The following is a 72,089-nucleotide window of genomic DNA, read 5'->3' on the forward strand; positions in this document are numbered from 1 at the left end:
TAGCCAGATTGTTGGAGAGCCAAGTTCCTTCTGTCTGATTTTAACTCCCCAAAGAATGCCCTAGCAGTCAGGCCATTGCATAGTCTATGCCAAGGGTGCTCTCCATCTCCTGTTGATTTTCTCTTTGGCATAAACAATAAATCCATGAGATACCAGCAATCCTCTCTGAAGCGATATTTCTTCTCACTGGAAAAGCAGTAGGAGAGGAGTGACTGAAAGAGATGTTCTCTTAGTGGTAAATTGTGTCCCAAGGAGGATAGTCACTTCAGAAAGTGGAGAGAAGAGCACTACTCCAGCAGCTCAGACTTCAGTAGGATCAGCTTCAGTAGGAAGCTTGGATCTTGTCACCACAGGTCAGTGAAAGGAATGAATTTTGGTAGTGCCACAGAAGCAAAGATATAAACCACTGAACTACTCTGTTGATGAGGCATTACTGCTTTTTCTTCTGGCTGCTTGTTTCCCTGGTCACTTTTTTTATTCTGATCAGGTTGATGAATTTCCAAAGATAATGTCTCCGAAACATTTCTTTAGTGCCTAATTGACTCGGCAGAAGAACAAAAAATAATGTTCTACCACACCAACTTATTAGGCTCAGGGGAGATCACAGGGTGTTCTGCAGTGCTTGTGTCTTCCAATTGTTTCCTTGACTCCATAACAAGGAAAGTGGAAAAAAGCAGAGCTGGGAACTCAAGTGTGTCATCTCTGCAGCCTCTTGCTACATCCTACTGCATGTCACAGGATGTGACTTTTCCCCTCCCAGATTAGGTCTATGATGGGAAGAGAATGACAGTAGTTACCTTCCTCCTATTCCCACCACACTTGCATCTCCCCTCTGGTGTGTTGTTACAGTCACAGATTTTGAAGTACCAGACAGGAGGAACTATGACAGTACTCTGGGCAGAATAAGAAGAAATGAGAAAGATGCTGCATATTCTTGTTAGGGCAGCAATTTTCAGACACTTCTGGACATCTGCTTTCATTGGAGGTAAATTGACCCTTAAGTGTAACTCAGTTACATAATAAAGGATTATCTTTAATTCTCCTTTTCAGTCAAGTTAAGTTTTGGTTAGTTCTGGCACATACTTTGCCTTCTGTTCTACTTCATACATAAAATGAAGGAAATGATAGAAAGACAAATATTGGGGTGATTGGAAGAAGACCCTGAAAAGTTCTTTTGCAACTTCTTCTTCCTTCCCAAGAAAATAATGAAAATTTTGTTTGGTAGGTATTTTATTGGAACAGGGAAATTTTGTTTTATATGTTAAATTCCACATCTTCAAGAACCCTGAATAATTTAATGATCCTAAGAATATTTTAAAAATTGCCTCCTTTGTATGATAACCTTTTGTTTCTTTCCATTTTCATTCACTTTCTCATTCTTCTTTTCTTGCCCTTTTATTCTTCAGAGAAAAAACTAATTGTGCAGTCTGCAGGAAGAAACAGTCTTCCAAAGTGCGCTTTAAGAGTCTCCAGCATTTAGTTAGGAGTCAGCTTTTAAGTTCACCTAAGTGCCTACAAGTAGGCTTGGTAGAACTGTTATTTCCTGTGCACTGCCCCCTGCCTCCAAAGCAACTCAATCCACTAGGAATAAAGAGCTTGAAAAATATATAGAATAGAATAACCTGTTGCACCAGTTAATTTTCTCATATTAGTACAGTACTCTGTGACCCTGTCAATAATGTCTCATATTCTCTCAGCTCTGTGTATTGCCTTGTCTTCAAAGCTTTTCCTTGCCTTTTCCCCAAAAGGCTAACTTGTACATCTCTTTTGCCTTACTGGTCTTAGGATTCTCTGTGCTTAAGGAAAGAAAACAGGTTGTTTTGCTGTCTGTTTCTAATTTGGTCCAATTATGGGCTATATGAGGCGCTCCAGATCAACTGTGTTTTTAATCTATTTTTTCCATTCAAAAAAGTGAGAGTTCTAAGCAGAGTAGTAGCTGAGAAAAAGTTGAGGTATTGATGTTATTTTCGTGAGGTCCAGAAGAAATTGTACAGGCTTGATAAAAATAGGAAAATGTTTTTGTGGTAGGAATTAGGGCTGCTACCATGCACAAAAGGGTATCTGGAGCTGTAGAAGTGGCAACCTTTTTCTTTCTTTGTTTTTGTCTTTTGGGTTGTTTTGGTTTGGTTTTGGTTTAGTCCCCGGGGCACAGCAATTCGTAAAATTATTCTGAAAAGCAAGTAGCAAATTTTCTCACAAATATCTGCATTAAGCTACTACAGATATTGACCTAGAAACTGTGACATGAAATTGAAACCTGGTTGAAGTGGTTATATAATGCAACCTGATACTTTTGAACAGAAAATTATCTGATATTGTTCTTTTTGTTGCTGATGTAGTTTAATACTTAGTAGTAAAGGTTTTTGCTATTTTTATTATGGTGAACCTGATGATGAATTTTCCCATTTACAAGATTATAGAGAAGTTCCTTAGATGGACAGAAGCATTTTAACTCTGTTAAAAGTGACACTTTGTAGAAACAGAGAAACTGGACCAGTAAGTTAATCAGGTTTTCAGAAAAAATAAATACCTAACCCAGAGCTTCGTCAAAAAACTGCCTTTTAAAGGAAATTTACAGTAATAAAACTTTCTTAAGGTGGACAAATGACCCAAAAGAGTTATGAAGTTATGAATTGCACCTGAGATGGACCCTTGAAAAGCAAATGCTTGGAATGAAATGATAAGTTACCTAAATGACCTCTAAATTATTTTAAAAATGAGGCCTAGGTCTTCTACATTGGAATTAGGTTGAAGGATCTGACCTGTTGGGTCATTGGGTAACATTAAAAAAAATTAATAAGTGCTTGTGCTGGGTAATAATGGTTATTTCTGGCCACAAGACTGGGTAGGTTTTTTAGAATCAAAACTGTTTGAACTCAAGGTATCAAGCTTGTAACAAACCAGTGACCATCAAAAATGCTGTACTATGGCATTTCAGGTGTAATGTATTTATAAAGTTGATGTTGCCCAAGTACATATTAGCATATGCCAAGGGGAAAAAAGAAAGTTTGATCTTTGTGTGGAGGAACCTATGAGGTTAACTAGACAAAATGCAACTGGTAGCATAATATACAGGTGAAATTCGCATTACCCACTGCAAGGTCTGAAATGTAAAAAGAAAAAATGTAAAAGAAAGCTTTTTCTTGTGGCTTTTTTCAAAATCTTGGTCAAATAGATGCTCTAGTTGCCCAAATTTCTGCCAAGATTCTAGTAGGGATCAGCTCTAATCAGCTCTAATTTCTAAAATGAAATTAATCCCATTTATCGGTTTCTTTAATTGGAAGAAGGTACAAAGACTCTGCATCTTCTTCTGCAACAGGGAGAAAAAGGCTAGAAGCTTGGAAGCCAGCAAAGTATGAATATAATAAAACACAAAGTAAATACAGAAAAGTAGGAAGGTATATTGAAACTTCCTAGACAAATCCTTCCTTTCCAGCTACCTGAGAAATGACATTTTCTGAGGTTTGAAGGTCTGTGATGACCTAGTGTAGTCACAGAATCTCATATCTGAACTGTCTTGGGGTTTGCTTGCTAAGATTAGTTTGGAGCTCTGTGTTTTATAAAAAAAAAAAAAAAAAAAAAAGATGGAAAAAAATATAGAATTCTTAGGTAGAATGAAGTTTGAGACTAAGTAAAACCTAGTAAGTAAATCTGTAAATCTAAGTAAGTAAATCTGTAATCTAAATAAAATCTGTTGCAGTTTCAGTCAGCCTCCCCCCAGCAGAATTTATCTGCAAGTGAGTACACCAGCTAGAAAAGGAAATACTGAGGAACAAAGTGCTTACCTATTGAGTGACAGAGAGATAAGACTCAGGATTGATGCCTGATAGCTTCTGCTATTTGATGTCTGTAATAAGAAAGTGAGTAGTACAGAGTAAGTTTTGTAAGGGGGAGCAAGATAGTCTGTGGCAAGAGACAGTGACACATCTACCCAATTTTTATATATTTTCTCACTTCCAACATGTCCCTGCTTTTTTATTGAAGTGGAATAGCCAGTCCAGGTGCTGAAAGAAGCAAATGGAGACTGAAAAGGAGGCAGGCATGGTACAAAGGTATGTTGATGCTTACAATGAAGAAGACTGTATTTTAAGTGAAATTTTATTGGTGAAAAGAACTGTTTGAAGTCTGCCCTTCTGTTTCTTGGGTCTACCTTAGTCTCATGTTGAAGACCTGGTTCTTAACTCAGACTAATGTAACGTTCTTAGTCTTTGCGTTGTGGGTGTTTTTTCCTTTTTGCGGGTGTTTTTTGTTTGTGTTGTAGTTTTGTTTGTTTTGTTTTGTTTTGTTTTGTTTTGTTAGCAAATAACTGTAGGTTACTTTAGAAATAGTCAAAATATCAAAATGGTGTGGTTTTATTTTTTTTTACCAGAGCAATTTAAATGTAATGTGTTTATGAAATGTTTCATACTGTGCAAACTGTTTTTAAGGAAAAGGATATAGGTAATCATTGATTCCACTGTAGAAGGCAAAATTATTATTTTTTTAATGGCCTTTCCATCCAAAAGGTTTGGACTCCTCTTGGCTGAAGGAGCAAAGCAATTGCAGCATGTTGGGTAGGGTAAAGGTTAGAAGAACACACATGAATGAAAGCAAACTCTTCAAGTGCTAGTGGGATTTACTCTTGCTAACATAATGATTAACTATACTTGCACACTTGTACACTAGCAGTTGGATCATGTATTTTTTGAGAAAATTATTTAATTATTTGAGCATTAATATTCTTAAAGCTTTCCTTATGCTATTTCATTAACTTTGGGCCCAGTATTTCTGAACTAAAAGCAAGAAGCATTATTAGTTGTAGCCTTATATAACAAGGGACACAGCTGGAACTCATGACTCCTGAATCCCTCTACCCTGCAGGTTTATTAAAGTTCTGCGCAGAATTTTGCATCTTACTGACTCCCCTGGGCTAACAGTTTAAATAATGAACTCTTATTATAGGAGATGCAGTCAGAATGATCTGTAATATCTAGGAAAAAGTAATATAATTTTTTTTGTTGTTAGAAATAGTTGTCTAAATAGCCAGATGATAAATATTTTAGATAAGTATAAGCACCAGGACTGGTGTCCTTTTCTGAGTTTTATTTTGCTTGACAGTTACACAGAGTAATGGCTAATGAAAATGTCTACCTAGCCTAAATAGAATTTGGGTGGAACTTTTGCTCTACTGGCATCTCCAGCTTTATGATGAAAAATGAAGATTCACAGAAACCTTGGCAAAATCAGTGTGTTAAAATCTATTATAACTGGAAAGAACAAAGCTGGGGGTAAACCACAACTCTTTCATAATTTGTTATATCCTTCTGCCTGAGAGCTTTGAATTTGTCACTGCATAATTCTTTTATAAACACAGAAGAAGTAGTAGTGAGCTAGTATTTCTTGCACTTTTTAGGGCAAAAGTATTTTAAAAGTATTTTTAGATTAATGGCACATTGTCTGCAGTGTAATCAAACAAGCATCTTTCTCACCTTAATTTAAAAATCCAGTTCCTTTGTTCCATGTTACTATAATAGAGACATCCAAGGTCAAACAGTAGAGAGAGAAATTACTATAAAATGCATAGCAAATAACTGTGTCTTATTGCTCACTAAAATCTGTGGAGAAGTTTGAGATGCTAACTTGAAAAGCTAGCTAAAAAACACTGTAAATGTTTAAATACTAGAGAATTCTTATCCCAAGTCTGCTTCCTGTTTGGAAAATTTACAAAGCTTATTCCTTATGTCAGAAAGGGTTTTCAATAACCTTTCAAGTGTACTCACAACTTCCTCGAAATGTTTCCTGGATATGAAAATCTTAGTACTAGGTTTTTAGAAGAAAACTGAGCTGGCTTATTAATATCATTGGTTTGTTTAAAACCACTGAGAATCCTTGCTACAAATAGTGGCTTGCTGACAATAGTTGCAATTGTCCTTGTGTGAACACTTCCAGCTTTGTATATACATCAATCTATTAGGCTGGTGATCTGGAAGGGAAAGATTCCTTTGTCTATGTGGAGCTGGTTTCTGTCCTTCGAGAGGTATTTTGGGTATTTGTGTGTAAATGGAACACAAAGAATGAATTAAATATTTGAAAAACCCTAAATCAGCTCTCACGTTCAGTCACCTACCATGGAAGCTGGACATAAAATGTTATTCACCTTAATTTTGAGTTAGGCCAGGTGTGACTTCCTCTTTGAAGAGGAGGTTAATGCTGGAGGAAGAGTTCAAAACATCAGCATGAAATTAGGTGTTTGCAGGCAAGGCCTAAGACAGCAAAAGAAGGAGTGAGAAAGGACCTAATAAGAGCAACTTTTACTTCCCAGGTCTGGCTTTTTGGCAAACTAGAGAAGGGGTACAGACTGAGGAACTCCAAGGATGAAGATGAGAGAAATCTCTATTTAGTGCCAAGAAGGTTTTATACTTTTGGATCTTTGGCCCAGATCTCCATCTGGTGTTAATTCCACTGAAATCACAGGAATTATGCAAGGATCTGGGACTGCATGTGAGAAAGATTTATAATTATAGTTTTGAAAATGAGCATGAGTTCACAGAACCAGGGCATGTCTTGACAAATGGATAACTATAAGAAACTAGTTTTTGTATTGTACTGTAATGTTTACTGTTGCTTGATGTTGTCAGGGTAACTGCTTTAAAGTGCCTCTGAATTCCTTCTAATCTTTACTTTAGTCTCATCTGGGTGAAGATAAACCTTTTATTGTTGTATATGTATCAATCCTTGAAGGCATACAAGAGAAATACAAGAAACTGTTACCTAAAGCATTTATGAGTGTATCAGAAGTTTCATTTTTAGAGCTAGGCTAGGCCTTTGCAAATGGCTGTTAATTTATCCAAAGAAATGTGAAAAATACATTACAGCATTAAAGGGATGAAACAAAAACATGCAACCAAACTTTCCTGAATTTGTGTTATTTGATGCGTATTATAAAATTTTTGTTCTATCTTTTCCCTCCTGCTGGGTTTTTCTTACCACACATAGTTGACAGAGCACACTCTGTTACCTTGATAACAAGAATCTGTCTCATTTTTATGCTCTACAAACAACTTTGGTGGTGGGTTATTTTTGCTGTGGTACCATCCCCCCTGCCTCTGTTGCAGCTAATTAAATAAATTTTATTTTCCACATTAATAGCATTACATTTTGACTAACCCATGCTGTGGATGCCTTGTCAGACCTTGGATCCCTACTTTGCCTTGCCTTTTACCTTTTTTTAATATGCTCTTTCCTTTTTCCTACTCTCTGAATAACACATTCAAATGTATTCTTGATTAATATTAGATGAGTCAAAATGTTTATATGCAGGACAACTTCAACTGCTGGTACAGATTAAATTTGTTTACTAAAAATGTAACAGTTAATATTTTCCAATGTGTTCTACTAAATAAATTTTTGATTGAAAGAAAGTTGTAAATAGAAGTTATTTACTATTATTAAATTTTTGTAAAAACATGTTTTTATAGGATAGAAAGCTATCAGGAAGGGAATTACACTATCCTTCAAGGGCAAATGTCAAACTTAATATTTTCCTTAACCTATTCTTAATAGATCACTAATGTCTCCGTTCTTCTCATCTTGCATCACAGAGAAAAAATGAGATGAGACCGGTACTATGGTCCGAAAATTGGGAAGCTTGACTTACTGAAAATTGGCTTCACTTCCAGACTCATTGATAAAGCTGTGAAATAAAAAATGGGAATTAAATTCCCAAGATGGATGCAGTATTGAAATATTTTTCTGCTTTAGGCATTTCTAGTGTTTGCGATGAAATGATGTGCTCTTAGTGATGAGCAAACAAGCACTCTTATTAATTTTATCTAGACTTTTAAACTTGCACAGAGTGATTGATTGAAGTGTCAGTCAGAGATGTCTAGGTGCTTGTGACAGCTGAGAACAGCAGGAACTCTTATGATATTCATTTATGTATGTGAAAATCAGAAGTTACGTGGTCCTTCAAAGGAGCAGAGGCTGTGACAGGTACATGTATTTCCTAGGGGCTGCCAGCTAAACAGACTAAAAACTTGACTGAAAACGTGGAAATTCTGAAGAAACATACCTGGCGGTGATTCCTGCGATTGTGCCAGGGCTGCACTGCGGACGTGGCAGAGACAGATTCTGCGTGAGAAGCAGAGCAGGTTATACACCCTGAAGAACCTGTGCTGCCTCTTGTTGCAGAACTTTTGAGAAGCTCTATAAACAACAGACAACATCACTGTACTTTTTACACTTTACAGCAATGATATTTCTGTTGCACCTTGAATGCCAGTTCATGAGGGTCAGAAGGTAGATAATCAGTCTGGGCTGTCAGTCTTTGAACAGAAAATAGTCAGGTTTCGATTTTCAGGACATAATACTGGAGAAGGTCACCTTGGGCACTGTGGAGCCAAAGGACTAGCTAGCTTCCTAGCTCTTTTACGTGCTGATATCTCTCCATTCTTACCATTGCAGTTTGATAAAAACTTAACAGTAAAAGGAATTGAAGAAAAATGCAATGAACTTTTTGTACAGTTTAAAAGAAGAAGAACAAAGCGCATTTGTAATATTAACCATTGAAAAAAAAAAATCTTAGTCCATATATCTGGATTTTTTTTATTTTGAGAGTGTTAATTAAGAGCTATTTAGATTAAAAAGTGATCTTAAAAAGTAAATGGGAAAATAGTGGAGATCTTTAAGATTAGAAAAATTCCTCTTCTCTATATAATCATGCACATTAATTTATTTTATAATCTTCAGTAAGAACTAGGCTTTTTAGACCTTTAGAACTAGTGTCATTAGTGTTTCACTGGGCAGGGTGTAAGATACCATGTGTTTCAAATAACAAAAAATTTACATGGGAATTAGTATCTGACTACATAACCTTTATTTTCTCATGCTAAAAATATATACTCCTACCACCAAAATTGAACTTGACTATATGAGAAGATAATTTCTTTAAGGGCAGTATCATGATACAAACATTCAGGTGCACATAAATACATGCTCTGACTGGAGGTTTCAGAATATTCAGCTGACAATTACACTTGCAGGTCTAAAACAGCAAACAGAGGAAAACAGTGAAAGCTCTTTATTGTTTCAGGTTGAGATTATGCAAGTTAGTCTTGTTGTGATAGACCAAGCCACTATCTGACTATCTGAGGAATTTTGTTATTACAAGTGAAAAAAACCTAAATAAATGTATAAGACATTAGCTAGAAGGACCAGCTTTTTTCTATATCTTTTGTCCCTCAGCAGCAATATACAAATTACAGAGAAAAGACTCACACTACAGCCTATGCTCTGTCTTCACAAAGCACTCTGAAATTATTTTTGAAAGTATTATTATTATTATAATCTGAAGGATTTACATTACAAAATGTGGAAGATATCTGAAAACTCAGTTAAGTGATACTGAAACTTTTCTTTAAAATAAGAAATTACAATGGCATATGCAAATATTTTAAGGAGCTGAGCATGTTTAAAAACAACCCCTTTAGTGCTGTGTTGCATATTTTAAATGTGAAAAATTGACATATTCATACCAAAGTTTGGGTTTGTTTTAGTGTTTTATGCCGGTGTTCTAAAGTGTCCTGAGGTTCAGAGCATGCCCAAAAGCACAATTTTCTCAGGCAGTGCAGAGCAGAGGAACAAACTGGTAACTTTTCTCCCTATGTTGACAATATTCAATAATATTTTTTAATGTAAGTTACTTTATAAAGTAACAAACACCATGAATATTATAACTCAAAGCAGACTTAGAAAATTGAAACGATGAGAGTAGTTACTTTCTTACACTACAGCTTTCTGAAACATTACTAAAATGGAAGATGTTTACATAGCTTTCTCCAAATGAAGGTCATTCTAAAAGAAGCATCACCACTAGATAATCCAGGAGGATCATACAGAACTGAGTACTGAGTACTGAGTACTGAGTACTGAGTAGCATACTACCTGTCTAGAGGTCCTTCTGATAAAATAGAATTTCAATAAAAGACTTCAAATCTCAGCAAAATTGTTGCAAAACTTCTAACAGTTTTTTTAGCCCTGACCCTTTTCCATTCTATCAACTAATATTTGTAAATAATATAGTCTGAAATTATTCTTGCTGATCAGTTTTGCACCCTATGTGGAATTAGCAATGCTGTTAAAAACAAATGTAATGGGTTGTGTATTCATTTGGGTAGAACTTAGATATATTTCTTTAGACTAAATGCAGTTATTCTGATGATGTCAGTACCACCAAAAATATAAGGGCAAGTGTTTGTGAGTGATTGTGATCTTCCAGAAGTACAGCCTTTCGTACAGCACTGCTCAGGCTGGAATAGTTTTCTGCTGTATTCATATACACTAGAGATAAGTAATGCTATGGAAATACAATCACTGCAGACATGGCTAGGCATCTGGGGATATACTGGTGCTGAGGGCACTGACATTGTTCTGGTTTTCTTTGCTTACTTTTTGAAACCTCTGGATTTTTCCAACACCCATTCTCTTATTTAGACCACTGCAACAAACTTGTGGCTCCTTCTTCCAGAATAGCAGAAAAAAATGTTTGCAGCTGCTATGTCTTGCTTTCCATTAGTTACAATGCTGTCTGAAAAGTCTACCTCACAAGAACAAATCAGGTTAATTATGATTTCCAGGTGTAGTGTGTAGACCAGGAAAGGAGAATTGGAAAAGGCAGATGAAAGAGAAAGGTCAGGGAGTGAAAGACGGGACAACAACTGCAATGGAAGCTATGCTGGCTGTGGTAATAAATACCATTGACACAGAATGAGGAACACTGGCCCTAGGTAAGCTTAGGCTGGAAATATATAGAAAAGGTCCATAATTTAAAGGATTAAGCTACTTGAATAGCCTTCTGATAAAAATAGCTGGGGCAATGGGTGAATTCTAAGATGAGGTTCAGCAAGGCTATGAAAGGGATTAGGTGATGATGGGGGAGTGGAGTTGATGACCCAAGAGATTAATTCATTCCCATAGCCCCTCACACTTTTTTCAAAGGATAGTTTTACTGAAGATTTAGTGCATCACTGAGTCTCATTTTATTTTGAAGAGTAAATGTCATGTTCAGCCATTAGCACAGTAGATTTTCTTAGAAATACTCTTAGAAGAAGTGGTTTATATGCTTTAAAGTTCTTGCTATAGTGCAGATTAATTTGATACTGATTAATCTCACATCTTTTGCACTCGCTAGAAAGTTAGCACAGAGAAGGCAAGCATGGATAAATTGAAGGAGCTACTTTCACCAATGATGTCCCACATCTGTGGAGAAATTAGCTGTATGCACAGGCCTCAGGAGGTCAGAGTAAAGCAATCCTATCAGTTATAAAACAATAGAGTGTATTTTGTTCTCTTGTTGTGGCATCATTTTGAACAGGTTTTAGACTCTTGCCAGCAATGGGAGACGAGCAGTCCTCTGATGTAGTATTACTTCATCTTTGATGTGGGAAATCACACTCAAGGTAAATTTGAGAAGTCTGCGAAGCTCCGTATGTCTCAAATTGTTTTGTCTACTTAGGAGATACAAAAATGTGTGTTTAAATAGTTTGCAATTATATTGATACTTGCAATTGTCAAGAATAATTGGGAAATTTGACGGTCTGTCATCCAATATTTCATTCCTTGCATTTTGCAAAGATTACATCAGCCCATTACCACACCTCCTTCCTTATGACTCTTCACGTAATATCTGAGGGGTCTTAAATGCAGTCCTTAATTTAGTGAAACAAGAATGTAACCCTTTCATGCCACTAGACTCCACAAAGAGATGCAGAATAAGGAGGTTTCTAGAGCAAAATGTGCAGTAACGAATTCTCATATTAATCAGGCACCTCAGTCTCCCTGGCTGGAGCAATGACACACTTGCAGTTGATTGGAAGCTGTAGATCTAATAGGCTGAATCACAGTCTGCATGATAAAAGCATGGTTCCTGGTTCTGTGGGGTACTTATTTTTATAATAACAATATAAGTAGCATAAAGCCACACATAATGTTAAAGTATTCCTATCTTCTGCTACACCTTTTTACTCTGTGGTTACACATTTTTTGTGTAGACTAAATTAAAGTAGGAATTTCATGTGTTGCTGTTTTTTATTTCCATTGCATGTTAATTTGCTTCTCAGTTATTTGCAGTTAACTGCAAACCTATTGAGATTTGGGCACACATACCCAACAACTGGAGTGGAATGTGGATTTTTCTCCTAGTCTGTCTATTTTTACTGTGACTGTTAGACAGGGAAGACAATGAGCAGGGTCCCAGAGGAGAGGACTACTTTTAAAATTGATTACAACCCAGAAGATGAATACATTATAACAAAGTTTGTAAATATCTAACTAACTAAAATAGTGTGGTTTTGTCAGCAAACTTCTTTCCAAATGGATCTATTCACACACACACACACACACACACAGAGGAAGGGGGTGGGAATTGATGGGTTTTATCTGCCTTCAATATGTTAGAAATTACTAACTTGATTTACATTAATGGATAGAAAAATCCAGAAGTGTCTGTCTGACTGGGGTTTTGCATAATTTAGATTTTCTAGTTAATTGTTTCTGCCAACTGTTTATGGGGTAACATTTTTGTCATTTTGAACAACAGACTTTGTACAGGCTGTCTTTTTGAGAACTTGAAGGTCATTTAATCTTTGCTGCAGCTCAGTTTATATGATAAAGATGATTTATTTTGTTTTTCATTTTAAAACAAACACGCAGACACAGACACACATGCTGCCTTGCACACTACTAGCTAGGAAACTTTTTTGATAATTCACATGTTGATAATTTCACAAGAAGATCTTCAGAATTTATAGTCTTCCTTGACATTCTGCTGATTTTTCCCTAGTTTTTTTCATCTCTTGTTTCTGAAACTTGATTTACTACCATCTTGTTTGTGCCACTGTGTGTTTTTCTTTCTGTTAAAAGATGCTGACCCAGCTGAGCTGTCTATGAATGAGCTACTTGTTAACCAGAGCAATAAAGAGCTTGGTTAAAGCTGGTGAGCCTTAATTTCTTTGTTTAAACACAATACATCATCTTAGTGCACTTCAGTGAACAGACTTATCACAGTGTATTATTATTGTAACATAAGGCAATAATGGTTAGAAGTTATAGAGGGATTTTGAACGCTTTTGACTGGTTCTCCTCCTCACCTCCTAGTTCTGAGTAACAAGTCTGAAAAGTTTGTGGGAAGCACAGCATCTCTCGGTACTGTTTTTGTCCCTGCAAGTCTTCCCCTTCTAGTACGACATGCTTTGAGGAAGGTGCTGTGGAAATCAGTCATGGTCTCTCTGTACCTAGAGACAGCCCAGTTAGGACTGGCCATCTAGAAACCAGTGTGGCAGTGTAAATTCAGCTGTCCACATGACAGGCCAACACAGCCTGCTTGCAGTACCTATGAAATGATATTGTTGCCATTGACAGTTATCTCTAATTCTGCTTTAACAGAGATAGGTGTGTTCTCTTATTCTGGGTTTGCCTGGAGTTGCACTGCGATGTCCTATTTAGCCATCTGAGGTACATGGGAGTGGAAACATTCCTCTTTATCTGTAAGAGGTGAAATTATGAAGCCTAATCCAACAGCCCAAAGATGCGGCTGCCTCAGCTTTGTGTCCCCTGGGTCAGCCAGCAGTGAGGCTGAAAATGCCCTCCCACCAGGTGCATCCACACAGAACAATTGTGCACACCAGACACATATAGATATGCATGCCTGGCCACACATGTGATAGGGGTGCACACTGTGCACTCACATGAGCAGCACCAGGGCCCTCATCCTGCTCCCCTCTCTGGCTGACAAGGATGGTGAGAGTGTACGTAGACACAATGTGGCTCCCCCTACTAGCTGACCTTGGATCTGTCTTCCCAGCTGCTGGCACCTGGGTGTAGAAGACACTGAGGCCACAGGTTCTCTCCTGTTACTGACCAATGTGGTTTGACTCTGACCCAAGGCCAGGCACCCATGAAAGCTGCTGGCTCACCCTCCCCAGCCACAGCTGGGAAGAGAAGGAAAAAGAATAAAATACTGTAGGGTTCATGAGGTGAGATAAGGACCAAGAGATAACACTCCAAGGGCAAAAGAGGCTCCATTTAAAATTGCAAAGTGAATTTATTATTAACCGAATCAGAGGAGGATAATGAGAAGCAAAATAAGCCCTTAAAACACCATTCCCCAGGCCCTCTCTCCTTCCCACAGACAACACAGGAAGACCAGGCATGGGGTCAGTTCACTACTGAGATTTTTTTCTACTGCTCTAACTGGTGAGAAAAATTGTCCCACAACAATGTGAGGTTGCAAGGCATAGCAAGCCTTTCTAATGGGACCTCTGGATTCTAACCATAGTAGCCTCATAAATGAGTGGAGTTGACAGTAGATTATGTGCTGTCAGTACAATTTCTGCCTGTGATCTGGCTGCAGTATGGTCTACCATATCCCCTCTCCTTGTCCACTTGTGTGCTTTCTATTTAAATACTCCCCTTCAGGGTATGGCATTCACTGTGTTTACTAACGTCTAGTCAGATTAAATTGATTCAAAAAACTAATGCCAACATAAACTGTTTGATTGTGGCTACATATTTTTTCTTTTTTTTTAATTTTTTTTTTTATTTTATTTTATGGTTAACTTAAAACTCTGTCTTTAAGCAAAAAAAAAAAAAAAAAACAAAAACCAAAACGAAAAACAAAACCAAAAACAAAACCCAACTGCTACTGTCACTGTTAAAGCTACCCTTTTCTAGCATCTGTGGCTCTTAGCTTATGTAATCCTGCTCGTGCACTGCCTCTCCTGCCTCATCTTTTTGCTTTTTGCCAAAAGCCTGCCACTTCTTTTCCCCAAAGGCAGAATAGTGTCTATAACTGTGTCAAGCTCCCCTGTGGGTGGCTGAAGCAGGAAAAGCTCTGGGAAGATTTCACAACAAATTTATGTTGCTGTACCTGGTCCTGGATGCAACCTTTCACTTTACATACCTGCTCTTGAGAAACACTTATTCACTTCCTGTAACACATTTATGTGTTGCTTGTTGACTTTTGTCACTTTTCTGTTATTTGTCATATACATTGTGTAACATGAAACACAACCATGTCTGGTTCATATATGTATTTCAGAGGGAAAAAAAATCTACATTGCTTTTTAAATTTGGATTCTTTTGCCATGTCTTTATATTGAATAATGACCTCAAACCTTTCAGCTCAATTAGAGGCATACAATTTATGTCTTCTCTATAATAGCAAACAGCAAATATAAGATATATTAAAACCAAATAAATTTACCTCTTACACTTTTCTGTAATCCTGTGAAAGGCTGTCTTTTTTCTTTGTTAGTCATGTTTTGGAGACCAATTTTATTTTCCATATTGTGCCAGAAAAATGTAATATAATGCTATCTCTTAATGGGATTCCAGTGCATTAGTCTGCCTCCCTTAACAGCTTTATAGCTGTACATAAACATTACATTTCACAATGATGGAGCTACCCCCAAATTCACAAAAGTCAAAAGAAACATACAGATAAAGCCATCATTCCATGAGGGATCTGAGCAAGAAGGTGTTCATGGGGGATCAAAGAGGATTCACTGAAAAGTGAGATTAAATCATTACAGCCTTTCGAACAATAAGACAAGAATGTTTGGACTTCATGATAATTCTGAATTCCATGGACAATTTTTAGAGCTTAACCTGGTTTCCCTAGTCATAAATAAAACCACAGAAGGTGAGGAATTCTTGCAAGTTAAACAGACTTTCAACTCACTATCTTGCTCTGTCATTTTACATGAAAAGTAGAGAACATGATTAACTTCATGGCAAAAAAACCCAAAATTAAAACCAAAACAAACCCAAAAAACCTAATCGCCCTTTTGATGGCAGTAAGCAAGAATTTTTTATTCAATTTCCCCCATGAAAGCAGTGCTTATGACTAGGTATAAAGGAAATCTTGAAATGCACTTTTGAATATGTACTAATAAAGGTGTTATTCTAGCAGTAAAATTGCTTTTACTCTGAAGAGTAGCATATAATAAGGAAAATATTTTCGCATATTTCCAGGGACACACATATGACTAAAGCTGATTATGAAAATAAAATTACATTTTTTTTTAATCAGAAACTCATATTCAAATTTTTGTACAGACTTCTTAATTTCTTCCCTTATAGTTGAAGATGATTTTCTCATCATCCTCACACGACACAGATCAGCAGGGGATTGAGCCCTATTAAAGGAGATCTTTAGAATGAAATCAGCTGTGGAATGTTTTACAAATTTGGTTCAGTAAACTCCATATAATTTTGAAGAGAAAATGGTGCATAGAGGAGTATCTGGGGAATTTCATAAATACTTGGATTCATATAAGAAGCACCTCTGGGAGAGTAAGACATTTTTCAAATAACCTATGAAGAAAACTTATCTTTTCCTGGAGTCCTAAAGCACAAAATTTGCATATTAATAGAAGATTAAAATGCCCATCAAGTATTCTTTAGCTGTTGCTTTCTCTTTTGTATTTTGCTCTTCACATAAACATTCTTCATAATGAAAAGGAACTCCTTAAACTCTGTTTATTAGATTGAGTCACTAAAGTTTCATATTAGAATAGCACAGAGTATTTTTGTATTTTACTCCTTTTGAGAAGATGCTCCCTGATTTTCCCTTTATTTGTACTTCATTCCTTTTCAAGACATACCTGTCTTTTTATGCAGGGTCTAAGCATTTTATAAAGGCTAATTTCTAAGTAGGTTTTGTGTCCCAACAAAATCATGCTTTAGAAATGGATCTCACAAGTCTATTCATTTTTAAAGTTTAGAATCTACAATTAAAAACACCTGAAGTGATAACCTGTTGTTTGGCTATATGTCCAAAAGTGTCTTCTTACCTGGAGTGCCCAACCAGCAATAAAAAACACTGTTGAAGCTAGCTAAGGTAAGGAAATAGGGAGCAGATAAGTAGACTTTGAAACTTGAAACTTGGTCATGGAAAGGTACAGCAGGTAATTTTGGAGTGCTGCTAATGTTATTGTGCACCTCATTGTGAACAAGAAAATTATATAAAAATGCAGTTTAAAAGTTATTTACAATAATCACTAAAGGTTTAGGTGCTGCTAGAATCGAAATATTTTACTAAAGAAGTATGTCAGTGAGAAAGAGGCCATGGTAGTGTTGTTCAAGGACCTCTATACAGGATGAGTCAGCTGTTCAGGCCTATCTTTTCTCAGTGCAGATGTTGACTAAAAAACCAGTAAAGAAGCTGAAACAAACCCAGAAATTACCAAAAGTTTGAGTTCTAAGTGACATGGTTGATAATTCCTTAAATCAGCATACTTATGGAAGCCTTATAGTCTGTTTATTGTATATTTCTTGTTAGCAAATCAGAATAAATCTGAGTATCTTTAAGCAAGAATGTCTGTTTATGTGCTTAAAGTTCTTTGTTGTCCCTTGTTCTGTTTCATGGGTATCTCTTTAACTGCACCCTGTTAAAATGATCTCTGAAGTGTCAGGAAAGCCTTCATTTTATGTAAACACAAAATACAGTGCAGCTCCCAAAATTTGAGCCTCATTAGAGGATCAAAATATTTCCCAGTCTTGGCCTGTGTCATCCCTCACAGGTGACAGTTTTGTGCATTAGCTGCACTTTCATTCCCACAATCAGTATATTTTTCCTTAGCCCTTGTAGTTGGCTCAATCCTGTTTACAGCTGTTCCTAGGGACACTGAGGCACTTCTTGATCTCTGTCTGCCTTTGCATTGACCCTTCCTCTAGCTGAAAAAGGCACTTTTTTTTTTGCAGTTTGCATCTTTTGCTGAGCACACCTGGATAACTTTCCCATCAAAGGAGCCACAGTACACACGGTGTACGGGCAGAAATTGTTTCCAGTAACTCTCACAGCCCCATGAGTGTTGTTGCAGGCATGATAGATGAATGGAAGCACAAAGTCAGAGGTTTTACAGCAAGACTAGGATGGTTTGTTCTCGAGGGACTGTGGCTGTGATGAAGGGCATTATGCAACTGTAGCTATGTGGTGAGATTTTGGATGTCATCGGTGCAATTTCTGTCACATTGATGCCTGTTCTGCAAATTAGATAGTAAAGGAACAGCAGACCAAGCAAAGGCAGCACCAGTTGTTCTTTTGCTAGTCGTTCTTCATTGTCTAAATTAAATTGCGGTCAACACCTCAGAGAAAGAATGTGAAGAAAATTTCCAATAACAATCTCTTGAATTTAATGACAACAGAGATTCTTGAAATAAATTACAATAAAGCCACATCTGAGCCCTCCACTTTACAGCTGTACTTTTAGGGGAAGTTGAGTATCCTTATAAGTGTCTGGTGGAGTCCTTTTTGCTTTGAAGGAGATGGAAGTTTTATGATAGGCTAATGTACACTTAATTGGCATGTGCATGCCAGCAGAATGTGCTAGAGGGCAGACTGTGTTCTGCCAAGACAGCTATTTATGTTGTAGGCTTGGCTCAGCGTGAAAATGTGTGATCAGTCATCAGATCTGTGGGTACAGGATGTATTCATTTAATGTTTCTTTTTCCTTTTTGCTGAATGGATTTGCAAGCTAGACTTTATCTTCTCAGCTGATGAAATTGTGGTCTCCCATGAAATGTGTTATGGCTAATGTGGTGACATTGGCTAAATTAAGTGGCTGTGAACTTCTACAACAATGAAAGGGCCTTTGTTCCTCATTCAAATATTGAAAGTTTATTGCTTTAATTAATATAAAATTCTGTTGATACCAGTCAATGAGAGGGCAACAATCTGATTTTTGGCAAAATACGCACATTGGTACCATATTACACTGAAAAGCATCCATGACAAACAACAGCTGTAAGAAAAATCCCAAAAGTGCTTTATCAGAAGAGTTGCATGTGATTGCTGTGTTGATATATGATAAAGAATCAGAGAACTTTCTACCACTCTTTTGTTTCTCCTTGAAACATGTTTATACTCCAAAGTGGAGTGCTGAAAACTTCTGATAGAAAAGTATTTCCAAATTTCAAAATGAAGTCCACTCATTCAAGCTAAGACAGACTGTCTGACACATCAGTGCAGCCTGTCTCAATAGGTCTCTGTGCTGCTTGCAATCTGCAGCGTATTTAGGTGAATTCCTACTCCTATCAAAAAGCATCACTTCCACTTGTTGCTGCTGTATTTATGTGACAACATTATTTTTACTCAAATCCCATAGGTTTTGTAGGAAAGTGTCTCACTTGCCAGGCCAGAAAAGAATCACTGCCAGTCCACATGGAGCTGCCAGTCTGACTGCTCTTTTGTGTAAAGATGTTGACATAAATGTTTTAGAGAAGTCAATACAAATGAAGGTCTATTATTGGGCTTTTAATCAGGAAATTAGTACATCAGTCAACAAAAGGAAAGAATAAAGACATTATGAGATAATGAAAGCTACATTATTCATACATATACAAAGGAATTTTGTTTCTGTGTTTGTTTGGTCTTCTAAATACATAGTAGTTTTTGTACTGAACGAGTAATTTTTACTAGCATGTATTTTATCATGTCAGCTTTCTCTAAATAGCATGGCTGAGACCAAAAGAGAAAGGGAATGCCTGAATTCATAATGGCAATTGTAATAGTAAACTACCTAGTAAACAAGAATTCAAAATAGTAAACTACCTTGACATAAGGGCAGCCTGTATTTTAATAAGGTTGTCATACAAAAAATAAATTCCCTGCAGTTTGTCAAGTGAATGGTTCTGCTAAATTAAAATGATTTTTTTTTTTGTGGTGAAGGTCTCTTTTGTGACCACAATATTTTCTCTTAGATGATCACAATTGGAAAGAGGCTTATTTTGTCTGTTGTCACTTCTGACCTGAGCATGATCACACCATTTGCATCCCTTGAAAATTGCCCTGTCCTGCCCCTGAGTATGGTAACCTCCAAGCTAAGCTGGGGTATTTGGCTGCTGACAAGAAAGCATCATTAATTTTCATTTATTTATTCCTCTAGTAGTGGAGGTGTTCCATCTTTGCCAGTGAGTATGCCAGAAATTAAAAGATATTGAAAAACATAATGTAGGGTGTGACTTTACACTTCCTTTAAGCAGGCTTGCTTTTCATTTTAAGCTTTTCATTTTAAAGCTTGATTTTAGGCAACAACTTAATCCATTTGTAGGCTCTTTCTGTCAGAATCTGTTGTTATGAGATATTCTGAGGTCTCTAAGCACAGGCTTTAGCAAAAATGTAGAGGAAGATCTGATGTGAATGAGCGGTCCCGCAGGCAGGAGTACTGCTGTGACCACTCTGCTTGATACACATGCATGAGTCAAAGCAGCTGGTGGTAATGGGAGAGAAGGTAACTAGAGCCCACCCACTGGCCTCAGGTAATTCACTTTTGCATTATTGTGAAGATTGAGAGTTTCAATTTGCACATCTTCAGTGGAAAAAATGATAGTGATATATCCTTACCTATATACAATATACCAATGAACTCCCATGTTACCTGTGTCACATGAGGAATTGTTGTTTAGTAAGGCTTTGAAAAGATAGAAAAATAGAAAAAGATAGAATTTTAAATTTCTCATTAAATGTTGGTGAATGCTAAAAACCATTATATTATAATAATTCTTTTAATTCACAACAATGACCAAAACTCTTGAAATCAAAAATAATTTTATATCAGAACTTATATATAACATGCAGATTTTTGAGAAAATTACTGTGCTATTTTATTCAAGAGTATTAAACTGGTAGATTTAGCTCTTTGTCTCAGAAACCTGTACAAATAAGGATCAGACCAGAAGTTAGGCTCCTGTCAACTTTTACCTGTATGTGCTAAATATAACTAGACCTGTTGTTATTAATGTTGAAATAGAAAGAAATCTTGCCTAAACTCAATTCATGAGTTCATTAGCTCAGAATATCTTGTAAGCCTTGTTTAATTAAGCTTTACAACATCCTTAAGATAAAGAATAAGCTGAATTTTTATCATCTGTACAACCACCTTAAACTGTATAGAATGGCCTTCACACTTTCTTTTCATGTTAAACAGCATCTAACCTTACAAGCAATTGCTGAAGGCATGATCCATGTTTACAGTCACTTTAGCAGTGGATTCTTATGGAGTGTCTTGAAACAACTAGAGAACAAACATTTACAAATATACTGCAAAAGAAGTTTGTTGTAGCTAGAATATAAAGATTTTCTTTAAAATCTTTCTGTAGAATCAACAGTATAATCATGCTCTTGACTGCCAGGAAAAAATTTAGCAGCTACTTTCCTTAACTGAAGTGCAACATATATTGGGTAAAGACAGAACACTTCTAAGTCTTTGATTAAAGTAACTTATCTACTTAAGTAGCTGCTTACTTAAATAGAAAATAGTAAAGGTTCATCATGGTATCTTAAGATGCACCATTAATCTAATACTGCTGAAATCTTCACCTATCAGCAGGATGCAGGCAGAGTGAAAATGAGGAATAATACTGACTGGTCTAATGCACTAAAAGAAAAGGATACAGTTAATTGGTTAGAATTTTTTTTTCCAGAAAGTATTCCAGGTGAGATTTAAATTTTTTATCAGTGTATGCTACAAAGATCTACCAGAAAATATCTAATTTTATCACCTTAGGGAACAAAGTCATTCTCTTTAGATGTTGAACACTTTCCTATGAAAGTTGTTATTTTTGATTTATACAGCCTCTGATTGCAGCTGTTACAGGTTCCAAGTGACCTAATTGAGGTTATATATACAGTGCACTTTACATTTTCTTCTGAAGCTGTATATGGAGGTCCTTATTTACAACTCAGGAAATGGACTAAAAGGTTCTTTGATTCACCTGTGTTCACAAAATTTGTTCTGTGATATTAATAGCCTGTCGCATTTTAATAATGTGAGCAGTAAATCCAAAGCCATACCCTAATGATTTCTGTGGGTCCAGAAGAGCTTCCTCCCCAGAACTCTCTTTGAAGCCATCTTCAATCCTAGATTATTCTTTAGATAACAAGCCATTTGTGATATGTTCTGACTAAGCTACCACAGTAATGAATATTAGTGTTTGAGAGAGCTTACTTTTATTTAAAATAAAATACTGAAAGCTCGAGGGTATAAAACACATAGAAAATATTCACTTTCGATGAGCATTTGCTGAAATGCATATTATGCTACTTTGTGGTTTCACAGATCTGTATGGATTTATTTGTATTTATTTTTTTGTACAATAATTTTACTTACTAGTTCTTCCTTAACAAGTTTTCACTGCAAAGATTTTAAAATTTTAACTATTGGAAAATGCTCTACTGCAGTCTTAGTAGACCATAAAGACTCTGTGTATATAATGTACACATTTCACATTGCAAACTCAGAAATGAGAAAGTAAAATCTCCTTGCCTTGCTATGAAACAGCAAAACCAGAGAACCTTGTACTAATTGTGCTCTTCTCAGTTTTGCTTTCCCTCTCTCCCTAACAAGCTAATCACTAATATAGCACACAATGCAGTGACACTGCATTGGCAAATACCTCAGAGGGAGGCCATCTATTTTTGCACGTATAAAATCCATTCAATATTGATGTAACAAGGTGTAACAAGAGAGCAAGTCTGAGTCATAAAAGAGACTTTCACCACAGAGATATAAATTTGAATTTAGCAGAAGCATTCACTTGACAGCTCCAGGGATTTTTTTTTCTTTTTTTGGCCATAGTCTTTCTTCCCTGGAAAAAAAGGAGTTTCTAAGTTTAAAAATTTCTGATGGATGCAATGAGCAAAGACTGATTTCAAAATGTAAATGTAGGTTAACTGTTGTCTGATACCTACTCAGCTTCGCTGTGCATGAGCCTGCTCAACTGGGATACATTGTGGACCTGATTTTTCTCAGTCTGAGAGAGTTCCAGCCTGTCAGTGGCTGATCTGCTCTCAAGAGATTTTCCCTTGGGAACAGATCAGCCACTGACAGGCTGGAACTCTCTCAGACTCAGAAAAATCAGGTCCACAATATATGTCTCATTCTCTGTTGCAACTTAAATGCATTCATGCTAAAAGCAAAGTTATTCTGCCTTTGGAATTAACTCTCTCTCTGAAATAGTTGTTGATGGTACCATCCCTGATATTTCTGCAATAATCATGCATTATGATGACTGCATCAACCCTGCAGGTGTATCTGATTTAAGAAACACCTGATTCTTCTGTTTTAAGAATATTTTCCAGTGGAATTTTAATTTATTATTAAGGAGATACAAATGATAACTTCCAGGCCCTTTGCATTTTCATCATTTTGTTAAAATTAGTAACAAACTGACAGTGTATGATAGATAGGTAACCACATAGTTACCTATTTATCATACACTGTTAATAACCACAACTCCACATAGTCATTCATGCTACTTCATCTGTTGCGACCAGCAACTTGATGTCTTAGGAAAAAATACAATTTAATACATTGGGATTCCTTTAATGAAGGGAATAATAGAAATCTGACAAAACAGCTTGTGATTATCTTTTGTGACTATTCTCACAAACTACTAGTAGAAAGGGGATACAGTAATATGCAAGCTAAAAAGCGAAAGACAGTTGTCTGTAAGGAAGTTGCAAGATAAACTTAATAATGATTTTTTCTATTGGAAGATTTGAGGAGATCTATGAAGTGAGGCAATCTGTGAGATTAAAATTAACGTATATAAGTCACCTAGTGGCTCTCTTCAAAGGCTACGGGTAAACTGATACCAGTAAAATATTGCAGCAAATGTAATTTTTCTATTTCTTAAGACACTGGGTAAATTGGCAAAGGTTTTGAGGGAAAGTAGCTTTTATGAAAGCTTTGTAATGAATTGTAGGATTTATAGAGGTAAGATAAACTGCAGGGTGCTAGGTTATGTTGAACTGTAAAATAAATCAGATATTATGAATAACAGAAAAAAAATCCTTTTCCTTGCTTCCTGTATATACTTAAAGGAACCTTATCTTATTTAGCACTTTCTAGGTCTCTTTTTCAAATGAACACTTAAAAAATGTACTATTATGCCTTAAGCAGTAAGTCATAGGAGATCAATCAACTTTTGGACTGCTAGTCCAAGGTAGTTTATCGATTTTGGAGGATCAAGAAGAAAAAAAAAGAAAAAAGTTGTATATATTTTTATGCTTCTCAGTGCCACTTTTTAGGCATTGGTGAATCTAGACATTTTGTTTTCCCTAGTTTGATTTGTTCACTGACCCGTTTAATGGCTAATATGGAAATTCTAGGGAAGTGGTTGAATGGATCCAAAGATGATAGAAAGGAACAGATTGTTGGAATTTTGCCTGGGAATAGCATACTTAGTGGTGGGAAAGTCCTCTGGGCCATCTAATGATACCAAGCTCCACTGAAGTTATACACTCCTTCTTTCCTCTCTGCCTCTCTCATCCTCTTACCAGCACTGGACCAGAAACTATATAAAATTGTTTGTCTGGATGTAGAGTCATCTTGAAGTTACTGCTTTGAGTTTGCAGAGTATCATGTTTCTACATAATTTCTCTGTGAAAAGGACTTTTCCCAAATTTAAACATTATAAGGACTTATTGAACACTCTGAAATAGCAAAATGCATGCAATTTGAACAGAAAATTGATAAAAGATTCAGAGGAGGAACATTAAAATTCAGATTGTGACATTTTCAATTGTGGCAATGGATTTGCCAACCCTTATAGGCAACACTGAGAAAGTTCTAGGGAACTGCATAAAAATATTAATATTCCAAAAAATAAACAAGGATAGGGTTGCATGGCAAAACAAGTTTTCTTATAGAGAAATCACTGCCCAAAAGATAAATGCGCTTTCAAAAAAAGATTTGGGTTGTGTTGCAGAGTGTGAGACCTGGACTGCTGTCCATGAAGCAGAGGTAGAATTAAAGACAGGCTGAGCTACTGAAGTCCTAATATAAGGTTCAAAAAAGTGAAAATGTAAAAATATAGTATTTAGTAAGAAAGAGTAGTACATCTGAATATGACACTTCAAAAAATATGAATAAAACTCCTTGTCCATTCTTGATGCCAGATTTCAGAAGAAGTGTCAGTCATGAGCTATGGAAGATCAATCTATTTGGCTTAATTGAGAAATTAATAACCTACAAGAAACTAGAGAATACATATCTGATAATGGAAAACTATTTCACCTTGCCAAAAAAAAGCAGCAGGGACATTCAACAAGTTGAATGACTTAGCTGAAAATATAGTGGTCCCCAGTTAATGAAAATATGCTCAAACATAACAGGAAGTTAAGATTTGATGGTAAAAATTACCACATATGTTTTTGGATCTTTTGTTTGGAAGGACATCAGGTAGTTTGATTTTCTTGTAGCTTGAAAAATGTATGGACCTAAATAGGGACAAGAAATTTCCACTCATAAACCAAACTTTTTAATGTAACAACACGTTCTCCCATTTACTTTTTCAATTAAAGTTTCTGGAAGTCTTGGGAAGCATTAACAATTCTCCACAGGAAAAGCTCATTTTGCCCTTTTTCCACAGAATAAAACACTTTCTGTTCAGAACCAAAAGAAGGATTAAAAAAAAATCCCTCTTAACTGGTATAAAAACCTTTTCATTCCCTCTGTAAAAATCCATTGTTGAGATACATAACAACTTTAGTGCTACTTTAATTGCCATAATTATTAACAACCTAGATTTAACTTAGTCTTTTTCTAGGTAAAATCTCCTTAAAGGTGTACTTAAAAAATTCCCTCCTGCTAGCTTGCCTTCAATGCTGTTTAGAGAAACTGGCACACTGCTTTTGTAAAAGATCTCCAGTGTATTTATAGAGACAGTGCTACAAACAGGGTTTGGGAAAGAGGGAGAAAAGCACATGTGTGATTGCAGTGGTTCTATCTAAAATAGGATGAATGTAATAGAAATGTTGGCTCTAAGGAGTATTATGGTACACGTGTCTACACAGAAACAGATAAGTAGGCTGACATTTTTAACTTCTGAGCAGAAAAACTTAAATGCTAGGTTCTGCCTTGAAATGAATTTATGTTGAAAATCTATGCTGCTACTAACTACAGATTGCCTAGAATCTTACCAGTTTCATTTGGAAGCTGGCAGATGTGAGGCCTTGGGAAACCAGTTTTCAGAATACAGTGGTCAAAAGTTGCCCTTACGCTGTAGGGTATTTGCCAAGTGTTTATGCTTTATACAGAGAGGCCAAATGGCCAGCTTGAACCCAGTAACCAACATTTCACATACAGGTTCCTACAGCTCTATTAACAAAAATAGGTCTACTTCTGAAAACATAATTTTTAAATATTTAATTTTTAATTTTTAAAATTTTTAAATTTTTTAATAAAAATATCAAATTTTTTTGCACATAACTTAGAGAATGAGAAAGCAGACTTTTCTGAATCCATCTGGCTGAGCTAGAATATGCTTTAGCAGTTCAGTTATTTGAGCCAAAATTAACCTAAAGATCTTTCATATAAGGGCCCATTTCTATGGCAACTAGAGAGGTATTGTGTGAACAATATTATCAAGTGTCTAAAGAAAAAGATAGCAAACAATCTTGGGCTTCATAACACTAGAGTTAAATATAGTTTTCCAATTGAATTAGGGGAAATTAGATCAGGCTTTTCATTTTCTAGTGCATAAATTTTAGGCATAATCTGAAAAAATGTTTTAAATTCATATGGAAGTTTTAACATTTGAGTTCTTAAGCAGTTAGCAGCAAATTAGAAGACATTTACCTAGGTAGCGAAGTCAATATTTTCCTAGGTGCCTTTTTAAAACTGTTAATGAGCTCTCAAAAAGGAGTGCTGTCTCTAAATGCAAAAATCCAAACTGAAAAATAGAAGCAGAACCATAGGAAAAGATCATATTCGTTGTATGAGGAAATATTAAACAGTTCAGTCAGTTAGTTGAATTTATAATGAACAAAGAACAAATTGGTGGAATTAAAAGCTTGACTGGCAGAGGAAAAATATCCTTTGTTAGTTTTGCTATGTACTGGATGATAGGTCTGACTTCAGAATGCAGTGCCAAGGGATATTCTGGAAGACTAAAATAAGATGGGGCAACACATATATCAAGGGAAATTTAGAGGTTAAGGAATTGAAACTGTCAATGGCTAAGAAATATAGTGAATCATTCTTTACCGAGCCAGAGGCTAGAAGACCTAATGAGCTAATAATAGCACACATTTCATACCCCCAGGAAAAGGGAGACATCAGAATGACATAGCAAGATAAAGAGGATTGGAAGAGCAACATGATTGGGATCATATGTGATTAAAGCATCGTCGTTGATTGTGGGAAATGATAGAAAGGTTTTCCATGATGGAAACAATAACAAAACGTGACTGTGTTCCAAAACACTCTATGCCCAGATATGGATCGTAAAAAAGATTTAATCACTTTGTTTTGCTGCCCTTTTCATTTTTCTTTTCAGAAAGGGAAAATTGCAGGAAGAAATGCTTCCTGAATACAAATAAATAACTTAGTACCACCCTTCAATATAGAACAGCCCTATGTGATGAAACTTTAAATTGATTAACACAAAAAGTGGTAGCAAACTATGAGGGAAGAACACTGAAGAAACACTGGGGGTCATGCAAAGACGTCTGCTTCTATATTTCATAAAAAAATTGTTACACATAATGTTAATTATATTGAAGTCAGACTCAGCAGATGTAAACTGGCTTTTGACTTTATTGAGGCCTATATAAAGTAAACATTGCAACATCAGGTCTGTGTTTCAGTGGTATGTTTCAAATCCCCTTATGAGGCATTAATCTCTACGGGAAACCTTGGCTGAGATGTGAAGAGCAGCAATGGCATTATGAATTTTCAGCCTTGCAGCAGACCCACAGGCTGAAAGGCATTGATCACCTTTTCTTGCTTTGTATAAAGTCATTGAGGGGAGGCCATGCCCTCAGATGGGCTGTGGGCAGAGGAGGGTCAGAATAACCAGAATTCATCTGTTTCTTGGGGATAGACAAGTAAACAGTAGAAAATGTTGCTTTGGGATTGTTTTTCATTCAATAACATGAGAAAAGTAGGGCTCTGAAGGCATGTGAAAAATATGTTTCTTATCAGGTAGTCAATTTTCTGTCTGTTGTTTCCACTCACACCTCATGCTGTATAAGCCATATCAATTCTTGTTAAACTTCCTAACTGGAGGAGGTATGTGGTATTCTCATCATAATTATTTTCACTTCAGAACGATGGAACTAGATAATGCATTTAGGACCTGTAAAGTGCAGTAACAGGTAGTATCATTGGATTCACGAAAGTGTTAAATATTTTAATCATAAGACTTTATATGTTCTTTAGATGTTGAAAACTATTTACGGCAAAATAATATAAAACCATTTCACATAAGAAACACCTATATTATCTATGTTCAATCCCTCATTTTAAAGCTTATGAAGCACCAGTTTTCACAAAGTTGGTTAACAGTTTTCTAAAATATTCAGAATATCCTATCCCCATCACCCTCTGTGTATCTATTCTATAAACTGGCATCAGACAGATTCAAATTAGGAAAACAATCTCACCTATTGCTGATTTGTCTGGTGACATTTTGTTACCAAATCTCTCCAGCTTGTAATGTTGCTCATCTCATAGATGCTTTTACACCAGAGATCTATGTGCGATTTTTGTTTTGTTTTGTTTTCTTTTTAATTTTCTGCAAACGGATTTTTCTGTCAATGAGAAATGAGGAGTACAATTGTTTGATTAGTGGCATGAAATGCAGGAAGGCTAGGTATTCCCAGCAAGAGCAATTGTAATACTGAAAAGCATACAGGAACCCTTAGTGACATACTCTCACATTACTTTCTGCAGAACTGTTTTATTTGGTAACTTTGCAGCAGCGTCTTTAGAAAAATATTTATATTGAGGTGATGAAACTGAGATTCCCATGGGCAGTTTAGCCAGTTGTCAATTTCCCAATCTAGTTCTTAAGTGCATGTTGTTTTTCTCTTGTTATCCTGCCACTGATGCTATTCCCAGTTTGTATTTTCATATTATATGTCTTTGTTGTTTGTCTAAAAATAAAAGAAGTTTCTATATACTGTTATAGTGTATTTTATTTAATAATGTTTTGTTGGTATGTTCTTTTTTACCCGGTTAAATGTATTGGTATCTCCTTGTTATCCTTCCTACATCCTATCTGTCAAAGCAAACCCCTACCTTCCTTCTAGAAAGTTCCTTGTCTGTCACCCCAGCCCTGCCCCTGCTCCCTTGTCCATCATTGTAAACCCCACCCTGTCTTCCAGATACTTCCCTGTCAATCATTTGTCCCTCCTGGCCCCACTGGCTAGTGTATCTTGCTTCCTCCCTCTGTGTATCCCTGAATTTGTGATCCCCTCCCCTTACTCCTCCCCTCAGGATTCCCTATTGGTCCACTCTTTGTACCCTCCCCTGGAGATCAGGCTGTACTTAACCCCCTGCACAGGAGGGCTTCGGGTTCTTGCGGACCTGACTCCTTCCAGTGTAGATCCCACGTTTCCCCATCCTAATAAACTGTTGCTGGGAACTCTACTCTGGAGAGACTCCTCTGCTTTAGTACCTCTGTCCCTGACACCGTGCACCACAGAGCTTGGGGTGGCCCAAGTCTCTGGAGGTTTCACTGAGGGAAAAGCAAATTCCCCAGTGATTTCCCACTCTTGACGCCCAGCTGTGCCAGAGGGAGAGAAGTCACACTGTAGAGCTAGCCAGAGCTCCGGTGCAGTGCAGCATCAATATACGATTCTCACAAATTCTGTTTGTTGGAGGTTTCCCCTGCTGCTTTTTCCCAGTTGAATGATGTCCAATACTTTAGTTTCTGTTTTTTTCTGGGAATACGTAAAAAAACTAATCTTTCTCTCCTTCTTTCTCTTTCTTCCTTTCCTTCCTTTTCCTCAACTTTTTGTAATTTACAAGCACTTTTCATCCAACACAACAAATCCTATTTAGTCTGATTATTAATTCATAAAATTTTAGTCTAAGGTAGGCAAAATAAGGGGTGGTGTGGCCCTATAGGAATTAATTCAGCACTCAGCCCCAAACAGAAATGTGTACTTGATTGCTTTCCTTGTTTGCTGGATTTTTCAACTTACATTTTCACCTCAGCAACATTACCTTAACCAACAGACTCTTGGAGGACAGGAAATACCATTCAGACATTGATCTACTTTGTATAAACATGTCAACAGTTTGCAGAGCAACTAACTCTTGAGCACTCCATTTTGTAGAACAAACAGTCCTAGACCAGACTACTAATCAATCTTTCCTTACCTTTGCCTTTTATGAACAATAAAACTGTTTTAGCAAAAACACCCCCACAAATGAAAGCCTATCTTATCTGAGTGTCCTCTTCTCCTGTGGTTGAATAATCCCTTAGAGATGACTAAACTAAAATGATCATCCATACTCCAAGAAAAGAAATATAGAATTCTCAGTTTATTCTGTATGGATCTAGCTCTGATATATTCATTTTATTGTCAGAACTATCCCCCTCTCAGAATATGTTACTGTTTTTTTCATGAGGTTTTAGTGTGTGCTTGTTTTTCAGATAGTTTTCATGGTTTGCTGAAAATTTTTGACAAACTCTATCCATGTTCATGTTTAGAAGAAAAAGTCACTGGTGTGCTGAGAAGGAGCTTGCAGTTACACGGTAACTTGTCAGAGAAGGAAGACTACTGAGGCAAGGACTGAAGCAAAGTCCCACTGACATACATACTACACGTTGTTTCAGGTTCACTAACAGTGAGTTCCATTAAAACCAAATTTTGTTACTTGTATTTAACATGCATAAAGTGATGGAGAAAGTGATCTTCTGAATTAAAAATTAGATCATGAGAGTAGTCTATCAACACAAAAATCAGTGTTTCAAAACAGGCAGACAGCTAATGGGTTGCCTTGAAGTGCTGAATATAGAGAAACAGTTTGGTGAGAATCCACTGGCTGGAGTATGGGACCTTCTTATATTACTGTGTAATAAATAATGCATATTCCTCTTTGTTCAAGGAAATATAGGATGGTATGATAGATGAGAGTCTGTCAGGATCATCTAGGTATAATGCCTGAGAGCAAAGAGGGGGAAAAAGTGATCTCTTAAAATTCTATGATATGCTCACCTTTTTTAAATATAGCAATTTCACCCCTAGGTCCAGGGTTTGGCCCTGATTTCCTAGTTGGACCATATGCACACGAACTTTCCTGACTATGTAGGCAGTCCAGCTAGTATTCATTCTCTTTTAAAAGTATTTATACAGATCCTGCTTTTATACCTCTTTAAGCAGTCTCCTTAATGGCATTTTTCTTTTGAGAAAAGAAGAAAGTTCAACCTTTTAATTACAAAGTTACTAGAATATTTCTATATAGAAATATACTACTGTATATTTTTACATTTTTGTAATAAGCAATAAACAAACAAAAACAAGATTTGTCTTCTTTCTGTTCCTGTAAACAAACCAGCATCACTTGCTGTGAAGAATTCCTCTGACACTTTACTGGACCAAGGTGTGAAGTAGATTCCAATGCCAAAGTTGTGAATTTGTTTCTGGAGGTAGAAAAGGACCACAGTACCTATCTGAAATAATTCTGAAATAATTACTTGAGGAAACAAGCACTGTATGATTTCCAAAGTGTTTATAATATAAATTCAAGGTTTCTTAGTACAATTTCTATTAGTTTTCAAAAGTTCTGGGCATCATGTTGAGGCCAGACTTTGTGTGGTGTTGTTTCACCAAAACTAATGGAGTAATGTTGGACTCTTGCTCAATGAAAACATAGAGAATTTGACCTATAGATTTTTCTTTCTAATTCTCTACAGGACTTGATTGACTACATTAATATAAAAATAAATTGTTTGCAATTTAATTCTGCAGTGTGTGATTGGTCAGGGAATTTAGAGAGCTCATGGGAGAACAATTTATATTTCCAGTCTTCTTTATAGACAGTTCATTCTTTGTACAATTGCTATAATTTTTCATGGTAGAAAGGCATTTTTTACAGATCACATATTCATTTTAGCAGACAAATAATGTATTTCAATTGATAATTTTAGTAGGTTTGAGGCCAGTTTTTGTAATGTGCTTGCAAAACACACAAAACAATCAGATTTTGAATTTACAGTGGAAGCTGTTTGGCTACTAACAGCAGTAGTATTGTGAAGGCCAAGACCTCTCTTAAAAAGATCAAGTCTTGGTGCTGTACCTGGGTCGGGACAATTCCTGGTGCCAGCCCAGGCTGGGCATGAACAGATCCAGAGCAGCCCTGCCCAGAAGGACTTGGGGTGAGGCTGGGGGTGAGAGCTGGACATGAGCCAGCCATGGGCACTCCCAGCTGTTCGTGGTTGGGTTTCTTTCTTTCGTACTTATGGAATTTTTTCCATAAATTGCTAGGAAACTAACTATTAGGTACTTATGTATGAGTAGATGTAGCCAAAACTCAGGAGAGAGAAGATACCTGGCGATTTCAGCAGGCAAAAGACAGGGCTGAGGAGCTGCTAGGGCTCTCTCTCTGGGTTTCAGAGAAGGGTGGTCAAGCTGTTGTTTACTGGGAAGAGAATTCACTGTCACTACTGGAGCCCAGTCTTGTATTGCCTCGTCCTTTCTGTGGGTGAGCCTTTGCTCATAAGAGCAGCCGTGTGACTGGGACATTATTAACACCTTCCTCACTGAAAGAGGGACCCATCCCCATCTGCTCGTGTGCCGGGGATCTTGGGCTCGCCCCTCTCTGCCCTGCTGGGAGCCAGGCCGCTGCTGTCCTGTCCTCACTGCTTCTTCAGCTCTGCTCTGAGCTTTCGCTGCACTGTAGCTCCGCATCCCCTGCCTGAAATATAAAATTATAGAATGGCCTGAGTTGGAAGGGACCTGTCTTGCGGCTCCAGCCACAGCTCCGGAGCTTCTGATACATCTCATCCACCACCCCCGGGGAGTTTTGCTCATTCCTGCTGGCCCAGCTTGCTGTTTCTGTAAGTCCTGCTGGGCACCAGGACCGGCTGCCCCAGGATTTGTGCAGCAAAGCATCTCTCGCATCCCTTCCCGCCTGGCACAGCCAGCATTACCGCGAGCTCTCCGTGCCACAGCGCCCTGTGCAACCATGGCAGAATCCCTGCCACCGCCCAGCCCACCAGGAGCAGCAGCTGCCAGCTGTGCCCCGAACTGTACTGAGGGGAGAGCGCCTGCGGCCTAGCAGGCCATCACTGGGTCCTGCTTCTTGTTAATACCGGGGTGGTTGTTGTTGATCTGCTTTCTTACACATACTAGTAAAAAACTTTTATTCCTATTCCCACATCTTCGCCTAAAAGCCCCTTAATTTTATAATTATAATAATTCAGAGAAGAGAGGTTTATGTTTTCCATTCCAAGACAAGGGCCTACATTCCCTAGCAGACACCTGTCTTTCAAACCAAGACACCAGTTTGGAAAGCACAAGAAAGATGAAGAGAGACTGTTTATAGGGGCATGCAGAGACAGGACAAGGGAGAAAGGCTTAGAACTGAGAGTAGGTTCAGATCAGATATTAGGAAGAAGTTCTTTGCTGGGAGGGTGGGCCAGAGAAACTGTGGATGCCCCTTCCCTGGAAATGTGCAAGGCAAGTCTGGATGCAGTTTTGAGCTGCCTGGTCTGTGAGTGGTGTTTCCACCCAGGGGGACTGGAACTGGGTGATCTTTAAGGTCCCTTCCAACTCAGGCCATTCTATAATTTTGTATTTCTATGTTTAGCTACTGTCACAAGTCACAGTTCTGAGGTGTAAGCAGATTCAAACTGGAGTCAAAACAGCCCTTAGCTGATCTAGCATGATTAATTTTGAGTAATTTTGGAAGGTAAGTTACTAGACCTAGGCCAAACCTCAAACTGTGGTAGCATTACAGTGAAAAGATGCAGCTACTAAACATAACCTCCTGCAATAATTTTCCATAAAGAAAGTTGGAAACTTGGGTGAATATATAATAAGAGGAAAATATAGAAGGTAAAAGGAGTAGCTTTAGATATACAAATTTGCATGTAAAGTATGTACCTGTGGATATTTATTTTTGGTAAAAAACCCTATATGTCTATTTTATGTTTACAGCTGTCACAATCTTTTTTGCTACATTTCAGGCACTAATGATTTTAATGCAAAACTGAGCAACTTAATGGGTTGGAGATGTTTAATGAAATGACTTTAATTGTGACTTTCACTATGTCTCCCATAGACATTGAAGACTGTATAAAACTAGTAATATTTCGCAGAAAATAATGATGCGAATTCTTACATCTGCTGGCAAGACACTTGAAAAATATTTTTCTGCATCTTTTGGAAAAAAAGCAGTCAAACGAAGAATTTTGTGGCTGGAGGTAAGAAAGGTGAAGTGAAACCTCCAAGAATTGATAGAAACCTTCCAGTTTATATGTCAACCTACCTCAATCTGCTTCAAAGCACAGGAAAAAATCCAGTCACTTTGATTTTTCTTCCAAAGCATTGCTTTTCCGCCCTTTATTATTGGGAGAAAAACATGGAGATACTCTGTAAACTTAACAGTATTAAGATAGTATTAGTAATTTATTGATCCATAAGCTGGTGATTGATTATTCAGCGCAGTATGGATTATATTTACTATTCAAATAAGAATGGATTGTATAATAGGCTGTTATGTATGGTATTTAATTTTCAGCTTCTTATCTCCTTCTAGCACTGGGCAGTCCAGTTAGATAGGTAAGGGCTTGCAGGCAGGAAAATAGAAACAATTAGTATCTATTGATGACTGTAATGTTGGTGATAGACAATCTTCGATGGTGGGCAACACAAATAATATGAAAGTACCCATATGAAAATAAGTTGAAAACCTGGAAAAAAGACAGGAATTGCTGGAGAAGGAAAATCACATATTTAAGTAAAATTTCTTAGAGTGTAGTCATGTTTTTTTAATTTCACTTAAGGTGGATTTTATAGGATAAATTAATATGTGATTAATTATTATGTGAAGAAATTAGATGTGTCTTTTTCTATAGATTTTTCTAACAATTGTAACAGTATATTTAAGGAAAAATGTGTTGAGGGTTCAGTGATAGTCTAAAAAATTCCTTTTCATATTTAGATTATTTTGTCACATAATGAGAACAACTGGAATAGAACTGATGCATTCTTTAAGCATTTAAAATGGCTCTCATGGATTTTTTAATGTAACATGGAAAGTAAGAAATGAAACTTTCTAAGAGTATCCTTGATCAAGATAACTGTGAAAAAATTCAGCAGTGTATTTGTATAAATATGTCTGAAAAACTCCATTGCTTTTGAATGTGTCAGCCCTGAAATGAAGCTAATACTTCTTAAATATCTTACAGCTCAATGTTAATTCTTGCCTCTAAGCTCTCGTTCTGTTGAAGGCATTGACTTCAATCTAGACCCCTGTACTATTAAAGATGCATTTCTTCCTAATACAGGACATTTAGTACCACATAAAGAAATGGGAAGATGTGTTTAATAACTCCATCTTGTGATAATGAATTTGTTCTCTAACTGGAGGATTCTCTCTGGCATTTTCTCTGAATGATCTGCTATGAACCCTAAAGCTGGTCAGTGTTCATCTTTGTACAGAAGAGCTGTCTCACATGTCAGTTCAGCCTATGAACATGCAGTTTCAGCACCAAAGAGCAAAATCTCCCTTTTCTTCTGAGATTCTTTTGTAAGAGAGGAGATGGAACTAGACTGATTTTTTTATGCTTACCATTTATATGTCAACTAAATGCACAAAAATTTTTCACTTTAGCTCTAAGAAAGTATGTTTGAAAGCAACTAGGCCAAATGTAAGAAAGGAAGAAGTTACTCTGTAATTTCTTCTGAAACATTAGAACAACAAAGAAGTGCTGTACAGTATTCCATTAATAGACTTATTTTCACATGGCATGATCCATTAAGTACTCAACTTCAATATGTGGACCAAGGATTTTTTTATGTTTCTGCCAGCTAATATGGGTCTGTGGTCTGGTGAAATATTTATTAATAGCAAGACAAGGAATTCAATGATAATTGGCTCACAAATTTAAGTAACTCCAATACTGAGCAGTGGTGGTGATCAATGCGTGTAATCTAAACATTTCTCATTTTTTCTATTGTCCAATGAAAAAAAAAATAAAAAATTCTTCAATTACATCTAGACTTTTTTTTTCCTTCCTTAAGTTGAAAATTTATGACTGCTTGGTCCTGTAAATAATTCAGTATCAGAATTACCACCTGAATTATTCTTAGAAATGATAGGTTGTTTTCAAAGTCTTTCATGCCACCATAAATTGTTCTAGCAAAATAAACCAATATTCTTTAATGGTAAAATAAGATAAATGTGATTGGGAAAACAGCATTTTATTTTATTGCAGATATAGGGTACATCCTGAGCAGGAGATATTATCTTTCATTTCTCAGATATCAACACTACATTTGCTGAAGGAATAAGATGGAAATGTTCATGATGCAGTTATGCTTACGAAATCTTTCGAATATAAGCATTGTTTTATGTGCATCAAAGAGATGAAGGACTGGGATTTTTTTTATTTTTTTTTTTAATTCTGGAGACGTACTGAAGTGCTGGTACTAATAACATATAAAACTCTTTGCATGAAAAAGATTTTAACATCATATTTTCATTGATCTAAATCTTCATTGAGGAATTAATGCAACTTTGCTGTCTAGAATAGAACCAGGAATTCTCTGCAGCTGAGGTTAAGCAAAGATTGTGATATTACAAATTAGAACTAAATAGGAGACTGATATTGAGAAACTGGAACCTTGTTAGCTATACTAATAATGAATCAAGTCTCTGAGACAAAGGGTCCCCAAAGGTGAGATAGCTGGAGTTTGAATAAATGGCTGTATTATTATTAACACATCCATTCATGAAAGCAGGTTTGTAATACATATTTGAAACTGAGCTCTCATGGAGATTAAGGACAGTCTATGTAGATAAAGTATATAGGGAGGCTGAGATGTATTTCTTTGGTTATTACTTTTATAAAATGACCCGACAGAAATATTTCTCCATTAAAAAAAATCATATTAAAAGAAGATTGTTGAAGTTTCAAAGTCAAATGCTGAAAAACTAGGAAAAGCATGAAAATAATATTGCACTAATAAATTTATACAGTGGAGCATTTCCTTGTTATCTTAAATATGACTTCTTCTGTGCAAATTGTGTGTGATGTCACTCAATGGTCAGCTATTAAACTTTTTATCCACAAGTGTGATGCAAAACCATGTGTTCTCCAATCCTGCTTTGTAGACACAGTTTTTACCTCGCTTTTTTCTATTGTGCTAATTATTAAATTAACAGAAGACTTCAGAAGTATGTTTGTGCACTTTGGCTTATATTTCCTCTGAAAGATTTTTCCATTTATGAATGAGAAGCAGAGACACAGACACACTAAGAAAAATGTTATCTTCTCATTTTAGAGCATTCGAAAGGAGTGTTTGAAAGGAGTTTGTTGGTTTGTTGGTTCGTTTGTTTTTCCTACCCTTAGTATTGTCATCTTCAGTACCACCCAGCTCTATTTAACACATAGTTCCCAGTGACTTCATTTGCAGCTCTGAAAATTTCTGAGGAATGGCATTGTGATTTGTGTACTTGTTCTGGATTCCAGAGGAAGGCGCTCAAGTAATCACAGAAGAAGGGTACACATGTGTTTCCTGGACTACTTTTTATTCCCCTATTTTTGTTTTTCTCTACATCTCGGTGTTTAAAGAACTTTCTCCAATTTTATCCTGTTTCCTTCCTGAACTATTTCAAAAGCTGATTAGTGGATCTAAGTTTGCTCTTTAGGACATTTTTAGTTCTTCTCTAAATTCTTTTTTCATCCAGTTAAGTGTGGCTTCTAGTGTCCCACTTTTTGTTCACGTACCTCGTGTGTTCTACAGCAACTTCTATCTGAATCAATACAATAAATATCTGTTTTCTAAACAGTAGGTAAGATGGTTGTCTCAAGTACAAAACTACATCTCAAACATTTGGCCTTCAGCACTTGACTTTAACTTAATGTTTGTGACTATTGTTATTGTTGTTGGCACTACCTAAGTCCTATTCCACAAAAAGTTTTCTTCTGTTCCTGCTTTTTTCAGGCTTTGCCTGTCGGTTTAAATGCATAAAAAGACAATCAGCCCTTGGGCACAGGGATACATACAGGAGTAAAATTGGACCCACCTTAGCAGTACCTTAGCAGGTACTTAATCCCTCCCACAGCTCACAAATAAACATTGCTGATTACAAAGGGACACTTAAAATCCCTCTCAAGTTCCTAATTTCAGCCTCATGAAAATGCACTTGTCTAAAGAAAGGAATACAAATTTCACTGGGTGAGAAAAAGACTAGGACATGAAGTTGTAGGATGTATTTCCCCCAGGTGACATAATCGTGTACTATTAGAGCCTTCCTGGGGCAGAAATATTACCATCTTTTTTTCCTCCTTTAAAACAATTTGCTGATCCTTTGCTCAAATTTGTGTGAAGTTTTCATGTACTGTTAAGAACAGTGTATACACTGGCCTATGTACTGTCCTACAGGTATAACAGACATATTTTTCAGTTTTGTCACAGTAAAGCAGATCTTTTGGAATAGATTTCCAAGAGGAGTAATGTGACATGATATTGATGCTTTGTGATAGAGACTAGTGCATGCCTGTGATAGGAGGAGATTTAATTCAGTGGCTGCAAATTCTGTGCCAATCTATGCTCTTCTAACCAGAATGCTTTGTAAATATTTCCTAGAGGAAGGACTTCAAAGAAGAGGTTCTGACAGCATCTTCTTTTTAGGACCTGAACCGATGAATACTGAAACACAAAGAAGGGTTGAATTGATCAGGATATGGTATGTAGGGGCTTCCAATGCAAAGCAATTTTTATCAGTAGAAGATTTTTCTTCTCAATTTTTTGCCTTTAATGTTTGTAATGTAATGTTTGTAATGTTTTTTGCCTTCAATGTCTGTCTGGAATGAAGATGCAAAATTAACTTTCCTCATGGTAGCTTGTGTGGTGCTGTGCTTTGCATTTGTGGCTGAAGCAGTGTTGATAATACACCAGTATTTGGCTACTGGTGGAGAGCTTAATGTCCAGGCTTTCCATTCTCTGTTCAGCCCAGACAGGAACAGGCTGGATGTGAGAAATGGCTGAGACAGGCCACAGTCAGAACAGCTGACACAAGCTGACCAAAGGGGCATTCTATACCATTTTGCATCATGCCCAACTATAAAGGTGAAGAAAGTGGGGTATTGGTTGTGGTGTTTCTCTTCCTATTTTGTGTGCTGAGGTGCTGGTCTCCTGGAATTGGGCGAACATCTGCCTGTCAATGGAAAGTAATTAATTAATTTCTCTTTATTTGGCTCTACTTGCATGCATGTTTTTTTTTTCCTCCTTATCAAACTGTCATTATTTTCACTTATTTTTTTTTTGTTTGGTTTCTATTTTCCCCCCATCCCCTGGTGGAAGGGGACTTGAGTGAAAGGAAGGATTGGCTACCATCTGGACTTAATCCACTGCTGTATTTAATATAAAAATTTGGTAAAATTTAGGCATCATAATAAATTTTGATATTGTTTTGGAGGTTAAGTCTTTAACTCTAGTGTCAGCTTCTCACTTTTTGTCATTTAGGTAGAAAATCTAATCAGTGTAGGTTAGATCTCTGGATTCCATTCAAAATTAGATCTGTAAACTGCAAACTTTATTTTCAAGTTTTACATTGCCTGAAGTGAATCTTGCCATGGCCACAGGCTGAAGACCAACAATTGTCTCCACACTTGTGAACTTTTTTTCAAATAAAGAGGGTGAAAGTGAGAATGAGATTATATGATGGCATCAATATAAAATCTCAACAAGTGGGAGGGAGAAAGTGTTTCACTGGAGAGAAAAATAATTTATGCATGCTTGAAGCAAAAGGTGATATGAGTCTGTGAGCATGTATATTTTAACAAAGGTTCTGTCCTTACAGGCTGTGTAGGCAATCTCTCTTCAAATCCTTGTGGAACTGTTTAATCACAAAACCAACCTTATTACCGTATGTTCTCAACTTACTTGACCTAGATATTGTAAATAACTGAATACTTTAATATATTTTAAATAGTTTCACTTTATATTATTGTTGTCTTAACCAAGGGTACTTATGTTTCAAGAGATCAAGATTTTCTCTGAATGACAGTGTGGAAATATTTCTCCCAATAATGCATATTAATAAAATATGACTTTCAGTATACTGTATTTGATTTCTTTAATAATTTAATACTGTCAATGCTGTGATTCAAGTAAGCTGACTAATTCAAATTTCTAACAATATTCTGCTTTATTTATCACTATTTAAAACATGCATCCATTAACTCTTCCTCCAAACATTCATTTATTTCTTTAGGCATGCTTTATCAAATGATCTGTAATACTTGCATAATCTTATTATTTATCAACATTTTTTTCATTGTTTTTACTCAGAAAATATTACAAACCCTCACAATATGTTGTTTAGTTGGTGTGGGATGCTCAGATTCTATATGGTACATGCTGTGGTCTTAGACTTTATGCAATCTGGAATAAAAGTTGCATTGTCATTCTGCTCATTGGACTACCAGAAAAAGGTTTTCATGCAAGTTGTGCAGTGTCTCCTAGGTCTGCTCAAAACAGATGTTTTTAAAGGGATTGCACAGCTTTGTTCTTGGGTATTTTGGTGTGAGAATGAGGAGAAGGGATAATGGATATGCTATGTTGGGCTTTTTACCTTTGTTAGTTTTGTTTTTCTTTGTTACTCCACTGCCCTTACAATCTCTCCAGAGTAGAAGCAAAGCAAAAAAAAAAAAAAACCAAAACTTTTCCCAGTTTACTAGTGTAGTTTACAGGTGAATAGAGAGAGTATACTAATGAATAGGGATCATTTTACATCTCTCACAATGAGATTCATTCACCATGAATCTGCTACTGCAGACACACAAGACACATCAAACTACAAGCTTTGCTCTCTTTATGTGTGGTAGGAATAAGTATCAAAGCAATTCACCTTGCATTTTATATATATCCTTTTATTAAATAATTTTCTTTGGATGGAAGGAGATACTTGTCTTCAAGTACTTGATTGCTGCATGCATTTTCTTCTGAAGTATACCTGTTATTCTGGTATCAACATGCATAACTTTGTCAGTAAATTACTATTATAGGTATTATAGTATTCTAGTAAGAAAATAAATTGCATCCTGCCCTATTTTTAGTGTAAAAACAGTTGAGGAAAAACCTAAAAATAGGTTTCAATATTTATTTCTTTCTCTATAAAAAACAACTTCACATACCTAAAGTGGTTTACTGTATAAGCATTTTCTATATATATGAGAGAAATGTTAAGTCAGACAAAATTTGTATAATTTTTAATTATGAATCAGATACAGGAAGATAATTTTGGTATTAAATTAAGTTTCTATATGCAGTATATTGCCAAGTAAATCTCAAAAATACATACAAAAAATTTGACATCCATTGCTGCAGGTTTTTTAAGGTGTTCTAGCAATTAATGTCCCAAGTGTAGTTGAAAACAGCCCAGTCATACATTTACATTGGGAAATTACAGTGACATGAAGGTTATAGGTTGATTCAAAATTGCATAGTCTGAAATCGTTCCTTTTTCAAATGAAGTATGACTCAGCTTTCAAGTCCAGTAATTTATTACAAGTTTGTATCTGGCTGAGACCACAGGTCAGATCTAAAATGTGTTAGGCTAAAATGGGCATAGAAAAGCTAGGTCTGCATTTTCACTGGTGCATGGAAAATGCACCCAGAATGAACGCAGTATCAACAATTCTAATTGTTGTCAAACTTATCTCAGTCACTTTGCTGTGACTGTGAAAGATGCAGAAAACCTGGCATATTTGTTAAAAAATGAAGGTTTTTTCACTGGGGATAAGCATAAATGAGACTGGATTTGTGTGTCAAGCAGCTGTAGCTGAGGAATACTATTAGAGTAGACCTGGGTCTAAATGGATTGTGTAAATTTTCATTATTTTCTATTTGTTTGCTATGTTAGGTGACTAATATATGGAAAATGCACAACAAAATTACTTCTGTATCTGTTCTGTGCAATCTTCTGTCATCTTTCTTTACTGCCTTTGACTTAATCCCAATGCTTCTTGGCAGCAGTGGGCATTTTCCAGGATGAAATGCTAGATGATGTACTTGTATTCCCTGGGTTGTGGCTGTAGATAAGATTTCATGACAGAATTCAGTTAAAGAGTTTTAGTAGAAGTTCTTCCTTCTGCTTTTTTATACTGGAAAACTTTTTGATCTTGTGTTGTGTTTTCTTTGGAATATTTTGTTCCCATTTTCTTCACCTCACTTTTGAAGAGCTGCACAAGGAGAAGTTCATAGAGTTGTAGGAATACCATTCTGATTGGACGAAGTCATTAGTACCTACATGTTCCCGAATCAAGAAATATAAGTTGCAGTCTGGTATCAAATTATTTACTAGATGTTTTAAAATCAAAAGCTAAAACATACAAAATGCTTTGCATCTGTTGTTTGAGCTATTTCTGTAGCTGGCACCATTAGAATATAATTTTGTGCCCATTTTAAGTTGTGGGGATGTTAGAATTTAATTGTAGTGGGGAGCATATCATTAGTCTTGAGCATCTGCCAGACATTAAGTTCTTTAGTGGCCAACATTCTTACAGAGCTTTGAAACACAGTCTTTGAGTTCACTAATGATTTGATATCATTTGACTGCAGAAGCCTGGAAAGGAAAATATTTGCAAACATGGAAGTTTGTTTTATGTTAACAAAGCATTCTGAGTGAAATATGGGCAAATAGACATCAAGGCAAAGAGGTTTCCCTGTTTACTTTTTTAATTCTCTCTTTCATAGATTTAATTTTCTCTTTCATATATTACAAGCAAATGGATTTCTGTAGGTTATGTGTATATGTATATATCTTGTATATTATTCATGTTAATTCTAATGAAGGAGACACCATATGGAAAATCAGTTAGCGCATTTTTGTCTTTCAATTATATTGACATGATACATTTCCTGGTGCCATAGAAGACATGATATCACAGATGGAGATGCACAAAATTTATATTGAAAGCTCAGCTACTCACACTTTTAGAAGAAGAACATGCATCAAGTCTCCATTTGAGAGAGTTTGTTCACTTCAGCAGAGGAACTTCCAAACAGCAAAAATCCAAAACAGATTATGTCACAGACTTCTCATAGACTGATTTTGGACCATGTGCAGAGGCATACTCTGTACAATTCTCCTGTAAACAACAGTCAAAAAAAAGAAAAACTAAATGTGAAATGACTCATGTAATAGGACAAACCCAAGATACTGCTTCTTTTGTTATATTTAATTTTGGGCTATGATATATTACCCAAAAGGTCAGGGAATATATATCTAGTGTTTTCAGAAAAAAGGAATCTTTCAAAATCTTTCAAATCTTTCAAAAAGCAATTCTAATTCTGCATGATGTAATTAAGTTGTAGCAACTTAAAGGTAATGATTTTCTTACTTTGAGGGCAAAATATATTTTATAATGAAGTATTCATTCTCTGCACAAATTAATGAAATTACTGTGTTCAGATATTCTGGTGTTGATTTAACTATTTCTAAATAATTTAAAACTGTTTTTTTTTTTTAAATATATGTGAAAAATTTGGCTCCTCTTTCACTTTCAGGTTGCCTTGCATTACACGTCTCACTTACTGTGGTTTGTAAAATCACAGAGTTATTGAAAGGCTTGTATTGACATGGACATCAAAGATCATCTAGGTCCTACCCCACCTTCCATGGACAGGAGATTTCCACTAGACTAGGTTGTGCAATGCCCCATCTGACCTGGCCTTGGAAACTTGGGACTCAGCCTCTCTGGGCAACATATTACATTCCTCACCATCCTCACTCTGAAGAATTTCATTTTAATATCTAATCTAAATACCTCATCTTCCAGTTTACAACCATTTCTCTTTGTCCTGTCACTATCTGCCCATTTAAAAAGCTGTTTTCCCTCTCTTTTATAGTCCTGCCTGAAGGCTAGAATGGGATGTCCCCAAAACTTTCTCTTGCCAGGCTGAACAGCCCCAGCTCTCTCAGCCTCTCATTATAGATGTGTTCCATCACTCTCACCAAATTCATGGCCCTCCACTTGACCCGCTCTAGCAGGTTCATATTTTTCTTATGCTGGAAAAAACAGAGCTGAACACAACACTCCAGGAGGAATGTCATGAGGGCTGAGCAGAGGGGCAGAATCTTTTCCCTCAGCTGCTGCCCATGGTGCTTTGGATGTAGCCCAGGACACACTTGGTGGGGCTGGGAGTGCCTATGGCTAGCTCATGTCCAGGTTTTCATCCACAAGAAACCTTAAGACCTTCTCTGCAGGGCTGTTTTAAATGTTTTCTCCCATTCTGTGCTCATTTCTGGGATGGTCATGATGCAACTGCAGGATCTTCCACTCAGCCTTGCTGAACTTTATGAGGTTCACATCCCCCTCTCAAGACTATCCAGATGCTCTCTAGTTGACATCCTTCCCTCCTATGTCATCTGCTCATAAACTTTGTATTTTCTGTGGAAGTCAGGAAATTGCCCATGGAAGCACATTATATACAATAAAAAAAAAAAAAAAATTCTCAAGGAATTTACTGTCCAGAATTTTCTGCTTCTATGCTCTAATAACCCAAAGTATTTCAAGTGTCAAACTAAGAAATAAACACAAACACTATTGTACTATTCAGTACATATTTTTGCCATTTTGCTCTTACTGTGCTGTAATTAGCATAAACTCTTGCCATGTTATGTATAATATATAAGGTAGAAAATTCTACCTGGCAATAAAATTAGTGATGGGATGACTCCCTTTTATCCAAGGAAAAAGACATTCTTGCCCCAACTTATGATTTTGGGAGAGATATCACAGAATCCTATTTTTTCCTTTTGGAAACAGGAAAATCTTTTAACTATTGCAGCAAACTTCTTCAGTGACATGTTTTCCAGTTATTGCAAAAGTTTTAAGTACTCTTCTTCAGGACTCCTTCATGTGTTTAGACCAGGAACCAAATTGAAGCTGACTGAACTGCTGTGATTCATTGCCAAGTCATCTTGCAGTCTTCACTTTCTTTACTACTTCCTAGGATGTCCTAGCCTTCCTCCTCTCAAATTACTTTCTATAGAATATGCAAATTTGTGGTTGTGTTTGTGTTTCTAGTTCTTACTCGTCTCCTTGTGACTGGTTTATACTCATCCTGAAGTGTAATGCCAAAATTGAAATGTGCATACCAAATGAACCCTAACTACACTCAACTGCCATAGAGCCCAAATAGTATTTCACATGTTTCATGCATGTTTTTGCAGCTTTCATATGAAAATTATATAATAAATTAGTTTTGGGTTTTTTCTTCATTAAACAATAGCACAGCTGTTGTTCATGCTCAGGCTGTGATGCCCTCTAATTTCCAGGTTAGCTTTTGTAGAACTGAGTCAAAGTCTGCTAACTGGTTGCTGTTCAACTGATTTCATCAGTGCTCATGAAACTGCATAACTGTAGTTATTTCAGACTATTTTTTAAATTTTTCAAGGTGATTATAAAATTAGTTTGTTCCCTAAGTAATTATATCCAGCACAGTATGCCTGCAAATATAGTATGGGAATACCATATTTTATCACCCGTTTTGTTATAGAAAAATTAAGATAGGCCTGGATTGAGAACCTATCCCAAGTGAATCCTTACTCTGTTTAGCCTTGTACTTTAAAAAAACCCCAAAAACCTAAACACTATAGATTTTTTTGATCTAGTTCTTCACTTACCTTACACTGTAGTTAATACTTTCTCATCATTTTTTCAGTTACTAATGAAACCTTTAAACAATGCTAGACTTTGCATTGATGGCTCAAGTAACTTTCTTAGCCCCTCTTTGTTTATATAGAAATTGTAATTTCAGTTACATAGACAACTGTAGTCCTAGAGTTTTGTACTCTGCTCTGGAATATTATTTCTCATCTTACAGAAAATCATGTGAGATCATAAAAAATTAAGGTTAGTAATCTATAATTAATAATTCCCTTTAGTATTTTTCATAAGATATGCACTATTGATTTACTCTATGCTATAAATTAGGTATGTTTGGGCAGAACTACCTTCCTTGCCTTATCAGTGGAGAGGGATATTATATCAGGCAGAAACCTTGGACCATTTGAGTTAGGTAACAATTTAATTTATGAGTGAACATTTTTTTTTCTCCCTTATTTTCCTTCATTTTATTTTACTTCATTGCCTTTTCCCAGCTTCCAGGTTCCTAGCCAGCCTCAAAGGTAATAATGCCACAGGCAATTTTAGGAGAATTTCATTAGACACAAGTAGGTGGAGAACAGTGAAAATCTTTCTAGTTCTGTTTTCCTTCTTACTGCCTTCTGTCATTGATAATTAATTGTCTGATTAAAGTTAACCTTTCCAGTGAAAACTGAAACAAAAGAGGGCATTAAACATGTCAGACTTCTCGACATTGTTTGTCATTAGCCTCCAGTGTCTGTATGGCATGGACTGATTCTTTGCTTGGGTTTCTTCCTAATCTAATTGTAATATGGCTTGTTCTTGCCCTTTACGTTCCCTGCTAGTTGTATCTCATTTTGAGGCCTGACCTTTCTAATTTTGGGCCTATGTTCTACTGGGGTTTTTTCTGCCTGTCCTTAAATATTTACCGTTTTTGCTACTCTCTTGGTGCTTCCTACTTGAGTGTGAGGACACTGAAGAGTTTTTTACTGGGGAAATTTGATGCACTTTCTATCTTCTTTTGCCTTAGGAAAATTTACATTTAATACTGAATATAAAGCTTTTTAAACACCTGCCAACCTCTTTTAAGCAATGACTGTCTTCTTCCTTTTTTTCCCTTCCCCCGTTAGATTCATGTCTCTTGAGATCCTTCATAGAGGTTCTCCTGTTTTAAGGTCTAATTTTAATTAGTCAGTCTAGACTCATTTCTTGCTTTTAACTTAATAACTGCTAGGAAACACCACACTTGGATTAAGTCTTCCCTCAATCTTTTTCTCCATTTTTCTTTTACTCTAGAGAATACATACAAAAATGCTGCTGGCCTATTCACATCTGTGTTTCCCAACAAATATATAAATAAGTTTTTGATATTAAAACACTTGCTATAATTTTGATCTTTTTCATAGTTATCAGGCTTCTGATTTTAAAATGATTAATATTTCCTCATTTGGTGGTCTGAAGAAGACATTCTAAAATATTGTTCTTTGCTTGTATCAACACATGGAGACTATTAATTCTTATTGTCTATGGCAGTTTGGACTTAGAACTGTCCTGTTTGTTCCTCCTGAATGCTTAGCTTTCCATTCCTTACCTACAACCCCCTAATGAGAGAGGGGGTTAAGTAAGGACTAATAAAAGTCATTACATATATACTTGATGGCCATATTCTTATGAATGGAACATATTCAGGTTCTGGACCTTTCCTGTTTGTGTTACAGTTTATCAGTTTATGAGACTGCATCTCAGACAATGGGAATAGACATAAATCATCAGCCCAGTGCAGGATGACTGCAGCTCAATGCACGCCTTTGTCTTTTTTTTTACATTATCTAACTTACTCTGCTTCACTTTTCTCTTACAGTCCTCAGGTTCTAAAAGACTTCATTCAGGTGTCTATAGCAATTCAGCTGTTTTCTTCTCTGTCACCCTATTTAACTTTTTGACCTTGTTTCTCTTCAAGTAACAATTCCTTTTGATATAAAAGCAGAATTATAAATTTCAGAGATTTATAATCTCTGAAAGCACATCACAGAAACATCTGAAAATTCCATGGTGCTTGTTTGTTTGAGATATATGATAAAGTGAAATAATCAGCTTCAGCACAATGACTACTATACAATAGATATATCATTACTGACATATTACTGAATAGCAATAACAGTAGTAGTGGCTGGATGAAAGCATTCAGAGACTTAAATAACTAACAAATGAGTTGCAGTTGCCAGACAGAGACTGTGCAGTACCACTGAGTCCTGAGTAGCTGATACAAGTTTAAGTTCAGAACAGTTACAGGTGTAGTCTCATAACACCATGGTATATTTGACTGAAATCTTTCAAACACAGAAAAACAAAGCAGAACTCCACAGATTGGAAGTTAGCATCAAGTTAGCTTTCCTTCTCCTTCTCCTTCCTTTTCCCCTTCCCCCTTCCCTTTTCCCTTCCCCTTTCCCTTCCCTATCCCTTTCCCCATTTCAGAAAGATTCTTTGGATGAAACTTGCATAGCTTGGATTTCAAGATAAAGAGAAGACTAAATTTAATTTCTTTCTCGGTATGTCATGAAACATTAGTAGTCTAACTTACAAATTCAACTACCATTTGCAGTAGAATTCCCCCTAAACTGGCATTTGTTTTAGATACCAGACTGCAAGAACTTGTTATTTTTGTCTTCTGTCTTTCATTGGAATTCATAAAATATGGACTCCCAGGAAATGATGATGGACTGCATATTCTTGCACAAGCAGTAGACAGCAGCTCTCTAGAGAAAGTGAATGCTTACAAATGAGCCATTTGCACTCCATTTTTGTTTTCTTACTTTGAAAGAACTGAGCAGCTATCAGCCTGGGAAAACTTAACTGCTTCCTCTACTGTCACAAATAGGCACAACCAGAATTCAGAAATAAACCATAATTTAGACATTAGTTCAATTATTTACAAACATTCTATCAAGAAAAGGGTTGGGATTTTGATAAAAGAATCTCAAGATTAGAAACATGAAGTTCTCTACATGCGGAAAACAAATATTCCTTTAAAAAAGTTTAGAAGGCTTCATTATTATCTGAAATTTTCTCATATGCTCTTTTACATCTTATTACCTTTTATTAGTTTCTGTAAACACTGCAATGAGATGCAGCAAAAATTTAACAACTAATCTCAAAAAAAAATACAGTCTCCTTTTGCAGTACTGCAGTCTTGCTAGTTGACACATTTACTTGAACTTCTAATATGCATTTGAAATTATTTTGGAGAATAGAAAACACAAGGAAGTGTCACTTGCTTATAAAAATGTGTTATACACTGAAGCCACTTTAAACACGGCAGGAGGCATTAATGTCTTGCAATCATTACAATGATACTGAAAGCACAAGACAACTATTAGGGAGAGAAACTGCTGGGTCCATTATAAAATGAAATTATGATATTATTATAGTCTGTTGCCAATGAAAGAAAGAATATACCAAAACCAGAAAGAGTCTTTTAGTTCCTGTGTAACTGGAAATGCAAAATAGATTGTTTTGCAATGGCTTTCTATTTTCCCTGATGAATTAACATAGTCCTTCATCCTGGAAAATCAAGTGAGCTTTATATTCTCCATTAATATCTGAACAACAAATGCAGAAAAACTGCATTTACTTTTGTGATTCTTCTGCAAACATCTAGAATAACATTATGAACTTCTGAATTCCTTGCTAGTTTTCATCATGAAACTGTTTAACTTCTATGCAATTAAGAGCACACAGAGGGATAAATGGAAAAATTACTGAATTTTTTAAAATTTCGTATCTGTTGCTAAAATACTTCACAGTTAACTACTTCTATAACATCGCTGGGTAAATTTCTTTAGTGATTCAAAAGGGAGGAGACATAGCATGGTAATAATATAACATGCACATCAATATGCAAACCTACAAATCAGTATGTCAGATTATGTTGGATCAAAAAATTTGCATGTGTAGTCAAATATCTTGACTTAAATAAGTACTAGAAATTTCACAGCAGAAGTGAGTTTATTACACTAGAAAGCCTTAGAATGAATGAAACATTTTTTCCAGCGCCCATGATTTACTTAAACCCTGAGGTTTATTAGTCCTCACTCATTTTTATTTAAAGTGTATCTAAATTAAATGTAGATTTTTTTTGTCAATAATAAATCTACAAGTGTTTAACCTTCTGAATCATACTGAGTTGCTTGCTTAGGTGATATATTTTGTTGGGAGTGGTACACATGTGAAAGAGCTCATCCTGGACTATTTTAATCATACTGATATAATTTCCCAGGCCTTAAGGTATCACATAAAGCAATATTTGGAATCTCTTTAGAAAGAAAAAACCAAAAAGATAAAAGAAATAATTATTCTATGAAGTTTAATTTATAACAAGAAGGTGCCTTAGGAACTGTTTCCACATGGAAATATATTATAATCATATTAATATAACTGTACTGTGGGACTTAGCTTGAAACAGATATCTTCTCATCAAGATATCCTTATATTGAAATGAAAGTACCTTTTCCAACTTAAGGAAAGATACCTTCCACCTGGACAAATAGTTGTGCATTTATCCTGTCAAGGCTCTTAATTTTTACTTACATCTCAGTTATAAACGCTGTTAGGACAAAATTGATGTTAATGGTAAGATTGTAATTGATTTATAGATGCGTCTGTTTTTATAGTTTTAAATATTTTGTAGGTCTCTACAGCAGCACTTCCTACTTAATTTTAAAAATCCCAAGTGTGCTCTGAAGAACTGAATGTGAAGTGTCTACAGGTGTGAAAACAAATACCTGATCATATCTGACCCAATCTACCTCTTCTTTTTCAAGTACAGATAGGTCAGTGAAAGATTTTCTCTGAGCATACTTAAGTTTTAAAGGATTTTTTCCAACATTATATATATAAACTTGGGTATTTTGCATGGTTAAATGGATTAGTATGCAAAAATAACATATTTTGTAACAGAAGTTACGGTTCTTGTCAGGAAAGGGGGGTACTGTCAGAATTCAAATCCTAAATGACACATGGAACAGAGTTAAAAATTTGATGTGGCAAGAGTTTTATGTATGCTTCAATACAATGAAAATCACTTATTGGGAAAATGTCATGTACTTACAGCTTGCTCTTCATACTGCATCTAATCTTATTTGTGCAAGTATGTGAAAAATCCTGTACTAACAGTACAGATCGTCTTCTCTGTTGTTAAGCTGTGGCACTAATCTCTGCAACTTAAGGTTGATATTGAAATATGTCATGGCTTTAAACACAAGTATACAAAAATAATTGGTCAAAAGATCAACTGCGTACTGAGCTGTTTATGTCCTTTTATTATTGCAGTGGAACAACATTATGAAAAAGAGTGCAATATATAATGGGGTCAATGAAAATTGTTACAAATAAGTCCTGAGTTTAAAATATTTCAGTTTTATTTTCATGTTCTTTCCATGTTTTTAAAAACAAAAATATTGTGACTTTCCTATGTTATGTTTCTGTACGTAGAAGAGGACTCTTTATGCTGTTAATGTTCATTAAAGTAATTTGAGCTCTCATTTCATTTGTTATCAAAGGGACTACTTGCCCAAGAAGCATAGAAAAGTTTTATTGATGGTTGACTTCTTCCAAAAAATTAGAAAAATGAAAATGCAGAGTTAAGCACAGATCTTCTGCATAAGTATGAGAATCTTTAAGATAAAAATAGTTGTACTCTGAGATAGCTTCTATATTCTTAAATACTTAGGGGTTAAAAAACCGTCTCTGAGTCAACAGAATCTGAAGTTTGTCACGCAGCAAAAAGTGGAAAAGTTCAGAAGTTATTCTGAGTAAGGTGGTCTTGGCTATATTCTGAGGCAAGTTAACTGTCAGCAAAAAGTTCTTAACAGGATAATAGCTATAGGAAAATGTAAATGTGTAATTCAAAGACAATAACTTACATTTGAAATAGCAAAGTTTTAAAATTTTATGCATATTGTACTCATTCATACTAATTATTTGTTCTCAAATGAAGGAAATCCCAGAGGAAAAGTGGTGTGTTTTCCTTACAAAGAGAAGATGAAACACAAATAGACTTGTGTTTTCTTTCATGCAACTTGTTTTTAATTAAAAAATAAATAGGAATCAGGAGAGACAAAGAAAAGCAAGTACAAATAGCAAAAAGAGATCAAAGTCAAACGCAGGACTAGCACTTTGAGTTTATTGCACAGAATAGGATGGGAAGTTTATAGATATGCATATGTTGAAGGCAGCAAATGGTTGTTAGAGAATTTACAGTGTGAGACAAAAAAAGATGGTTAAGCCTACTCCACAGAAGTAGTAGAATGTCCCAATTATCACAATTAGACAAGTTAGAAGAGTCTAGTAATAAAATTGGAAACACAAATGGAAGAAGCTCTTTCTGACTTAGTACACCAGTTATGAGTAATGTATATGGCTCACCTCAAAATGTTACAAATCAAGAACTGTTCTAGAACTGCTCCAAATACCTGAAATCATAGAATCTTATAATATCCTGAGCTGGAAGGGGCTCACAAGAGCAATTTAGTCTGACTCCTGGCTCTGCACAGGACACCCCAAGAATCCCACCATGTACCTGAGACCACTGTCCAAAATTTGAACTCTGATTGAATTTGGTGCTCTGATCACGTGGGCTCCCTGTTCCAGTGACACCCTCTAAGTGAAGTAACTTCTCCTGATACCTAATCTAAACTTCCCCTGGCACATCTTCATGCCATGCCCTATTGTTGGTCACTAGACAGAATAGGTGCTGCTCCTTGTTAGTTGTTAAAACTTTATAGATTTGGTAATTATCCTGCCCTTTAATTCTTTGAGGTCTTTCTGCAGGGTCTCATTTCCTATGAGAGACTCAATAGCTCCTCCCAATAAACATCATCAGCAAACATTATACTTTCAACTCCTGTGTCTAAATCATTTACGAAGACCTTGAAGAGCACATAATCAAATTCAATATGCATCAATGAAAAAAAAAAAAATTAAGACAACGCATGGAATAATGTTGAGCTGTGGAAAAGAAAGCTATTTGAAAAAACAGTTAAATTAAAACACACAGCAAAAACCAGTTAATTCATTGCAAGTACTAAAATGGCAACATTACAGTTTGCAGGCAATAAGGATAAGGCAGTAATGGGCAAGGAGACCTTCTACTCCTTTTTCAAGCCTTTATTGAAGGGGAAAGGGCCTAGAGGTGGGGGCTCAGGGTGCGCGCCGCCTCCGCTGCTCCCAATGGTCGACGTCCAGGAGGAGGATCGCACAGATCCGCTGTCATCAGCCCCTGGCAGGAGTGGAGTCTCTATCCTTGCAGGGATCACCCAGAGACCTCGCTTCTGGCTCAGCAGTCCAGGGGTGTCTTCCCGCTCGAGTGCTGCTAGGTCACGGTGACCGGTTCTTTGGACTGAGACTGGTGTATCCAGCCTCTTCGGGTCCTTGCTGCCTCCATAGAGTGGTTTCTAAGTGTTGTTGCAGAGTGGCTCTTTGTCCAGGACTGTCTTTATTCACAGGTGGTAGTATGATTTTAATATACGCGTGTCTGCGAGTCCTTATGGGAAATGCGTAAATCTGTTCTGGGGAACAGTGGCTCAATTACCCAATGAGTTGGAAGGGAACAAGGAAGTGGGGGGGAGGTAAAAATGACAAATTACTAAAGACAGGGATAAAACAAGTAAAAACTTTTAACAATGAACCTTTGAGTTGACAACACCAAGCACCTTAACCAGGGACATAAACTGGGATTGGAATAGGAACAAGGGTAAACAAACATATAATTTGAATTCTGCCCCTTTATTTATAACAGATTATATATAGTAGCAAAAAGATTCTACCTCAAAAGAATCAAAATTTAGCAATGTAGTAAAATCTATTGGAAAATTTTCATAAAGTGGTAGTAATTTTCAGAGCAAAAAGGGCATATAATTTGGCAAGTCAAACGTTAGACTATTTTTAGACATAATGAAAGTTATAAAGTTGATGGGCAACTTGGTAAACCATGAAGACTAGTGATTAAATCATTTTAACACAGTGGAGTAAAGACACTTGCCAAAGGATATGGAAATTATATATGGCCAATGAAATTTTTTACCTTAAAGTTAAGAGAATTCTTTGATTCACTGATTAGTTTGAAGGAGATTTAGGAATCCCAATGCTGCAACATTTTATTATAGGACATGAGTTGGAAAGGATTTTGTGCAGTGTCAGCAGAAGAGGATTTAGAACAAGACCTTGGAAGGAGGAGGAACAAACTGCTGTCTTACAATAAATACTTACATTTTGAAAAATAATTGAAATTATTTTTCAAAATTATTTTTCAAATTGAAAAATAATCACATTTAATTCCATTAAAATCTATGAAATCAGGTGTCCTGGGGTGTTTCTCTACAAAGACTGATGGAAAGACTATAGCGAGAATTGGGACTGTTGTAAACACCAAAGTTTTTTGTCACTATGTTGTCATGTGAACAATGGAATGATTGGGTAGTGGGGGAAAGAAGTGTTTTCTGGAGGTTTTATTCTGGTTTTCTTATTCTTGTAGTTTTGTTAATAAACTTTCTTTATTCCTTTTAAGTTTTAAGCCTGTTTTGCTCTTGTTCTAATCCATATATCACAGCAAGAAATAAGTTAGTTTTCTAGTGACTTTCTTAGCTGCTGCTTTAAAACCACAACATCAGGGTATGTTGTAACAGAGCTATCAGCATAACAAACAAACAAACAAAAAATTGTCTTAAAAAACTTTTCAGAAACCCACATGAGTTCCTGCCAACTTTAGGAAAAGGAACAGTTAATGAAGTCTGCATGCTGTACCAGAGAAATTTGTAAAAAAAAAATAAAAATATATATGGTGAAGAAAACCATTAGTAGACGTTAGCATAAAAATAATGGGGAAGAATCAGTATAGCTGTTTCATAGGGAATTCATGGTCAGCCTTCAGAAGAATCAATGAAACTGCAGAGGTGTTGTGCTGTGGACCTTTGTTGTCACAAAAAGCAGGGTATTCCCTACGTAGTCCCTTCAGCTGGTAGGGAATTGCCGTGGTTTGACACTGCCCCAAGGCCAGGCACCAACAAAAGCCGCTCGCTCACCCTCCCCAGCCACAGCTGGGCAGAGAGAGAAATTAACAAAGGGTTCATGAGGTGAGATAAGGACCGGGAGAAAACACTCTCAAACAGTGAGAGTGGGGCAAACAGGCTCAACTTAGAGGAACAGTGAATTTATTACTAACAAAATCAGAGGAGGAGAATGAGAAGTAATAAGCCCTTAAAACACCTTTTTTCATCCCAACCCCTCCCTCCTTCCCACCAACAGCACAGGGGACAAAACGAGGGGAGTTTCTCATCTGAGGGATTCTTCTGCCGCTCCGGGAGAGGAGTCCTTCCCCCGTGAGGCCGAGGGGTCCCTGCCGGAGGGAACAGCTCTCCGGGAACTTCCCTGGCGTGGGGCCGCTCTCAGAGCAGCAGCCAAAGCGCAGCTGCTGCAGCGGGAGCTGCCCCCAGGGCCGCACAGCGCTCCCCAAACTGCTGCAGCGGGGCTCTCTCCTCCACGGGCCGCATCCTCCAAGGACAGGCCGCTCCGGCCTGCAAGCAGGGCCCTCGCTCTCCTCCGCCTCTCCCACCGCATCACGGCCTCCTCCGGGCACCCACCGCTCCGGCGTGGGCACCTCCCCCAGGGGCTGCGGGTGGATCTCTGCGTTCCCCGGGGATCCCCATGGGCTGCGGGGCACGGCTGCTTCACCGCGGTCATCAGCGCGGCCTGCAGGGGAACCTCGGCTCCGGCGCCTGGAGCACCTCCTGCCCCTGCTTCTCCACTCGCCGCGGTGTCTCCACCTTGTTTCCCTCTCGTGTTCCTCCTCCTCAGCTGGAATTAACACCGCGCCCCACTTTGGTTTGATTTTCTTCTTAAAGAAGTTACCACAGAGGTTAGCCATCATCTCAAATGGGCCCAGCTTTGGCCAGCAGCATGTCCACCTTCAGAGCCATCAGGGATTGCCTGTGCCGGACACGGTGGAAGCTTCTGGCAGCTTCACAGATGGCACCTCTGTGGCCCCCGCTGCTACCAAAAACCAGGCCATGCAAAGCCAACACAGGAATGTAAAGCTCCAGATCTGTTGTGAGTGCATTGAGCATGAAATAATGGAGTTAAAGATGCCCAGGACAGAGGGAAGGATAGTAAGGACAGGAACCTCACTTCCCTGAAAAAGTTAGCAGGAGAATTACCCTGGAAGGCCAGGTTGGATAGGGCTTTGAGCCACCTGGCCTAGTGGAAAGTGTTCCTATCCATGGCAGAGGGTTGGAAATGGATAATTAATACTGCTTTCATCTCAGATGTTTCTATAATTCTATGACCACTTGGAAATAGAGATCTGGTTGCTAGTCTAAAACTATTAGCAAATTTTCTCATGATGGAAAGTCCACTAGCAGGTAGTTGCAAGAGAAGGGCAATGCTTTTCTAATTTCAATCACTAGCTAAAAATTAGAAAATGTCATATATGTTCATCATGTATGGAGTCAGGATGACATCATTTTCAGTTGATGAAAATATGATACAACTCTAAAAGGCTATGAGCCTGGACCATTGTAGGTAGACATATCCAGACAGAATCTTGAAAGTTGATTTAAGTGCATGTAATTGTGCAGGTCTCAGTGTGATCTGTCTTGAAGATATTAACACAGGTAGGGATAGAGTTACCCCAAATGTTGCTCTGCTCTTGAAGTAAATGCCTCCAAGGGACAAACTGTTCAATAGGCCAAATGAAGTGAGAAGAATGCATTAGTGGTTGGCTGCTCAAGGCTTTTCCCTTATGGAATCTTCTTTGTGTTCTCATAATCAGATGATATTGTTGTTTATAATGAGGCTGGTAGAAGATTGTGACAAAACATCCAGTCCTGCACAGCAAGTAAATATTGTCAAAGAAATGCAGGGCATTTAATTTAAATTTAATTTAATTTAAAAATTTAAAGAAATGTGGTTAAATATTTCACACTAAATTGGTGAGTGAAGGTTGAAGTCCATCAGGGCAAAGGATTGGCAAGAGACTTTGCCCCAGGCCCTTGAAAGAAGTATCACCTTTAGCTGGGGTGAGCAAAAGCTCACCCACAATGGCCCCTGGAAAATGATATGTTAATAGTACTAGAAAGTTCAATAGTTTTTCTGTTACTATTGCTTAGAACTTGGTGCAATGTTTTACAAATTCCTTATCCCTGTTTTTTATTGGACCCTTCCCCTCAGACTCTGCCGCTAACCTACTTTACAGAAATTTGTAATCTACCCTTGTCCTCGCCTTTTTGGAGCACCTATACTGTTGTTTGGCTTATGGGTTTGTTGTTTTTGCTATTAAACTATTCTTTTTTGGGTTACTTAACTGTGCCTGTCCCTCATTTTATTTGCCATCATTTTGAGGACCTCTCACCGAGGATCCTGACGTGACACCAGGCCAGACCATCTGTGCCTGGCGTGTTACAAGGTAGCCTGACAACAAAATGAAATTTAAGTGTGTGTTGTATAATTGAAATTTCGGCTAGGCCATCAAAGATAAAACAAATGCAACTTCAGCAGTAACTACCAGACTAGGTTCATAGCTCATATGAAAACTTAGCATAGAAGTTTCTGTTAAAACTTTGTCAGTATTGAATAAATAAAAACAAGTTTCTGCTGAAAAATTCTGAAATGTGTGGAAGCTTTTTTGCTTAATATCACTAATAAGCTATGGCATATTCTTTGAAATGTCCTGACAGGAGTTATACCTATCATATTATTCAGCCTGCGCACAGCCTACTACAAGGTTCATATTTTGAGATGTTGGGCTATAGTTATACAGGATGTTTGGTGGGCAAGTAGAGAATATTTTGACAGAGAGAGAGGAGAGGAGATTCATGCTTTTTGCTTATAAAAAGACACGTAACATATCAACCGTTTTAGGATTTTCCAAGTTAAGACAAAAGGAAAAGTGCAAAACAGAGTATCATTAAGGCTTTCACAATGGGGACGAAGAGATATGGAACTTCTGCTGGGGAAATGGGTGGAGCCTGTGGAAAAACCAGTGAAGGAATCAGAGCTAGAAGTCTGCAGTTTCTGCTGTCTTTCAAAAGAGAGGGCACAAATTCCTTGCCCCAAAGAAAAGGGCCAACCCCTTCCCCTGCAGTGGTAACGTCTCTGATGCTTTGAGAAAGTCACGACACTCATTCAGGTAAGAAACTGCAATTGACTACCTCCTTACTGTAGCATAGAAAGATGGGGCAGTTTCTTTATCTATATGTGGCCATGTCAAATATTTTTCAAAATATGGCAATATTAGAAAAACTATAGTTTAATCCTTTTAAATTAGATATCAACTTCATTAATGCCGATACCTGAAACAGACAAAAATTGTTTACAGATTTAGCAATGTTTACATCAAAAAATGAAAATATGTGACAAATCATCCCATAAGGAACATATAATATTACATAAAGTGTTAAGCAAAATACAAATGACAAAACACAAGCAGGTTTCTTTGAAACAAAATATACTTTATTCACTAAAATATTATAGTCTGAAAGTAGTTATGCAGAAAAATATCAGTAAATTGCAATAGTTTTCCTCATTAGTAGTATTTGACCAAATGCAAAAACCCAGTTATGTGTGAACTGGGTAAGAGATGTTGGTATGTATACAATATTGGCTCATAGAGGTATTTACAAGTTACTTATTAGTGGACTATCTTCAGGCATTCAGGTTGTGTGTACACTGTTATACAACACCCAGGAATGCTTTGGTCTCTGGAACTTGCATATTTATTTTATTGAATCAGCTAAAAGAAAGAACTGAAGCTGCTGAAATCAAAGCTTAATCATGGAGGTAGAGATAATATGTACTTAAAATAGTGTGAATTAAAAAGACAATCCCAAACATAAATTTGTGTGCTTTGGGCTTATACATTAGACAAGTAAAGAACCTAGAGCTGTTGCATAAAAACACATATTGTAAGGAAAATTTCTATTCATCCTATGAAGGTACAGTTTCAGTAAAGATTTATCTTGCTAGCATGGAAAATGTAGAAATTTACATTTCTAGGGGTCTAGGTGACTGTACAATTTTAAGATTTTGGCATTACTTATATTTTTGAACCATACCTGAGCAAATAAACATTTTTAATTTAAAGGACTGAAGAAGACACTAATTCTAAATTATCCAGATTCTTTCTCAAGGAGACACTCCTAATTTTAAGCCTTTCATTCCTTATTTGTGGTAAGAAAATGCTGAAATACTTTTATAAGAAACTAGTTTCTATTCAGCTATGCATATTTTTTTTGTACACTTTTATTTATCTCCTGAATTTATGGTTGATTTTTAAAGTTTTGATAAATTTTTATTCTGGTAAAGAAGATAATTTCCATCATTTCCATAATGTGATGAGATTGATCAGAATAGAATGTGTCAAACAATAAAATGATTATTGATAGATAGACAACAAAGGAGACAAAAATAGTAATTTCTATTCTACCACAACATATTTGTTGGGCTTTTAGTTGTTCCTTCATTACCATTATTTCTCATTTACACGTGTGTGAAATAAGTATCGGACTTTTTGTGTCTTAATTTGAACAGCCTCTTGTTTCTTCACAAAAAATCTGTATTGTTATCTGAAGAACTAAACCCGGTGAAATTTACTTGTGTATGTAATGAGATTGATGTAATTATTTTATATGGTTCCTTGTGATGAGGTAAAAAAACCTAAAGAAGTCAAATTTGCTGAAGTTTGCATCACTTTACAAGTTGTATATTCTATAAACTGGATAGTTGTAGGTTTTACTAAAAACTAGATGAGAAATATGGATTTAAAAAGAGCTTCAACTAAAATGCAAAAGGAAATTTTAAAATATAATGAAAAAGTAGTTATTACCTTTATGAATTCCAAGTAACTTCAGAAAAAAATTATGTTCTGAAAGGAGAAAAGGCTTTAGCAATGTATTTAGTTAAATGTAAAAGCCTTTAGGAAGACAAAAAACTGCATCAGAAATGGAATTATTGCCTTAAGAAGGCACGTTTCTAATTAACTGTCACCTAGCATACTTTTTTTTTGTGTTTCTCATGACAGAGTTTGTATATAAATGTGCACTGATGATTAAAACAGCAGTTAAGGAAAAATCTGGGTTTGTATTTTAAAGGACTGAATGGCAGTATTCTAGTCATAAGTCTGTAAATTTGTTTATCTGATGTAACAATTACTAAGTAGAATAAATTTAGAATATAATTATTATGTTTATCTAACCTATTAAGGATACAGTGGAATACTGTTCGTATGTCAGGTCACTAGTTAAAGGACATGTCCATCTGACTTCACTGAGAAATTCACAAAAGATTGAATTTCTTGGTTCATATGATATAATAATTAACTACTACATTTTATATGTAGAGGGAGGAAAACATTCCACATTATTCAGTGAGTCCATTTAATGGGCTTTCTTTAAAATTATTGATTTTTAAAGTTAATTTGTTGATTATACCTTTCTCTTTTTTTTTTTAAATATATATATGTATTTTAATGTATACTTTGCATTTTTTTTTCAGTGTTCCAAGCTTATTATCTTGTACAATGCTTCAGAATTTTAGTTGATTCAATGAACCTGTTTAACCAAACAGCCTTCACTGCTCTGCACACGTGGTCCATACCACAGAAGAGCGCAATGGAACTAAGAACGCCTTCTTGCCTGACCATGCCAAATCTGTACATGTATCATAAACTGCATGGGCTGAATATGTGGGTTTATAACAGGAGGAACATCAAGCTGCATTCCCTGTTAACTGCTTTAGATAAAAATCATATCAACTGGTTAATGAGAATTCAGTTATTAAATAAGGAAGAATTTTCAGTTCCTTTTTCATTTGCCGGTTGATAGCCAGGATTGTAATAGGATAATGCTGCTGCAGAGTGGGGGGTGAGCGTTGGCCCAAATATTAGGATAATTTTTCAAGGATTTCAGAATGGCTTTTAATGTAGGAAGCTCCAGCGGAGTTCAATGGTTCACAGCCTCCCCTGGGCAAGGTGCCCTGGACCCTGGACAGGAACAGTAGCTGTGCATTTCCTTCAGGCCATAGTTTCCTGGCTTTGATGAATCTGATGACTTGCTGCTGTGTTTAGTATTTTAGGAGTGCCTTTTTCTAGGAATATATGGAAATTCAAGGTGAATTCCTGACAAACCAAAATCACTAACATTATCCCCAGGATTGCTATGAAGGGAGAAGTCATTCATTCATAGTCCCTAGTAAAAGAAAGGTTCAAATTTTCTAAGCCAATAAATGTTATTAAATCAAGTTTCAAAACATCTGAAACAGGTATGAATGCAAATTAAATTTCAAACAACCACTAACCATTACAGTTCTTCTTCTAGTGGAATGTAAAAGTGGATTGCAAAAGAGCCCAAGGAAAAATCTGTCCTTCTTCAAATAATGGAGTGTAAATACAGGTATTTTTAAAAACTTGAATGCAGAAGTCTGGATTTTGTGAAAGGAAATTTATTGAAACCAAAATCTACACAAACTGCTTCTGCTGTGAAATCCTGAAAGATCTCTTGGATACTGTCCCCTTTGTGATCTCATTCTTTTCAATTGGATCCATGTTACATAAAGCAATTTAATCCATAAGAATAAATAGCCTCTACTTTAATTTTTCATCCCAAGTTCAATGTATGAACCAACACTCTAGATGAATATGTGGAAAGTCTGCCAGTCAATCTATTGAGTCCAAATGTAGCTGAAATTTGGATACAGAATGTATAATCAGAGGAGAGCATAATTCTGTAGATTATATATCTAAATATAATATCATTTCATATTTGTAACCAAAGGGACTATCTAGCCAAAAACTTTTCTGCCTGAAAATATTATTTTACTTTTTTGACAATAGTCCAGAGTTCTGTTTTCATATTAGCAAAGAAACCCTTAGAGATAATCCCTGTCAACCTCTGTAATTCCTTACTTGTTAAAAAAAAAAAATCTCCCCTTAAACCTTCAAATCCAGCCACGAATCCACATCGCAAATCCTATGTAATGATCCAGGGAAGATCCTGAAACCTCTACTGAGCTGTGGGCAAGGATAAATAGAGACCATAAATTTAGATGGATTTCAGTTGACCATGAAAGTTTAGATAATGAGTTTCCCATTTATTAATCTTCTGCCAGAGAATTTTATGCTGGAATGTATTCATAAGCTATTTAAAAAAAAAAAAAACAAACAAAAAAACAACACATTCTTGCCCTTAGTTTTGTGGGTGTAAGGAAAAGAATAGAAATGATTCAAAATGGAACTATTATGTCATGTTTGTACAAATCCGCATATGTGCTAGGAACAAGGATTTAACAGATACACCTTGGTGGGAAGTCAAAACAGGCATCTAATAATCATAATTTAAACGTCAATATTGTTAATAATCTCACTGCAGACTTTATTTATTTGAGTACCCAAATTTACTTGAACAAATTATTGAGATAGGATGAGGTACCTCATTGCCAAACTACACTACACTTAGGTTTAAGATACTTATTCACAGTAGTAGAAGGAGAAGGATACTTTCCTGTAGCAGCTGGTTTAATAATAGCAATATTTTTCACAACATAATCTTGTTGTTATTGGTTTTGATTTTTTCTGTTACAGTGCTTACTACTACAAAGCTCTTCCTGTATTCTGCTCTCTGGAAGTGCTGCATTTATCCCAGGTCCTTGTGAAGGAGCTGTCGCTTCTGTAGCATTTCTGGTCTGCTGCAGCAGCCATGAGATTTAGATGACAGACTGAATTTCTGCTTGAATATGATTTTTAGATCCTTCCCTGATCAACTCAGAAGCAATATAGAAAACTGCCAGTTCAAAATGAAAGTCTTGGGAGGGAAGCTATTCAAAGCCAACAAGCATGTCACATTGTTTTTTCAGGAAATCCAGGTGGGAAAAAAACCAATCTCCCTCTCCTCTCTCTCTTTGTTGTTGTGGTTGTTGTTTTGCTTTGCTTTGCTTCCAGATTTCAGAGGAGATAATAGTTCTATGTACACATGGCACAAACACCATCAACTGGGCAGATTATCACCTCAGTATTGTGAGAATCACACAATTTTTTAGTTGGCTTTAACTTCTCCGTGGGTACCTGTGTAAACTTAAAATTCATGAAGATCTCTTTAGATTCTAAACAGAAGACATTTTTACACTGGTAGGAGTTACCCACATACTGTGGGTAAGTTCTCAATATTTATCACAAAAGTTTCATGACTATGAAAGGGTAAATCTTGCATTTTTGGTTTGAAGAAGACTTACATTTTCAGTACCTGACATTCTTACATATTTTTGTTCTTTATTTGAAAATGTAATGCCTCACATTTTGTAGTACCTGGCATGGATCTATATCTCGGAAGTTCTAGAAACAAGTTATTTTGAGATCTCTGCATGTTTGCTCCTTTTTGTATAGATAGGACTCAGTTAGGGTCAGTTTCCAGGCTGAACAGTTCATCAGTCAATAATCACTCTCATTATTACAGCAGCCAGCTTGATATTGAAATTTGATTAATAACAATATGTCCTTCAGTTACATTATTCCATTGAGTGCTACTAATTACGCTGCAACTTCTGTTCAAAACTGAGCAAACTGTATCTACAATGTCATTTAATGAAACTAGATTTGACTAAAATATTACTTTATTGATGCCTGTATAAATAGAAGGGCCTTGAGTCAGTGCCAGTGTGAAGTAACTTCTGTGTCTCTTTTCATGGTCTTTGAGAAGCCTGTCTTACAATATTCTAGGAAAATCAATGAAATAGCAAAAAAGGATTTTTAGGATGGTGGAGGAAAATAAATAACTGTTAGAAGTTCTGTTTTGTCAAAACTTCTGAATTTCAGAAGCTAGTTTGGAGTGTTAAGAATTTACCATGAATCAAATTTATAAAATAGAAAATCAAATTTTTAAATAGAAGTCAGAATACTTATTACTTGATTACAGAACTATGTTAACCTGATAGGGAATACCTGCTTCTAATGATTTTCACAGGACCTTACCTTATAAAATATAATTAATCTGAAACAAGTCTATGTAAGTGTCCTTCCACAGCATATAATAATTTTTGTTGGCTTTTAGAGTTGGAGAGAGAACATTTATTTGCTGAAATACAGCAAAAACAGTTGAAAATGTTTTTCAATGAACTTGATCCCAGTCCTGAATAGTCATGAGTTCACAAATCTTCATTGATTAGCTGTACTAAAAAGTTTTCAAGGCTTGGATCTTTGACTAGTGATTACAGTTTTCAAGAAAGCTTAGATATTGCTTCGTTTATATTCCTACATTTAGTTATTTGGCTTATTGAAAACATTTAGTTGTTTTGGGAGTCTGTATGCTTCACCTTTTGTTGTGTGATGCATCACACCTGTAATAGTCTGTTGTACCTTGGAATAGATACAGTACAACACTGATGTAACTGACATAGCCTATCCTGCTGTTTCTTGCAATGAATAATTTACTGTGAAAACTGGCTTTTAAAAAGCAAAATAGCTGTTTTGGCCCTGTGTATTTCATTTATATTCATTGGGTAAAATTACTCAGTCTTTATGGGTAGTTACCTCTCTGGAGGAATGCAAATGGAATTAAGACTGTTCCATTGCCATGGGTAGCAAAATGTATGAGTGAACATCCATGTTAAACAGATGTGGTACTAAATATATTTTTTGTTTTAATATGAATAATGAATGAACCTCTTTCTTTTCAAAGACCCTATCATGTAGCATATTTTCCTCATTTTTATTTAAACATCTAAGAATTGTTTTTGATTGTAATCTTTGTGAATTTCTTTGGAATATTAGTGTCAATCGTTAATACATTAGAGAACCTTACTTGCATTTAAAATTCCTAAATCATTTAAAAATTAAGACACATAGCATATTATGCACCGTGTATTAATACTTTATGTAAAACACTGCTAAGATGAATCAGTGAATCTAGGATGACTAATTCTTTGCTAATTATGCTCTGTTCTTCCTGACTGAACAGAATAGAATTACTTTGAGTATATATTTGAGCATGCCAAATTAGAGACATCAGATCAGATTCTCCTTCTGTTAAATGTAAGTATTTATATACCATGTTGAATTCTACAATCCGTTAGGGCATTTTGATGTTTTTGTCAAACTCCAGTGTATTTAATACACCTTTGTTTGGAATTGAAAACAATTATCTTTTTTAAAAAAATGCAAGGACCATCTCCTATAAACATGACTAAGTCACTTTAAGTGACTTAAAGATCAGATTTAATGCTATAACATTCATACAGGAATGAACTTTTCTACTGTCTGTCTGAGAGATGAATTTCAGCCCAAATTTTGCATGGGTAGGGCTTCACCTTGCTAGGTGGTGTATGGCTCAAATGTGGCTTTTCCGTAGAGTGATGTGGCTCAGCTTCTTACACTTGATATTAAACTGGATGTCCAGTTTTTCAGTATTGTCTTCCCTTGTGTAACCATAGCAGCAAAACAATGTGAATCATTTGTGACATCTGATAGTCTAACTTGTCCAAAACCTGTAATGGCTGTATAATTCCTACATTACTTCCACTTCAATTGCTCTTTATTCTGCCAAAGAATTTATACAGCCTGACTACCTAACTACTTTTTTTTGTTGTTTTTTGTGCCTATCTTTTTCTTTCATTTCAGTGGTACTAAATTTGACATGCTTTTCTTTCTGGGGGGTCCTGTTCCTTTGATTTGTTTAACATCACTGTTTAAAGATCCCTCTAGTCTTGTGAATTTTGAATTTCTGTAAAGAGCTCATGGAAACCACTTCTGTTGCCTTTACATATATGCTTTCTCAAAATATGTTGCAATTTCAAAGCTCCTGAAGTATATGCCAGAATGTCATTTATGGACCTGTGTAGGTATAAACTTGAGAAAATGTTTGCTAGCAGGGTGCCATTAAGATGAGCTTTTGGCAGTGTTTTGCTCTGTTTCAGCAAGCTCACTAACTGCAGAACTCACATGTAAATCAAGTGTTGTAACCATTTTGGAAGATGAGGAAATGATTACCTAGGAATGACACTATTTTGCTGGTGTTTCTAGCTGTTGGAGGGAAATGTTGGAGCCTGGTGTTTTGAATGACTACTTTAATCGTATGACAATTTCTTGAGAAGTGTCTTAAATCTTTCTTTTGTAATATTATACTCTGCATTTATGTTCAGAAGGGGTAGAAGAAAAGAATGTCTTCACAGTTCTGTTATGATATCCCCAATTTTCTACAACTAGACATTCAAGACTTCAGGATTCTTTAGCATCTTCATTTTCTTCCCACGACATAGATTTTGTTCTTACTGCCTTTAGTACGGCAATTGCAGAATCATTTTCAAGCAATGTATTTGTTATAAATGCATGAATCCATGCATTTCTCCTGCCTTCTCTGTGCCTTTATTTGGCTGGTAAAATAACAGTTTTACAGGACAGCCCTTCATTCTCTGGCCAATTGTACTGAAGAATGAATGAGTGAGAGTCTTGATTACCTTACAGATAAATTTGGTTAACTGTTATATTAATTAAAACATGTGGGTTTGAGGCTATTCTGAACTATTTATATGTGATTTAACTCATATCAGCAGCTAATTTGTATTTAATGCAAACTAATGGGTTTTATGTAAATGGAGCATGTGGCAGTCTATTTAAAAAACAAATTATCTGTAGTTCCATTTCAGTTATTTTAATTAAATTTAGAGCGTGTGTGCAGCGGGGAGGGATAAAGGATGTGTTATATATGAAATGTTGATGATTAAAAGCAATTTAAATATATAGAATAAGAAACAAGTGATTCTCTTAGCAGAAACACCTATTCATTTTCTGACATTTGCATTTGCTAAAAGAGCAGATACAAGATCAGGCAAGGGCATATGCCTAGTGGGTTTTGAACTGAAGAGTACAAATAATTCTTTGAGTGATTAATAACAATACTGTGAAGATTAGCTTCACATTTATAAATGCTTTGAGAATTATTGGTAAATTACAGTCTGAGCAAATGTCAATATTGGATGAGAGAAATTGGAAATTATTTACTGATTTTGTTCCTAAACTACTGTGTAAATCCCAGGCACTGTCTTAGAGTGAGTGGAGCCAGCTATGCAATATGATGGCTGCATTGTTGTTTTAACACCAGAAAGTACATGATTTCAAGATTTTTAGCACATACACAAATACTATTTACTGGGTTTGGAAATATGAAGTATCACTATCACATGCCTTCTTTGCTTGAATTTCCTGAACCTGGCTGAATAAACTTGAATAAATTCCTTGTTTTTTTACTATTCTGAGTAAATTTTGCTCACAGCTCAGCTCCTCTGTGATTCTCAGCTCAGCTTCTCTGTGATTCTGTGTCACCCAAAACCAACTGGTCTGACAGATTTTGAGAAGAAATTCTGTAATAGATGAAAATATTTTCCAAATACTTCTCATCTTCATTGTTGCCAGGCTTTGGCAGGACATTATTGTTATTATTACTCACCACAGAGTTGTTATTGTTCATATTAACTGTTGCCTGTGGAGAAAAGCTGTAAAGGTTAGAATATCTTTTCAGAAGCTTAAACTGAGTTTTCATCAACAATTCTGGTATATCCCCAATATCTTGTATACAACATGTCAGTCAGCTGCTAAACTGAATTAATGTTATAGTGTCATCAGTGATGGAAAGGTCAACTAAAAACAGCTGCTTGCTAATGTTAATCCTACTTCCACTGATTGTCTGACAGTTCCTCTAATTCCAAAAGCTGCAATGGAAGCTTTTGCTTTTTCCCTTGGTCCCACTGCAAATACCGTGACTTTTGTTAATTCCTCAACATTACAGGGTTTCTTCAGTTGAAATGAAAACTCATACTTGGAAGTATAAATGCTCTGATTTTGCTACAAACTTGAAAATCAAGTAAAACCTCCTAAGGTATGTCTTGTCCTCCAAAAAATTTGCTCTTGAAATAGATTATTCTAATAAAAAGGTACTTAATCCAGAGAAAAAAAAGTAGATCAGCACTTTTTTTGCCTATGTTTATATCTGAAGATATGTACCTAGATTTGCACACACAGACCTTATCAACATGCAGTGTTGGTCATTTTCAACAGATAGGAAGACTCTTCTGTTCCCTTAATGAAACAAAACATAAACATATAATTATAAAATAATGAAAGTTTGCACACATTTTTAAAATTCAGCAATTGCCTGTATGATGTACTGAATAAAGACGAAAATATTTTAAACACTGGCTACAGATGTTATGAAATAAAAATAGCTTGCATATTAAAAGAGTTATTTACAAAAGGCAATGTTCATTTTCTGTCTCTCCAGTGTCAGCAGAAGCTTTGCTTTGCCCATAGAGAGTGGGCTCATTTAAACACAATGCCACAGTATTCGCCCAGCTGAACTGCCTGAGAAACAGGACAAAACTATTTGGTTTCTTTTAACATATAGGACAAAATTTTGGGAAAAAAAAAAACAACAAAAAACCCAACAAAAAGTAGTACAGAAAACATAGTATGTTGTCCAATGAAAGTTAAAGCACTGATCTTTGAGATCTTCTTTTCTATCCTCTCTGCACCTCCCACTATAAAATACAGTTTGCCAGACTGCTCCTCATGCAGAACTCTCAGGTTTTATTTTTATATAAAAATAGTCATAAAGCAATGTATGTGACCAAATCTCCAAATGCAAGAAATAATATTAGAAACTGAGAAAAAAATCTCTTATCTAATAATATATCTATGGCTCATGGGGCTTCTGCTGGTCAGAGATACTTGCCTTGATTGATTCTTTTCTTATCTCACTGACCATTTCTCACTAACTTTTGCCGGTTTGTGAGTCTTTTTATTTTTTTGATGGGTTGGAATATTGGATTGGCTGTGTTGCAAAAACCCTGATTTGGTGGTCACAAATTGATGCCATATTCAAATGTTTATTTTGGATGATGGGATTTGCTGAAATCATGCATTATTCCATGGATTTGCCGGTCATACTGAGTTGGACTCTGCAGTTATATTTTGGGATTATTTCGTGCTGTCTCTGCTGTCTTGGTTCCAGACTGATATTTAGTCATGGATGAAAAATAATTTACTTTTTTTGGATTATGTGTGCTATGATATTATCAGTATATGAGCATGTAGGACAAATTCTTACATACTGTTTTGCCAATGAGATAACTGGTTTTACAGCTGGTGTCCCTCTGTAGACCACTGTAGAAATACCACTGTATACCTTCAATGCCCCTTAACCCTTAGGTTTTGTTTATCTGTATTAAAATATTGTCCTCAGAAAGACATCTAAGAATTAGATATTTACTTGTGTGTGTTTGCCCTAGTGAAACCATATGGTCAACCCATCTGTATTTTTTATTTTTATGTTTAAAGCATCTAATATGTACTGCAAATGTATCAAACATATGGTCTTTCAATTTTTTTTTATTATTTTGTGTGCTTCAAGGTGTTTACATATGCTTTTATATCTCTAGCAGTCCACATAATGAATAAGAGGTGGCAGTCTTACACAAATATTTTGAGGCTTCTTACTTAATATATTTCAAATGTCCTCATTTCTGATATAAGGGAAAACTGCTGTTATCCAGAGAGATATTTAAGAAACCCTGGAGCTTTCTTTTCCTTATCTTACATTAGACAGTATAAAATAATTTCTGTTATAGGTAGCTGTCATTCTGTCACACTGGAATAATATCAATTAGAGACCTTAAAATTACCTGAATTGTAACCCAGATGATAATATTTTTGGTAACAAATGTATGTCAGAATCATGACTCACAAAGGTTCATTTAGGTTAGAAAAATCGTTTAGATCATTGAGTACAAACATTAATCTACCACTGACAAGTCCACCACTAAACCATGTCCATAAACATCACACCTACATGCCAGTAAATTCTTTCTGGAATGGTGACCCAACCACTTCCCTAGCCAGCCTGTTCCAACACTTGATGACCCTTTTGGTGAAGAAATTTTTTCTAATATCTAATCTAAACCTCCTGAGGAACAACTTCACACTATGTGCTCTTGCGCTGTCATTTGTTGCCGGGGAGAAGAGAGCAATGCTGCCAAGTGGTTTTGGACAGCAATAAAGTCTATCCTGAATGGACTCCAGGCTGGTCACCCCCAAGTCTCTGTCAGACTTGGGCTCCAGGCACTTCCCAACTCTGTTGTCCTTTCCTGCCCCTCAATGCCCTTCCTGTAGTGAGAGGTCCAGAGCTGGACACAAGGTTTGAGGTGCAGCCTCAGCAGTTCTGAGAATGGGGGAAGGTCACTGTCCTGGTCCTGCTGGCCACACTGTTCCCCATACAGGCCAGGGGCCACTGCTCCTTGGGCACCGTGACATAGTTGGCTCATGTTCAGCTGCTGTCAAGCAGTGGCAGCTTTCCAGTCCCAAGGCTGTAGTGCTCTGTGGGGTTGTTGTGATTCAAGGGCAGAACATGACATTTGGTCTTGTTCCACCGGCCTTGGAACATTGATCCATCCTGTCAGGATCCTTCTGCAGAGCCTTCATACCCTCAGATAGATCAACACTGCCACACAAACAGTTTGCAGTGCCATCTGCAAACTGTTTGAGGATGTACTCGATCCCCTCATCCAGATGGGACAAGAAGGACTGACCCCAGCACTGACCCCACTGGTGCCTGGCCACCATCTGGATGTGTGTCCATTCATCACCTCTCTCAGGGCCTGGCCATCAGTGTTTTATTTTGTGATATTGGAATATGTGAAGGCTAGCTATGAGTCTGGTCAATTTAAAGGACCAGGTACAGAGGAAATGGATCCACAAAGTGATAGTTATTTCCAATCTGAAGGCATTGCCAAGATAATTCCATGGCTGGCATTCTCCTTCAGTCTCTACAGACTTACGACTTCCAGCCCAAACTGTGAGCAGAGACCAGCAGAGGAGGTGTACTAGTTTGAAATCAAACCAGTGAGAGATCGCAAGTCAGAATTATAATTTAATAGGAAAATGATAAAAAGAATAAATGCAATAATATCAAAAACACTGACAGAGTCAGAATACAGCCTGGAACCCTGTTAGGGTGATGGTAGTCGTCCAGATGAGGTGGTCTTGTTGAAGCGTGATCCTCTGGAAGAAAGGGGGTCTGGTCTTCAGCTGAAAGTCCAGCAGTAGCTCCTGTCCTCTGGAAGTCCCGTAGGTAAGGGCTGCTGTGGTGTTCGAATTCTCAGCTTATATCCAGTATGGAATGCTTGGCTCCTCCCTCGGGGAGGAGCATCTCACAATGAGATGGTGAGTCATGAGATAAGGCCTTGATGAGCTATTAACAGAAAACAGTCCAGGAGGAAGTTATCTCTGAGTCATGCAGCAAGGCAGTGGTGGGCCCATTAACAGGGGACAATACAGGGGGAAGTTATCTATGAGTCATGGGGCAGGGCATTGATGGGCCCATTAACAGAAGGTAGCCCGGGGGGGGGGGGGAGGCAGGGAGCACTGCCTCACCTGGTTTCAACAGTACATGAGGATGGTGATAGAATATACTGCAACCCAGGACATAATCCACCCCTTATTCTATTACCATCTACATAATTCCAAATCAGTACTTTCCTTAAACTCCACACACACACACACACATATATATATATATATACAATGGAACCTTACACACAGTTCTCACTTAAAATGAGGTCTCCTTGTGGCACACATCGGGTTTCCCCATCTTTCCGCATTACCCACCAAGTGCAACCAGGTCCTTGAGCGAAGACAATCCCACGGATAGGTTTGCTCTTGCCTGAGGTGGGATTAATCCAAACAGTCTTTCCTAACACACCTCTCATGTGTACCACAGGGACTTTATCTCCATCCACCGTGTGCAAGGGTTCAGACTGGGCAGGACCAGCTCGATTGATGGATCCTCTGGTGTTAACCATCCAGGTGGCCTTTGCTAAGTTCACTTCCCAATTTTTGAAGGTTCCTCCACCAAGTGCTTTTAGGGTAGTCTTGAGTAGTCCATTGCACCGTTCAACTTTCCCAGCAGCTGGTGCATGATAAGGGATATGATAGATCCATTCAATTCCATGTTCTCTGGCCCAAGTACTTACGAGGCTGTTCTTGAAATGCGTCCCGTTGTCTGACTCGATTCTCTCAGGGGTGCCATGTCTCCAAAGGACTTGCTTTTCCAGGCTCAAGATGGTGTTCCGGGCAGTAGCATGAGGCACAGGGTATGTCTCCAGCCATCCAGTGGTTGCTTCCACCATGGTCAACACGTAGCGCTTGCCTTGGCGGGTTTGGGGAAGGGTGATGTAGTCAATTTGCCAGGCTTCCCCATACCTGTACTTGGACCATCTTCCACCGTACCACAGAGGCTTCACCTGCTTGGCCTGTTTGATTGCAGCGCAGGTCTCGCAGTTGTGGATAACCTGTGAGATGCTGTCCATAGTAAGGTCTACCCCTCGCTCACGAGCCCATCGGTACGTTGCATCTCGTCCCTGATGACCAGAGGCATCATGGGCCCAACGAGCTAAAAATAATTCTC

General features: G+C 36.6%; 1 protein-coding gene and 1 long non-coding RNA gene across 2 annotated transcripts in view; one reads left to right on the top strand and one right to left on the bottom strand.

The window, feature by feature from the left end:
- The first annotated feature begins 33,486 nt into the window (after nucleotides 1-33,486).
- LOC111940725 (uncharacterized) lies at nucleotides 33,487-40,068 on the top strand. The gene is made up of 3 exons (XR_002869641.2): nucleotides 33,487-33,686; nucleotides 34,059-34,200; nucleotides 38,594-40,068. It is a non-coding gene; the product is annotated as an uncharacterized LOC111940725 (long non-coding RNA).
- Nucleotides 40,069-51,664: 11,596 nt separating this feature from the next.
- Nucleotides 51,665-72,089, bottom strand: part of LOC147648094 (uncharacterized) — a 349,059-nt gene continuing 328,634 nt past the window's right edge. The window contains exon 2 of the mRNA XM_086868433.1: nucleotides 51,665-54,815. Within this exon, the coding sequence (XP_086724559.1) occupies nucleotides 54,813-54,815 (3 nt within the window). The 3' untranslated portion in view covers nucleotides 51,665-54,812. The remainder of the gene's footprint in view (nucleotides 54,816-72,089) is intronic.

Source organism: Cyanistes caeruleus, chromosome Z, assembly GCF_971803275.1.
Source record: "Cyanistes caeruleus chromosome Z, bCyaCae1.hap1.1, whole genome shotgun sequence".
Classification (NCBI taxonomy): Eukaryota; Metazoa; Chordata; class Aves; order Passeriformes; family Paridae; genus Cyanistes; species Cyanistes caeruleus.